This window comes from Panicum virgatum, chromosome 2K, assembly GCF_016808335.1.
Source record: "Panicum virgatum strain AP13 chromosome 2K, P.virgatum_v5, whole genome shotgun sequence".
Lineage (NCBI taxonomy): Eukaryota > Viridiplantae > Streptophyta > Magnoliopsida > Poales > Poaceae > Panicum > Panicum virgatum.
The window spans coordinates 536,177-605,960 of NC_053137.1; the positions used below are offsets into that span (position 1 = coordinate 536,177).

The 69,784-nt window shown below is 46.4% G+C and overlaps 5 protein-coding genes, 1 long non-coding RNA gene and 1 pseudogene across 9 annotated transcripts; 5 read left to right on the forward strand and 2 right to left on the reverse strand.

Moving 5' to 3' along the window:
- The first annotated feature begins 1,009 nt into the window (after positions 1–1,009).
- LOC120660094 (protein FAR1-RELATED SEQUENCE 5-like) lies at positions 1,010–4,079 on the forward strand. Of its 2 annotated transcripts, XM_039938444.1 has the most exons (3): positions 1,010–1,367; positions 1,462–3,688; positions 3,768–4,079. In XM_039938444.1, the coding sequence occupies exons 2-3, from the start codon at positions 1,526–1,528 to the stop codon at positions 3,936–3,938; spliced, it is 2,334 nt and encodes a 777-aa protein (XP_039794378.1). In that variant the 5' UTR covers positions 1,010–1,367; positions 1,462–1,525; the 3' UTR covers positions 3,939–4,079. The 2 variants fall into 2 exon arrangements, with proteins under 2 accessions (XP_039794378.1, XP_039794386.1); XM_039938452.1 differs by lacking the exon at positions 1,010–1,367 and having other exon boundaries at positions 1,389–3,688.
- Positions 4,080–5,404: 1,325 nt separating this feature from the next.
- On the forward strand, positions 5,405–8,215 carry LOC120660104 (probable WRKY transcription factor 48). Its single transcript, XM_039938464.1, has 3 exons — positions 5,405–5,901; positions 6,856–7,053; positions 7,508–8,215. Exons 1-3 carry the CDS (start codon positions 5,597–5,599, stop codon positions 8,079–8,081), a joined length of 1,077 nt encoding a protein of 358 aa, XP_039794398.1. The 5' UTR covers positions 5,405–5,596; the 3' UTR covers positions 8,082–8,215.
- A 2,162-nt stretch (positions 8,216–10,377) lies between these two features.
- LOC120695821 lies at positions 10,378–11,747 on the reverse strand (annotated as a pseudogene).
- Positions 11,748–12,578: 831 nt separating this feature from the next.
- LOC120660115 (sister chromatid cohesion protein SCC2-like) lies at positions 12,579–26,766 on the reverse strand. 3 transcript variants are annotated; one of them, XM_039938472.1, is made up of 28 exons: positions 26,358–26,766; positions 26,124–26,254; positions 23,162–23,295; positions 22,989–23,094; positions 22,652–22,902; positions 22,391–22,492; positions 22,184–22,295; positions 21,524–21,614; positions 21,241–21,427; positions 20,728–21,159; positions 20,040–20,566; positions 19,765–19,972; positions 19,389–19,439; positions 19,145–19,303; positions 18,904–19,068; positions 17,899–18,198; positions 17,671–17,823; positions 16,727–16,896; positions 15,726–15,831; positions 15,316–15,477; positions 14,908–15,012; positions 14,589–14,822; positions 14,374–14,507; positions 14,035–14,286; positions 13,652–13,949; positions 13,446–13,538; positions 13,230–13,358; positions 12,579–13,110 (listed from the first exon to the last, which is right to left on the reverse strand). In XM_039938472.1, the coding sequence occupies exons 1-28, from the start codon at positions 26,591–26,593 to the stop codon at positions 12,850–12,852; spliced, it is 5,289 nt and encodes a 1,762-aa protein (XP_039794406.1). In that variant the 5' UTR covers positions 26,594–26,766; the 3' UTR covers positions 12,579–12,849. The 3 variants fall into 3 exon arrangements, with proteins under 3 accessions (XP_039794406.1, XP_039794412.1, XP_039794407.1); XM_039938478.1 differs by having other exon boundaries at positions 22,391–22,557; positions 26,358–26,725; XM_039938473.1 differs by having other exon boundaries at positions 23,162–23,303; positions 26,358–26,708.
- Positions 26,767–43,207: 16,441 nt separating this feature from the next.
- LOC120660131 lies at positions 43,208–45,826 on the forward strand. The gene is made up of 3 exons (XR_005669379.1): positions 43,208–43,229; positions 44,857–44,970; positions 45,408–45,826. It is a non-coding gene; the product is annotated as an uncharacterized LOC120660131 (long non-coding RNA).
- Positions 45,827–50,810: 4,984 nt separating this feature from the next.
- Positions 50,811–54,233, forward strand: LOC120660134. Its single transcript, XM_039938499.1, has 4 exons — positions 50,811–50,977; positions 51,288–51,436; positions 51,545–51,718; positions 53,856–54,233. The coding sequence occupies exons 1-3, from the start codon at positions 50,876–50,878 to the stop codon at positions 51,711–51,713; spliced, it is 420 nt and encodes a 139-aa protein (XP_039794433.1). The 5' UTR covers positions 50,811–50,875; the 3' UTR covers positions 51,714–51,718; positions 53,856–54,233.
- A 323-nt stretch (positions 54,234–54,556) lies between these two features.
- Positions 54,557–56,703, forward strand: LOC120660143. Its single transcript, XM_039938507.1, has 4 exons — positions 54,557–54,731; positions 54,846–54,972; positions 56,171–56,250; positions 56,353–56,703. Exons 2-4 carry the CDS (start codon positions 54,883–54,885, stop codon positions 56,513–56,515), a joined length of 333 nt encoding a protein of 110 aa, XP_039794441.1. The 5' UTR covers positions 54,557–54,731; positions 54,846–54,882; the 3' UTR covers positions 56,516–56,703.
- Positions 56,704–69,784: the final 13,081 nt, after the last annotated feature.

Consider the following 69,784-nt stretch of genomic DNA (forward strand, 5'->3'; position numbering starts at 1 on the left):
CTACTCCTAGAAACATTATTTTGATCATTAACCTGCTGATACAACGCCGCTAGTAGCTAGCATACATGCGTACGTGCCAATAATTTCTATTCGATTGCAACTAAAATATATATATATAGCACAACTCTGCTAGATATATAGCTCAAATCTGTAACTACTGACTCGAATATAATATTGTGCATGCATTATGTGTAATTCCAATCAATTGATATGTGCATTCATCTATCATTATTATATATAATTGTATTATACTAGCAACAACATATTTAGTTATATACTGTGAGGCCACACCATGTAGACAGTAGACAGCATATAGGTCAACTGAAATTAAAACAACACTTTCTTTTCAAGAAAAAAAAATTAAAACAACACTTGATTAACAACGTGTGAGCATATGATTCCACTACCATGCCATCATATATTCATACCTTAATTACTATTAGCTAGATAGCAACCACCATTATCTAAAACTAGGTGCTACATATGCATGCATATATAGATATATAAAAGCCCAAGACAAATAATACATGCATATATGTGCAGTTCGGTACCAACATATATATTTACTGTATGCGCTGACCTACATTATTGTTGATGAGGAAGTTAGCTATAGCTAGGTGGGTGCCAGGAGGCATGCGCTAGAATAGTTACAATTAGCTATAGTTAGGCGGAAAATTATTCCAGCCGCGATAATATTAATGTTGGTTCATATATATATATATATATTGATTATATTCCGGGGGCTATCATTTAAATGGTCAAGATATATATTTATATGTGTGCAGCAATCGATCTACGCATGATTTGAGATGATTGTTGACAACCAATAAGCCTAAAACAGGCGCGCGTAAATAAAAAAATGGAAGCATACGAAGAAGCCGCTGCAACAATGCAATGAATCTCATCTCATATATACCCACACAATAACTTGGTTGATTGTTGATCAGTTGCGCTGTGGATGATCACAATGATCGATTTGAGTGGACACGGATTCAGTGCCGTGGCTCCTTCAAGTCACGTTGTGCCTTCTCGTTCCATATCTACCGTGAGTTAGACATCCAACGGCCAAACTAACATACAGCCCAAAACATTATCCATCCACCGATGGCGCGAGGCAGGGAGGTCCGCGCGCTTTCTTCCCGCGCACTGCGCCGGTCTCCCGCGCGCCCGAGCGCTGCGCAGCCGCCCTCCTCGGCGTCCCCCGCGCGCTACGCGGCGTCCGTCCTCCTCGACGCCCCCCACGCGCTGGTCCGCGGCCACCCTCTGCTCCGCGCGCTCCTCCGAGGAAAGGCTGCCCTCTGCGCCACGCGCTCCGACAGGATGCCAGGAGGAGAGGAACGCGGCTACCGATAGGACGCCATTGCCAGGTATACTAGCAAGCTATTTTCCTTTTCGTGACCTAAGTATATGCGTAAGACAGCTAATTTGCTATAGAAGGTTAATTTTTCAATTGTATGGTAGGAAAATCATGTGCTCTAGTTGATTTTGGATCATATTTGTGCAATTGTGAGTTCTGTGAAAGGCAATGGCGGAATTTGAGAAGGGGACACCTCGAGTTGGTTTAAGATTCAGAAATCCAGATGAGGCTTGGAAGTTTTGGGTTGCATATGGGGGTTGCACAGGCTTTGATGTGAGGAAAAGATATGCAAATGTAAGCAGCTATGATGGCAAGGTGACTTCAGCCAGATTTGTTTGTTCTAATGAGGGTCATCGAAGAAAAGGACAAACAAATAATGTGACCAAATATTTTAGAGCTGAAACAAGAACTGATTGTAAAGCTCGGATGTCTCTTATGTTGAACCGAGGTTCAGATGATTATGAAGTCAGTGATGTTGTGCTTGAACACAATCACTTACTTCACTTACCAGAAACTCGCCATTTGATGGCAACACAAAGAAAAATTTCAGAAATACAAGCTTTTGAAATCGAGGCTGCTGATGATTCTGGAATTAGACCAAAAGATGCTCATGAGATGGCTGCTCGTCAAGTTGGTGGACTATTTAACCTTAGCTACACTTGTCGTGATCGCAAAAATTATTTGCGTACCAAAAGACAAAGGGAGTTGGCTTTTGGACAAGCTGAAAGTATGTTAAAGTATTTTCATGACAAAATAGCTGAAAACCCATCATTTCAGTATGCTTTGCAACTCGATGTGGAGGAACATATAACCAATATTTTTTGGGTTGATGCTAAAATGATCCTCGACTATGCATATTTTGGTGATGTGGTCACATTTGATACTACTTTTGGCACAAACAAAGAATATAGGCCTTTTGGTGTATTTCTTGGCCTCAATCAGTTTAGAGAGACCACTATTTTTGGTGCTGTCATCTTGTTTGATGAAACAGAGGACTCATTTCTATGGCTCTTTGAGACTTTTCTAGCTGCACATAATGGGAAGCAACCTAGAACTATTTATACAGATCAAGATGCTGCGATGGGAAAAGCTATACCTAAAGTTTTCACAGAATCATATCATGGTTTGTGCACCTTTCACATAATGCAGAATGCTGTCAAGCATTTATCTCCAGTGAAGGGGGAAGAGAAAGAAGAAGGTGCACAACAAGATGAAGTTGAACCTAAAAAGGAAGATGAAGAATCTCATATTCTCAATGATTTTAGTGCTTGCATGTATGGCTATGAGGACAAGACACTATTTCAAGAAGCATTTGACATTATGAAATCTAAAGTGCATAAGCAAACTTGGTTAGATAGTATCTACAAGGTTAAAGAAAAATGGGCTGAATGTTATATGAGAGATGTCTTCAGTTTAGGAGTGAGAAGTACACAACTAAGTGAGAGCTTCAACAAAGCATTGAAGAACTTTTTAAAATCAGGTTTTGATATTGTTCGATTTCTGAAGCATTTTGAGAGAGCAGTGCAAGAAAAAAGAGCAAAGGAATTGCAATCTAAATTTGAGGCAAGGAAGAACATCCCAAGAAGACAAATGTGTACACCTATGTTGGTGCAAGCAAGTGAAGTTTACACTCCTGTTATTTTTGAAGCTTTCCAAGGTGAATATGAAAGGTCTATGGCTGCATGCAGTAGATTACTGGATGAAAATAAATATGCTATTGTTATTGGGAGTTTCCATGGTGCTATACGTTTTGAGCAGGAGCGCATAGTGATAGGTGATCTTTTGAACCAAACAGCAACCTGTAGTTGTCAAATATTCAATAGGACAGGAATATTATGTGCGCATGGTTTGAAAGTTCTTGATTTGATGAATATAAAGATATTGCCGGCACATTATATCTTAAAGAGATGGACTAGAGAAGCTTGCAATGGACGTATACAAGATAAGCAAGGAAGGAATGTGATAGCAAATCCAAAGTTAGAGGCTCAACTTCGGACCCGAAACCTGGTTCATAAATTTGTCAATTTGGCATATAAAGCACCTGATTATCCAGATTGTTGTTTGTTGCTAGAAGATGGACTTGATTGCTTGAGTACGCAACTGGAGGATAAACTCAATTTGTCTGCTAATACCTTGAATAAATCTTGCAATGAACAAGAAAATGTTGAGCCAAATGCACAGCAAAAAGATGAGTTTCTTGCTGCACAACTGAAGAAAAAGGAGGCGAAGTCAAAAAATTCAAGAAGGAAGAAAAGTTGGCTTGATAAATTACCCAAAGGTAACCGTAGTATGCCAACTAAAGCTGCTGAACCAAAAAAGAAAGAACCAAAGGTATATTCTGGACTTTAGATCTAAAACTTTGTACATGTTGTTGCCACTCATAGCTAATTAATGATATTTTCATTGGCAGAAACGAAAGCAAGATGATGGTGTACAGCCCCCAAATGAAGTGAAGAATAATGACAGCAACAAAGGAGCAATTATACAAGTTGAAGAGTACAATGTTATTGGCAATTTTACCCAACTTGTAACGGCTCCAATTTGTGATGATGATATTCTTCATGTTGGGGATCTGTTCTAGTATGTGCAAGGTGGTTAGGTGGTATTTTGCTAACCATAGTATTTTGTGGGCTAACTATAGCATTTTGTGGCTAAATTGTACATGTGAATGGCCAAGTACTACAATATCAATTCGAGTGACTCAAGTGCCATGTATCGGTGCTGAACTACGAACGTCACTTACAATGAATTAAAATTAAGCTTTGTTTTATGTTGTGTGTTTGTTAATTTTGTGTGCTTAATTTTCTGTTTGTATGCTAAATAAATATGTCATATGGCTGAAAAATATTAAGATATGTTTCATTTGCCTTTGGGAGCCGTCTAAGCAAGGGGACCAGGCATGGATGGGTGGGAGAGAAAAGATTGGTGAAGCAAAGGTACATTGTGCCTTTGCCAAGCAAGGCACTGAATCCACGTCCGATTTGAGTTGACCTGGGGGATCGGAATGGGCATGTAAGACGTGTACATATCGTGCCCCAACTTTACCCAGACCAGAACTCCATCGATCACATATAAAATCAAACCTAGCGCCTAGCTAGTGTAGTACAAGCAGTTTAGTAGTAGGGATTCACCCTGGACACGCCAAAGACACGATTGATTTGGGCATCTGGCAGTCCAAGTAGCTAGCAAGACTCGGCACACAAAAAAAGTTTTCCTTTTGCAGAAACAGTGCAAAACACAGGGAAATTAAAGCCGATCGAGCTCATCGATTATATTGGTGGGAAATGGAAACGGGTGCCACAAGTAGAGAAGAACGGACATGTGAGTGAACTCAACTGGAATTCTCCCGTTGGGCCTAACACCTACTTTTACCTAACAGTCTATTCGTTTCCTATGCATGCAGCTCAGCAGCTACACGGTAGCTAGTACTATATATATGATGAATGAGCCGTCACTGATTTGAATTGGGCATTATAATAGTATAAATGGTTTGTTCGTATCATTAAAAAAAGCGTTTTTTTTGTAGACGATAAAAAAATGTGATGTTGATTGTACAGAATATATATAAGTTTCTTCATCGGCAACTTTGCTCACGGAACATGCATGGGACCACTCAATTGAAGCAATAAGAAGGCGCAATCCTTGATTCCATTTGATGTACTGATCATTTATTGTATCATCCGATCCGAATATATAGTAGTTAGCATGCAATCTAGCTCTGTGTCTTTTGTGCTAACAAAATGCAAACGTATATACTATGTCCTATAATCCTTTTCAATAATTTATTCTTGCATGCCATCTTGGTGATGGAGCTTGAACAAAGCAAAATTAAGATCCAAACAGTTATGTGATGAATTATAAGTTTGTAATAATATGCTTTTCATTTTTTTAGCAGTAGAGAGAAATGCATGGACCAGAGTGGGGAGGAATTAATGCAACGGGTACAATATAAATTAAGCAATTAAGTGAGTAATCAAATGTGATGCTAGTACAACTCTATCTCCACTAGCTTTGCTAGCTAGAGTGAAATAAATACACACACAACCCCGGCCGCCGTCCGGCCCTCGCAAGCAAATTAAAGCAAACTTCTCACTCTCTCAGACGACAGCGCCACTACATACAGAAGAAGAGAAGCTAGCTCAAACTCAAAGAGGCCGGAGCACACCGAGCGAGCCAAGAAGAAACTAACCCAAGCAAGCTATCTAGCAGCCAGCGCTGCCGGGTTTTAATTTGTTGGCCATGGCCGGGACCGGTGAAGCGGGCGTCGCCGGGGGCGGCGAGTGGCCCTTCTCGGCCGACGCGTACGCCGACTCCTCGGCGATCTTCGCGGAGCTCGGGTGCTGGGCGGCGGGGCTCGACGGCGGGGAGCTGCTGCTGCCGGCGCTGGATCCGCCGGAAGACAAGTACACCCTCCTGCCGCCGCCGTTGTCGGAGCCGGCCGGGTCGGTGTCGGTGGACGGCGGCGCATCGTCCAGCTCCACCGACGACGGCGCCGCGCAGGAGGACGCCGCCGACGGGAAGCCGGCAGCCGCGACGGAGGCAGCGTAAGCAAGCAGTGCTTGATGAAGTAGCATGCATATAGTAATTCACATCATATTCATGCATCACGGTTGCTAATAATAAGCTCCTCTGATCTGATCTGATCTGATCTGATCTGATCTGCGCTTAATTAATTTACATCCCTCCGGCGATGAGAGCACCACCGCCAGCGGCAAAACCGTAATTCACACCTGGATTAATTAGCCTACTAATTTGCCCATTTCTCCTCTTTTTCTTTTATTTTAATTAATTAATGCAGAATTTTGGTGATTTGTTTTACTCTCTGAACTTGTGGATCAATTTGCACATTTCTGGACTCTTTATTTCTCGCTGTCCTTTATATTCTTGTAAAAAAATCCATAATTTCTGCTGGTAATAATTTTTTTGGATCTGTTTTGACCTTCGCATTTCTCAGGGGAAAAACTTCACATTATAGTAGTATTACTTTGTTACGGCGGGCGCCTTTATTTTCTGTGTCCGGGGATGATGAATTTGAAACGGAACGGAGGGACAGTTGGGTAAATCTTCATGGGTAGGAGGGAGAGATGGGATGGGAATGGAATGGAAGCGGACGTTGCGCCGGGATTCGCGTGCGTCATACCAAAATCTACCACTAGTAGCCAGTAAATTACAAATGAGCCACGCGCTTTCTTCTATTTTTTTCATTTCTTTTAATTTCCTATTCCTATTAGCAGCTGCACAAACTCTATTAATTAATTATAAATACTGAGCTAATACCAATTATATATATTGGCTTGCTTGGATAGTATGCAGTTGCATATATTGTGCATTTTTTTTTTTGCATAAGGTACGTACGGTGCAGTGCTAGTAATAATTGTGACGTCGACAAGCATGGTAAACATACATGTGGAACTAAATACTAATTCTCCTATCACGTCCTATCATGGTAAACATCTATATATTAGTCGATATGATGATGATGTACTGTGTGCGTGCAGGAGCAAGCCGGCGCCGGGGAAGACGAGGGCGACGACGGCGGGGGGCAATAATAATAGCAAATCGGGGCAGAAGAATAAGAAGCGTGCGCGGCAGGCGCGGTTCGCCTTCATGACCAAGAGCGACGTCGACCACCTCGAGGATGGATACCGCTGGCGCAAGTACGGCCAGAAGGCAGTCAAGAACAGCCCATTCCCAAGGTATTAATTTATATTTAGATTTATACGCATCTAAGTACTCGATCGGACCACCTCTCTCCCTTTCTGATACTAGTCTAAATTGAACGAACTTCCGATCCAATCCATTTTGATCGATATGATTCAGCATGCATGACACTCGATCAGTATTCAGTGTTCATAATGGACCTGGTATACTTAAACAGAAAAAAAAAAAGAATTCCAATGATTGGAGGCAGGATTAGTTACTACTTGTTTAATTTATATTATCCTATCCATCATCTCATTCAAAAACAAAACCTACTACAAATCATGTCTTTGGTCTTGTCTAATCAAAAGAAGATACCACATGCATTCATCTCGATCCTCTGTTGTTGATGCTAGCTCATGTATATATATGCATGCATTTCCTTGTTTAAAGAATAAAAGAAACGTCAACTGGGCAACAATTATAACGTATACGTACGCGCGCATGCAGGAGCTACTACCGGTGCACCAACAGCAAGTGCACGGTGAAGAAGCGTGTGGAGCGCTCCTCCGCCGACCCCTCCGTCGTCATCACCACCTACGAGGGCCAGCACTGCCACCACACCGTCACCTTCCCGCGCGCCGCCCACCTCCACGCCGCCGCAGCCCTCGCCGGGCACATGGCATTCTCCGCCGCGCACCACCACCTCTACACCGCCAGCAACGACGACCACCTGCCGCCGCTGCTGCTGCAGCAGCAGCACCCCACCACCGCCGCAGCTCAGCAGCAGCAGAGCGCTCTGCTTATTACTACTAGCAGTGGTGGTGACTCGCTCACCTGCATGCCGGCGATGTCGCCGTCGTCGTCGCTGCTGCTGCGGCCGCTGCATTGCGACCAGGAGCTGCTGGCGGCAACCTACCCGCTGTCGTCGTCTGCGATGACGACGATGCCAGCAGTGGCTTCTTCCCTGGTCGTATCAACAACGCAGTCGCCTTCACCGACGACGGCTGTGTCTTCATCGCCGGCGGCGCTCGACAGTGGGCTTCTTGACGACATGGTGCCACCGGCAATGAGGCACGGATGACAGGTTCCATCAGTTGGTTTATCGATCAGTTAGGACAATTATTAATAAACATCTGATTTGTCATACTATAGTTACTACTACACTTTGATTGATCCATCAGTTTGCTGTTGCTTTCTAATTGGGCGGCAGAGATACGAATTAATTGCTGCATACTCCCTCCGTATCATATTTAGATGACGTTTAGGACATGAGTACGATTACCAAGGGGTGATTAATTAGGGATTAGTTTTCCTGTCTTGCCATTATTAAATATGGCCGAGGGTGCTGCCTACACAGCAATCTATCGTAGCTCGGTTGGAAAGGCTCCACGGCCCGAGGCCGCCGGAGGTCCACGGTTCAACCCCTGGCAGCCGCTGCTTTTTCTTTCTTTGTCACCACAATTTTTGCATGGTTTTGCATGGTGCTGTGTGGGCTCGTGCGAATCCGACACCATGCCTTCCGCGGCGAGCACCATCGGGTGGGAGTCGTCCGTGGACAGCAGCGGGTCGACGACGTCCTCCGCGGCGACCTCTTCCGACTCCGGCCCGATGTCCTCCGCGGCGAGCGCCTCCGACTCCGTCCCGATGGCGTCCGCGGCGACCTACCAGCACCCGAGCGCCGCCGGTCTCTATAGCAACGAAACGAAGTAGTAGTCGTGCGCGTGAGCGAGATGGAGTAGTCGTGAGGGAGTCAAGAGGCGCAGGGAACCGAGGAGTAGTTAACCAGGCGCGGCGCGGGGCATAAAACGAGGAGGCGTATTTACTCCGTGCGGCGCGTGCAGGGGCAATGCCGTCTATTTTGACCTCCCTGCGCCACAACGACATCTTTTCTTAGGCTTGCTAATGGGTTGGGTTGAAATGAGTTTTATGGGGTGGGTTTGAAATGGAGTGTGTTTGGATGAGTTAAAATGGGTTGTATTAGTTAATGGGGTGGGTCGGGCGGGTTCTATATAAATGCGGGTTGAGGCGGGTTGGGGTGGGTTGAAATGAATACTTTTTTATAAAATAGTATAACTATATGTAAATGTGGGTCCCACGTGAGAGCTGGACTCTGAAATTAAAACCACGTGTTTATATCAGAAAATTTTATCGAAATTGACTGAATTTTGTTGGAGATGACTCAGTACGACTGGCAGTTATTTTATGCAAAGCAGTGTGGCTAGAACTACATGTGGGCCCCACATGAAGAGCCTGACTCTGGAATTAAAACCTCGCGTTCACACTATAAAATTTTATCGAAATTGACTGAAATTTGTTGTAGATGACTCAGTACGACTGGCAGCTACTCTGTGCAAAGCAGCGTGGCTAGAACTACACGTGGGCTCCACATCAAGAGCCGGGCCCTAGAATTAAAATCTCGCGTTCACACTATAAAATTTTATCGAAATTGACTGAAATTTTTAGAGATGAGTCAATATGACTGACAGATACTCTGTGCAAAGTAGTGTGGCTAGACATATATGTGGTCCCCACATTAAGTGTAGAACCACTAAATCCTCTGTATAGTAGAACCCATAGGTTTTTATGGGTTGCCCACTTGTAATGGGGCGGGTTGGTTAGAGTTGAGAAATTAACTAATTGGGTTGGGTGGGGTTGGGTATCTAAATATGTTAATTTTGGGTGGGGTTGGGTATGGTGCGGGTTCCAACCCATTAGCAGGGCTATCTTTTCTTTAACTTCTAAATATGATACGGAGGGAGTATACATAATAGAGTATACTACTATTATGCATATGATGATCAATCTAGCTAACAGCAGCCTTGGATAAAAATATTAGTTGCACAAGGCCAACTGCTGTTAGTGCCATAGGAATCAATTGATACTGTCAGTTTGTCACTCTAGTTCAGAATGGGTCCTTGCTTGTGTGCTTCTTTATGCTTAGTCTGTGTCTGTGCTAATGTAATCATATCTTTTGAGCTAGTCATTGATGTGTCGAAGTATGGTAATTGTCTGTGGTAATTTCCATTTACTTATTCTGCTATATATGTTCAACTTTACAAGTGTTGTTATCTTTGGGCCTGTTTCTGGAATGTTATCTTCAGTCTTGTGTTCTGTTAAAAAAAAATCAGTCTCGTGCGAATAGAATGTTCAGTAATCGTAACTAGTAAATTAGTAGTTTGTATGTATGTGTGCGTGTCTACGAGATCCCATCCCACATTCAGATGCCGTGTTCCACTTTGCGAATCAGAGTTTCGTTGCCGGGAAAGTTTGATTTTTTTTTTCTGTAAGCGCTCATGTGTTTCGAAGCTTCTCGTTGGGATAAAAACAGAGAGAGTTTAGTCGTCGGATTCATTCTGCAACAGAAAGAAATGGGCTAATTAAGCCACCGCCGGCAAGCCCTTGAGCCAGGGATCCAACGGCTTGCCGACCGAGTAGACGACGAAGCCGATCTCCCTGAGCTTCCCGACGTCGACGACGCCGCGGCCGTCGAAGACGAACGCCGGCCTCCGCATGCCGTCGAAGACCCGGCGCTAGTCGAGCGCCCTGAACTCGTCCCAGTCCGTCAGGATGCAGAGCCCGTGCGCACCCTCGGCGGCCTCGTACGCGTCCCTCGCCACGCGCACCTGCTGCTGATGCGCCGCCGCCGTGTCCCTCCGTATCTGCTTCTCGCTCACCGCCGGGTCGTACACGCTGACGTGGGCCCTGTCGCCCAGCAGGCCCCGGCACACGTCGGCCGCCGGCGACTCCCTCGTGTCGCCGACGCCCTTCTTGAACGCGAACCCCAGCACGGCCACCTTCTTGCCGGCCACCGTGCCGAACATGGACGCCACCACGCGGCGCACGAACCGGCTCTTCTGGTACTCGTTCACGGCCACCACCTGCCGCCAGTAGTCGGCCGCCTCCGGGAGGCCGCTGCGCTCGCAGGCGTAAGCCAGGCGCAGGATGTCCTTCTGGAAGCTCGGCCCGCCGAACCCCACGCCGGCGTCCAGGAAGCCGCCCCCGACGCGGCCGTCCCTGCCGACGGCGCGTGACACGTCCGAGACGTCGGCGCCGGTGGCCTCGCACAGCGCGGAGATGGCGTTCACCGACGAGACCCGCTGCGCCAGGAGCGCGCTCGCGGCGAGCTTGGACACCTCCGCCGAGCAGAGGCTGGTGGTGACGACCCGGTCCTCGGGGACCCAGTGCGCGTACACGTCCCTGAGCGCGCGCGCGGCGCTCCTGCCGGCGTCCGTGTCCCTGCCGCCGATGAGCACGCGGTCGGGGCAGAGCAGGTCCCGCACGGCGGTGCCCTCGGAGAAGAACTCCGGGTTGGACAGGACCTGGAACGTGCCGCCGCCGCCGTGCGCCGCGAGGAGGATCCGCTCCATGGCCTCGGCGGCCCTGACGGGGACGGCGGACTTCTCGACGACGATCTTGTTCTTGCCGTTGCCGGGGCGCGACGCGGCGGCGACCACGCGCGCCGCGCTCTCCCAGTAGGCGAGGTGGGCGTGTTGACGGACACGAAGACGATGTCGGCGTCGGCGACGTGGCGGTCGACGTCGGCGCTGAAGGAGAGGTTGCGGCCGCGGCAGGCCCTGACGACGGCGTCGAGGCCCGGCTCGAGGACCGGGAGGCGGTTGCTGTTCCAGGCGTCGATGCGCGGGCGGGAGACGTCGACGGCGACCTCGATTGCCGGGCACTTGAGCGCGATGACGCCCATGGACGGGCCGCCGACGTAGCCGGCGCCGATGCAGCAGATCTTAACCATGGCGTGTCAGCACTTCACTTGTCTGCTGCTCTGCTCACTTCACTTGTCTACAGCTGAAGCGTGATAATTAAGATGACAACTGCAAAGCTAACACCCCCTAGCTAGATAATCTCCAGTAGAACACCAAGCATCACTAACAGGCAGTAGCATCAAGATGGCATCAAAGACAATGGCGTCACAAGACAGGAGGGCAACATAGGTATGGGATCAAGGGACATTACCAGTCCAGAAGAACCAAGATCTTGAACAAGAGGGAAGAGTATGCAAGGAGTATAGAGGTGTACACAGCTCTTTAAATACACCATAAACAGAATCACACAGCACAGGACTATACCAGAAGTAGCCAGCTCCTCCCTTCCCCAGATTCCATTGCAGCACCTTTAATCCTACCATGGCTGAAGAAATGGAAGCAGAGAATAAAGGAACAGCATGAGCTGGTCTAAGCAAGCAGCAGCAGACCAACAAAAGTGCATTTTGTTAGCCTCCCAAACCTCCATTTATAATCTGAAAGGTTTTCAGGGTATGCGCCACCTCAACACGTCTAGAGATTGTAATGTCAGGATAAGGTGAATTGAGCTGAAAACGCCTACAGATTCTGCTACTTTTACAAGAATAGAGATGGCACATCAAAAAGAAACTTACAGCGAATCGAGTACACACCTTACAGATCACACGTGGTTGCTCCATCCATGCTTGGTAACATGCTAGATTCTGAATCCATGAAGTTTTGCCAGAAGGCATCACACAAGGATGACGATTACAGGAACATAGACCTCAGCACATACAAATACAACATCAGGAAACCAGAACAATACACATACAGAAACTGTGTTACAAACAAAGCAAAAAGGAACCATTTCATTCCAATTGAATCAGATCAGAGACGGAGCACAACCTGTTTGTCAGTTTTGCCAAAGCCCAACCAAAATTACAAAGAGGACAAGGGCAGAGCAAGAAAAGGAGTGCTCCAGATTAATGGCGTCTAGCTATCTTCCTTTCCGTTCTGCTTCTATGTACCTAAACAACTTTAACCTAAACGCCCCCTAAGTCTCCTGTCAGCTAGTATTGATCTCCCTACAATGTACAAAAGCACCAAGATCAGTCATACTTGGACCCTTTGCCTTGTTACACGACCACTATTGCTCGCCTGAGCGCTGAAGTCCAGCACTCTTGCCCCCCCGGCCCAGTCATCGTCATCAGTATCATCATCATCACCACGGCCACCACCACGGGCTCTTGCAACACTTGTGGCAGCTGTCCTCCTTACTCTCGACGTACTTCTTGGGGTTGGGCGCTTCCTCTGCACAGAAGGGGTGTACACACCGAAGTCCATGGAATCTTCGTGCAACACCGTCTTGAAATCCTGAGCACCATGTCCACGGCCATCAGTTCAGTTCTAAAAGAGTAGGGAATGTTGTATACCAAACCACAAATCATACAGCTTTGTTTTTTGTCAATAAATCTAAAGTTCAGTATTATTACCTGGTACACAGAAGCTACATCCTGCAGGCAGCTCGGCAGACTGATGTTACTGTTTCCAATGTTAAAAGGAACACTACTCTGCTTGTGGAGTGTTTCTCCAGATTTTGGTGGTTCCTTTAGAGAAAATGCCTGTATTTCAAATCACAAACAGAACATGCGTCATGTAAATGCACCCACCGTAGCAGTACTAATCTACAAATAAAGAGCGAGCCATACCTGACAGTGGGCATCAGTTAGACTATAAACAATTTTCAAATGTCTCTTCAATTTGAGGAGGAGTTGGAGGGCTATTGCGTCATAGCAATCCTCCTGAAAACAAAGATAAGTTAGTGGAAAGTTATAGGATTCAATAATGCGAGGATTGCAGACACCAATTCTGCCTATATATACTGATGATGGACCACCCAGGACATATAACAAACCTGAACTTTGGCCATATCTACATCTGATGTACTGCAAGGATTGTTATTCGTCCTTTCAGGAATATATCCCACATTATTGTTGTAATATACTCCAGGCTCATGCATGACAACATGACTCTCTCCTGGCAATGTTGCCATACCCACTGCATCTTGAGGTTGAACCATAGAAGTCCATTTTTTCAAATTGGCCTCAATTGCTCCTGCTCTAAAGTGAATAACTCGATTTATATCATATATCAAATAGAGTGGTTCATCAGGGCATGCGAATGGCAGTGAGGCAAGAACTTCGGCACAGTATCTGCAATGTAGTTAACTTGTTAGTCAGTCAAATAACCATCAGAGAATAGAGGGTTAACAGGTGTAGTCTAACGAAAGTTACTTACACAAGAAAGCTAACTGTGGAGCGGTTCCGGTCATCGGGCTCGAATTTCCGAACTATTGAGTGGACAAATTTGTTTCTTGAATTTCGATTTGCCCGGATAAAACGGTATATTCTAGTTATGCCAGGTTTGACAAATGCAATCGGATTTGATTTGACGTTTGCTGCAAGTTTATGGTTGCTGACTGTGGTCTCGAAGAATATAAATGACATTTGTAGGCCATCACCTAAGCGGCTTTCAAAAAATGAAGGATACCTGCCACAGTTCCAACCAATCAGATAATGTTTTACTCCAAAGGAAAAGAAAAAAAAAACATAAACACGAGAAGTTGGACTGACTTACTTGTTATGCATATTCACTAGTAGATGATGAGCCAACTTCGAGTTCCCCTCCAGTGGGTCCATTTCAAGTGCAATAAGGTGCGGAACACAGGTAATAGGGTGAACTAAACCCTGGCGAAGTACAACTTCAACAATCTACAAGAAGAAGAATTATTGATTTATAATTAAAATAATAAGATAAAGTGTGCAAAGAGATATAATGTCTGCCTAATTCACCTTAAGCGCACTCTGGCGAACTTGGTCATTCGTATCCAAGCACCTTTCAAGAATAGAACTCCAATACAATTGGATAATACCACCACATATGTTGGTGTCTCCAGCACCAGCAGCAACAGGAACTTCACTTCCACCATTTATTGTAGATTGTACAGGAGACTTCCCAGTACTCTCAGCAGTAAGTTGGCTTTCAGCATCTCGGAGATACTCATAGAGGTTTTGAAGTCCTTGAATCTGGGCAAGCAGATTAATTTACATATTTTTATTATAAAAGGGCTACCTAGAGAAGGGTAGATGCAAGTAAAGAAAATATGAATACCTTTAACCTATAATCGACGCCAGAAGATAGTGTTGCCTCTATGAGATTCATGATTTCCTTTTTTAGCATAAAATCGGGCTTCGCGATAAGTATGTTTCCCAAAGTCTGCATGCACAAATGAACATTGGCATCTTATAGGCACGTGAAAAAATATATTGAAAACCTGAAACAACCAAAGCAACAGTCATGTGAACAGGTGACTTGCTACGCATAGTCATTTATGCTAGGTGGGTGCATGAGATGCTAATGGGTCTCAAATAAAAAGATGCCACTGATTATATACAAACTTCACAAGCCGCATAAAATTATGCTAAAAACTACATGAATACAGAATACAACTAGGCATGGATGGTCCCATCACTGAGTGGTTTTTTAAATCTTTAATGAACTACAAGATGGCTCACACACCTGCAAAGCTCGAACCTTCAAGTTGAAATCAATACTGAGAAGATAGCTTCTCTGGAGCAAATTGATAATCTTTGGAAAATCAAGCTGATTTTCAGATGTCAACATCAATTGATAACCATACCGAAGGAGCAGTCCAAGACAAAACAGGGATCGACCTAATAGCTGAGTCCAGAATGAAAATAGTTAGCAGAACGAATGCAGTAAGCATACGAGACTTGGTAGAGAAACAGTAATTTTCATGCCCAATAGATACAGGATAAGTGTACTTCTACCATTGTCCTTAGTTGCAGATAATAGATAAGTCATAGGCTTCAGAATACAAAAACTCCTGTGTGCAAACAAGTTTCATTTTCCATATATTTGTATAAGATTGCAGCTCCTATTCAATGAATCAAAAAATAGAATAATACCTGACGATCGGAATTAGTGCCAGACAGATGCTTGTAGAAAACATTAACAAGGTATTCCAGTAATAGTGGACCTCTACCAGCTGATGTGCTAAGGGTACAAAGGCACCTGTCCAAAAAAAAGGGAAAGAGATATAAATAAACAAGAATATTTCAGGACAAGTCTGGCAAGATGACCAAGCTAAAACTGTGACTGACTGATGCAGCCAAAACTGCATCTACCTTAAGTCAACCATTCTAAACATTGATTGCATTACCTTTTATGTATCAGGTTTGAAATTTTGAAAAATGACACAATTACATTTGTCTTGAAATGTAGTTTCATAGAAGTATAATTTTGATATGTTTTATTTTGTAACAAAAGGCACTAGTCAAAGTTATGTTTGAAGAATATGTCGATATCCAAAACATCACTTATTTGTGACTGGAAGGACGAAGGAGTAACTGATTAGCACTAGATCAGGCCCCCAACATAAGAAGTGATTATCACTGATTGTCAGCAGTTCAGGCCCCAGATATATAATAAAGTGATGATTAACATACGAATGAGTTATCCCGTAACTAAAATTAAATATTTACAAATACTCAACACATAAACATGATAGTAAATTAGTCATCACCGTATTATTTATCTTTGAAATTTGTCTGAACTGTTGCTCATTTTAGCTTTAGATAGAAATATGATCCCAAGCCTATCCCGATAGTAACAGCTTATTTGACAAGAGAAGATGTTATTTCGTATCTTCTTTCTAGGAACCACTCAGACAACAAATATATGAAAGTTGCTACGAGAGAGTTGGCTGATGGAGTAACATGTTTAAGTTATGCTACAGAAGCTGGCATAACAAGCACCAAGAATCAGAAAACTTTAAAAAGGCAAATACCATTCTATATCGGATCAATAATAACAAACAAACTCACGAAATGAATTCCCAAATAAAGCACATAAGGAGAAAGAATGCTCATCAAATAATATTGAGAGTTAGGGAAAGGAATGTATTTACTTGATACATGCATGTACAACTGTCAAATAGGAATGGCGAACTATCATCTGCTTCAGATCCTGCTCAAGTTCTACAACCACAGTTTGTGGTGGCTTCCTTATGAGTGGAAGAACAGCATCAATCACGAATATTATACTTTCAAGCAACTGGGCAGCTGATTTATTGTCGATCTGTTGACATAGATGATCAGGAGCAAATGTAATTTTAGTGGTAGGGCAAAACAATGACAGATTATGATTGATAACCGTAGCCACTAATGATCACATTCAGTTCCAAATAAGATATATCAGACATTTATTGTGCACATAACTATGTGAAAATATTAAGAATATTTTTGTAGTTTGTTTATAGCAGGAAAATGCTACACAAATTCACACTGCTCACAAGTTTTACTTGATCACATCAAACAAGAAATAGCTACTTTTTTTTCTCGAACACTTAGGAGAGCTGCGTATCTTTGTATGAAAGGAGAAAAGAATATAGCGATGTGAGAAAAATAATCAATACTCTAGGCTCTGTTGCTTTCAGTGTAGTCCAGTGCCGAATACAAGACACCAAAATTTTTGAACACAGACATCTAGGTTCATGTCTACAGCACAGCTAGCAGAGCAGCATGATGAACTGAATGATGTAATGCAAATGATCGGAAACAGCACACACATGGGCGTGCAGCATTGCAGCCACAGATCAACAATGAAACCCTTGCCAATCACAAACAAAGAAAAGGAACTGCCCATGAATAACATTACCAGGTGAGCAACTGAACTATAAACATTACCATCACTCACCAAGATGCCTACTAAATGCAGGAACTATGCTCAAGTTACAGAAGTTTAAGGAGAATTCAATGTAGAAGTTTAGATATCAAATAGGACAATGGGAGATAGACCTTATTTGGCCAGGAGATGACAGCCACAAGTTCAACTGGAGCAAACCATGCTCACCTGAATCTTAAGGTATGGTTGTAGCGTCACAACAAACTTGGAAGGATCAGTTACTGGAATGCAGAGGGTGGGATCAACAATACAAAATGCTTGCAGGGCAACAATATAAGGAAGAGCATGGATTTCCATCTCATTAGCAGCTCCTTCCTCAACCTTGACAACAGAGATGTGCAAGAATCAATCTCAATTACCAAGATCTAATTACTATCAGACTCATTCAGAAAGTACCTGCAATATTCTTTCTAACAAGCGCTTGCATATCAATTCACAACGCTTCCGAAGTGATGCCACCATGGACGAGTTAATGCCTGCAGCCTTGGTTGACTGAGGGAGGAAATCAAGACACAAGTTACGTTTTATAACAGTAATAAGGGGTTGGTGATTGGGCATCTTCCTCAGCATATCAACAATTTGCTCGGTCTTTTTAGCAATCTCCATTGGTACTGAACTACCATCAGCAACCAAGTGCTTATGACTCCCAGTTGGTTCTTCAAACCATAGCTCATAAAATGTTTTACATACAAGATCCTACAAAAACAATGAATATAGTTTAACTAATATGGAAATCAAAAGAAACATAAATATTGCAGGTCCAAATATGTCAAACATTCTTCTGTGTCATAAACCTCTATTTCTAACTTTACTGTTAGAGTATATTTGGTAGTTGTAGATATACATATCGTAGACTGCCATATGTATCCGGGGGAGCCTTGCCCCCCAAGTCTCTGTACTCTATATATACCGGCCGAGGCCTCAATGCAATCCAATCGATCATTATATGCATCTCTATTCTCTCCTACATTTACCCTTTATCACAAAAACAAGGAAACCAGAATAAACAGTTGATCAGACTTATTCTAGTGTGCCTTCAAGATTGGTGTTATAAATTCTTTCATGCGTATGGGTATTATCTATATTTGGAAAAAGGAAAAGAAAAGGCAGAATAATTTACTCTTTCCTTTTGTGTTGTAGTAGAAACATTTTGCTGCTGAGGATGTTTTTTTCTTTGGAAAAAAGACGCAAGAGAGTTTCTAAATTAACATGACTAACTACACTACCCACACTAATGTACAAGAGCAAATGTTAAAGCGCACACACACTTAAGAATAACCTATTACAAAATTAAATTGCAGTAATAGACTAATGAATGAAACAAAACATTTGCAGTCACATATCAGATCTGCTATATAATTTATTGTCATGACACCAGTATGGTTTTTCATATCAGCTCACCCGTACACTGGCCTCCTCATCATTAACACGAGAAATAATCTCCACAAAGGCATGTGTTGTGTCCGTGTTTGGATTTGAAGCACAAAGATCCCTTATAATTTTAATTGCACGTTTCCGAACGCTTAGTCCTGTGTCCTTTATTCGCTCGGCAACTTTTTCGATATACTGTAATGGGAGGACGCATAGTGAGTCATATCAATGCCACAAATATGTTATAAGGTAACTTGATATATCTACTGACCTTTAGGCCCACATCAGGATGTGAAGCAATATGCCTTCCAACAAGCTCAAGGGCAGCTTCACGAACAGAAATAGCTGAATCACAAAACCTCCCTTCAACAGCAGACTGGACACGTTTGTCACCCAAGACCTCAGGGTCAGCTTCAACTATACTGCTGACCTACAGAGAAGATGCAGAACATATAGTTGGTTATACAAATACTCAATGAGAAAGATGAAAAAAACAAAGTTATGCATACACTTACTGCACGTAAAGCCTTTGCCCTTATTGTAGGAGAATTTTCTCTCAAGCTAGCCTGAAAAAACACTGGGTTACTCTAGAACATCCAGACTAAATGATACTCCCTCCGTCTCAGGATACAAGGCGCGCATGTAATTCAAGATTCAAACTTTAAAAACTTTGAATTACAATTAATCTTGTATAATAAAAACTTTATCTTATAACAATCATATCATTGTATTCATATTTAAAACTAGTTTCATATAATTATAATTTTGTTGCTACAAATATTATATTATAGAAGATAATAAGAGTCAAATATTATTATTGAAGACCGTGCCAAGTTTGACCACGCCTTATATCCAGAGATGGAGGGAGTATGTCAGGAATGAACCACTTACCAAAAGAAGCCCAAGAATTTTATCAAAACCCCTTGAAAATGAATTCTTCTGGCCAAGTGCCAAGCAAATTTTCTTTGCCCAATCTCTGGGAATTACCAAACAATTGCCAGAATCACGCAGAATCTCCTTAGATTTCAATCTAGCAAGATAGTAGATAATCTTCTCTTCAGAATGGGGGTCATCTTTGTTCCAGATACATAGATAGAACCTGCATACAAAATGGTTATCAATCTCCAAAGACATTTGCACAGCAAGACAGATTCCACACAGCATACCATCGAGTAAACAGGTTCCCATCATCTTGTAGACCAGCTTCCTGGAGATAACTCAGTAGTATCTGTTGCACAATATCCACTGCTGGCACCTCAGCTGGTGCAGAAGATTTCTTACTAACCGAGGCAGCAGTTCTTTTGCCGTTCTCTTTAGTTTGTAACTGGCAGTATGACTGTAACACACTGAGTTGTTGATTGCAAAAACATAAGGGGCAGACACTGTCACGTTGTAAATTATCCTGACTACCAGACCCCATACAGTCTGAATGGAAACATCTTCCACATACATCACAGGCTATATTTATACCTCTTCCACCAAGACAAACACAACATTTGTTTTTCAAAAAATTTGAGCCATCACTACCTGCATCAGTGAGCTCTTGCAATATCCAAAGCTTCTCCTCACTACAGGCGACAGAATCACGCTTCAATCTCGATGCAATACCACCAAGTAGGTCAATAGCAAAGCACCGAGCATTAGTGTCCTTAGATTTCAATCCAGCATTTTGAAGCAGCAATACACAGAGAACCTGTACATCAATCAAATGGCAGTTAAAATGCAAAATACGTAACAAAGTTGTGGACTGTGATAAAAAAAGTGATGCATTAACTTTCAAGAATAGTGCTGAAGCTGGCTCATGCCTACATTTAAGATCTCAAATTTAGCAATATCACTGCTGAGCAAAGTTACCTCAAGAATAGAAGCAGCAGCTGGATACTCCGGCAAGTTTAGTATTGTTAGCAAATCCTGAACAAGATTATCTATTATTCCTCTGGCTTCTGACATATCTTGAGATTTAGCTGCAGTAAAACGTTCGAGGACACTAGTCCAGAAAAGGCAACAAGCCTCTGTTGCCGCTTCATGGCATTTAATTGGATAACTAGAATCAACTGGGGCATCGACAATAGTGCTCCAGTCAACTGTTCCCTTTAAGCTATCAGGAACAATGGCACTAAACTGAACCAGGTGAACTAACAGTGCTGTTATCATCTGGATTTGCTTTTGTTCTTCGTCTGCCAGAAGGTAGGTTCTAACAGCATTTCTTGAAAACTGCAACTTACGGAGAAGGACAATTGTTTCATCAACCAAGTAACTCCTGTGTTGTGTGTATGATGAAAAAACCTGTGTAAGGATTTGGAAGTGAGCAAATTATTCAAAAAATGAACGTGCAAAAAATGATTGAGCAAGCAGGGAGAAAATTACCGTGCAAATAACCCCAATTGCTTTCAATTGTAGTAGCTGCATATTGTCCACCAAGAATGTAGTAAAGCAGGTTTTTGCTAACTGCAGAATACAACTATCTGATAAGCGCACTGTTGTGAGCAGTTCCTTAAGAAAACCCAATATCAAGCATAGTTTCTGCACAGCAGAGTAAACAGAAGCAGAAACTCTGCCACAGAAAAGACAAAGGAATTCTATTAGTGCACTGCAATACCCTATTACACACTAGAAAAAGGAAAATATTTGAAGTGCATTGATCATGTACCTGTTTGAAGATTTTCTCATGTTTAGATTAGCAGTAGTACGTCTCTTTTTGCTAACTGGTCCATTTTCCCCATCCTCTTCGTCATCATCTCCTAGATTTGACCAAAACAGAAAGACACAAATGTGAAAAATGTGATGTATAAGTTGATCCCAAAAGGCAAGATTAGTAATCACTAGCGATAACCATAGCCAGAGCACTAAATTATTGCACAAAGATTGGTTAGGTTCAGACATGATGAAATTAAGCAACATTAGCCAACCTTGTCAACCAGGAAATGCTGCAGTACAAAAAGCATATAAAGAATGAAAACACGGAAGTGTATATAGCCAACTTAGAAAGGAATGTGGCTACACAATACAAAGACAGAAATATCAGCTTAGCGCTGCACGGCTTGTGTACATTCACGAAGAGGCCAAACTGTGGTGCATGGCTGGTGAGGAAGTCTTAGCAGAGCTTATGCATGGATCTTGGTCTGCGATTTTGCTGCCAGATCAGTGCTGCGCATATTTGCATGTTTCAATTGTTTGTTTGTGTACTGGTGTGTCCTGGCAGGTGGTTATAGTCTACCGATGTACTTATTTTTTATACTCAAATAATGCACAGCTCTCCTGCATATTCGATAAAAATAAAAATAAATGCCAGCATGTACTTTAATATTACCATCATTTGCAACATTCTCAGCTGGTTTGTGGATAGCTCGGAAGGTTGGGTTACTTGCTGCCATACAATCAGTGATCTGATGCCTTGAGAAATCAATAATTCGCTCAATAAGCTGTTTTACGGGGGGGGGGCAAAAAAGGAAAGAGTAAGCAACCGTGACAATAACTTTTCACAACAGGATGGAAAAGGAACTCAGTGTGTGCATACTTCTTCTCGATACAGCTGCTTTGGCATATCATGGTGGGTCATAATTGCTAACGCTGCATGAACGGACTCCAAAGCCGAGAAAACCAGAGGTTCAGCATCAGACTGAAGGTACCCAAGCACTTGTTAGTTGGTAAGCTATAAGATGCAACAACTTTACCCAATGATTTCTAAAACAGAATAAAATAAAATAAAATAAAATAAAAAGATTATTTAAATTTGAATTTAAAAAGCCAGATACTAATGATATGGTAGGTAACTCACATTTTCCTTCGCATCTATCGACAAACCTTGAGAACATTGGATCTGACGGTCCATCACATGTAATAACCTTGTAACTGTACCCATAGGAACCTCATGCAATATCCTTTTGGATCGAACTGATGTAATTTCATTAACAAGATCCTTAACATCATTAAGTGGCAATGACAACCAGTCGCTGCCATCTACATCATCAGGATTTTCGACTCTTCCGCAGAAATCCTCCACAATCTCACAGAAGTTGGCGATTATTTCTAAAAGGCATAATCGTAACCAGAGTCAGCTGAATTTTAAAAGGATAGATACATGATGCAGGATATACAAATCAACAGATACAAACCTTGACTATTAGGAATGCTGGGGCCAGAACTTGAAACAGAATTATCAATTTCTTTCTTCCTAACTTTTGGCTTCTTTGAAGCGACTGAATCTGGGGTTAGTTCATTCTACAACAGAAAAATCTCTTAGCAAAAGGAACCAACATCAATAAGAAACTGATGGTATCTAACTTACACGAAGATGCTCTCTGCGTGAGTTGATGTCATCCAGAGGAAATACAGGTTCCTTCTGTGCTTTGTTCATATTAGTTGTAAAATGCTCAAAATGCTTCTCATTTTGAATTTGATATTCTGGGCCTTCATGTGCACCTGAAAAACTTGACCAAAGTAACAAAAAAATTACACTTTGCAAGATAAAGGTACTACAAAATCTTAAGCATTTACAACTCCGTGGAAATGCTTTGCTTGCTAACATTAAAAATGAATATTACTACAATGATACTGTTATTAGTCCATAGAACTAGCCGACAGATGTTAAATTAGCACACTGCCACAATGGTTTTGGGTAAGACAGCTTGACATGATACAAAACTAGAGATCACAAATAAATAACAAGTCTGCACAATATTGCCAAGATGAGCTGCACAATTTCTGCATGAACACTTCAAATCTGATAAAGAATTGAATAAGTTACAGACATTTCTTATAAATTCGGGATATCTGAATATTAAGCAGACCATGAACTTGTTATTTCCCCAAAAAATATAGGCCTCAAACAAAAAGCAAGTGATGAACACATCACACACATTTCATATTGCATACACATTAATGGTTGCACCCACAAACTACAAGGTCACAACGGACCATTGAAAACTCCCTACTGTACCGCTAAAGCTTGCTGTGTTCCCATAAACAGCATGCATGTGATGCAGTATACCAAGGGTTTGTATTAGGGAAATTAACAGTTCCAGATGACTGTTGGTACAATAAATTTACATTCGTGGGTGAAGAATAGAAGGAAAACAGTTGCTTTTCAATAGGAAGTATTAGATTGAGGGAAAGTAGCAATTTACTCTTTCTAATTTGTCGAATGATTAGATTAGACCCACTAGTCTATTGTAGCTCTAGTTGGTCTCTTCATGTGCAATTTGTTGCATATTCATGATCCGATAGATGATCCGATAGATGAGATGTTGACAAGGCACGCTTCTGACAGCTAAAGCCAATGGTTTGAGAATTGGAACAGGGACTAGTGGGATAAAAAGGGACTTGTAGACATTCCGGTTTCCGTTCGATCGTCATAGAGTGGAGCTGATCCAGAGAAAATTGGCATCCAATTAGGCAGCAGTAGGAGTAAAACCATACACGCATACCAGATTTGTGAAACAAACATGCCGAGATAGATCAAAAGAACTGTTAAAGGAAGAGGCCCAGTAGTCGGATCACAGCTATAGGTTTGCGCAAAGAACTTGAAGGAAGAAAAAAATGAGATTGGCACAACACAATAATTTGGGCAAAAATTTGCTTTCCGCTAATTCTGACTAGCCTAGGAAACCTTAACTGAGCCACTGTACAAGCTATCAAACAAGGTGTTGGCATCAACCACCATTTGAACTTTTGATATGATTCAAAACAGTCAAATGCTGTCAGAAAAGGTGGATGGATGTAGCCTTGGGCCATACTAAAAAAGTCTAACAGGCCCCTGGCCCTGCCAACACCCCCCCCCCCCCCCCCCCCCCCTCCCCAAAAAAAAGAAGAAAAAAGAACGTAGCCGTTAGCCTGGAACAGCATGTAACGTCTTGAGTTGCACACCCAACCCAGCTCCGGCCCCTGATTGTGAGTAAAGGGACTAAAATGAAAAAAACAGCAAACAACCTTTGATCAAAGTGGAAGGACCAAATGTGTCAATAAAATGAAATAATTCCCCCTTAGTTCATGAAAAATAAAATCCCCTGTATTTTACATAACAGTGAGGTAGAAATGAGCATTCAGTACATCTTTTTTTATGTGTTTATTTCCTCAATGCTATATATAGGCAGCTATGGCATGCGCATTGAACGAACAAGTTTTAAGCACTAAAAGTTGCCGTATGCACCAAACAACAAAAAAGGAACTATGTGAAATCCAGTTAGTACCATTTTGGAAATTGTAACCACCTCATTCAGAATGAGGCCAGGACATGAGAGGTTGGTTGAGTGCTGTGTGGGGTGGTGGCCATGGTTGTTGTATCGCTAAACGAATCTGGGACTTGCAGCTTGATCAACAACAGTGAAACTATTTATACTAGATAAGAAACTGAATCATGCTTCTATGATCCCACCAAGTAATACATGCAGGTCATTACTGAAATATTAATGGACACGCATTTAGGTTGGTGACAATACACACATGGCGGAATGCACAAGTGCTCGGACAACTGTGCACAACACCATCATCAGTCAAACAGCATCACGACACACAGGTTCGAACGACAGTTACAGTTACTTGGGGGCACTCGGTCCGTGAAGAGGAGTCACGTGGCGCACAGGTATCCCGAAATGGTAGTGCAATATGGATGGGGAAGTCTATTTCTAGCGCGCGCGCCTGGCCGCGATACTGTCGCACAAGGCTGCCCCGCTGCTGCTCCCCCGCCATCCACAGCGTCCTCCGGCTCCGGCGTCCCTCCGGCACCTCCGCGCCACCCTCCACCACTGCTGTCGCTAATCACCCCCAACCCTAGATCCACCGCCGGCCGGCGGCGTCCCCGCCGCTGCCTTGGCAACCCGCCTCCACTGCCGCCTCGCTGCGCCGCCCTCGCAACCCACCTCCACCGTCGCCTCACCGCGCCGCCCTCGCAACCCTGCCCCCCCCCCCCCCACCTTCTCAGGTCGCCGGTGGCCACAACCGCCCCCGGCAAACCCCGTTCCTCGAAGTCCGGCCGACACAGCTTGAGGAAGAAGATGAACAGGACCTTGTGCGACGCGCTGGATTCCACTCGCGCGCGCGATAAATAGACTCACCCCCAAAGACCAAGGAGTCTACGCATAACTGCCGGAAAATACATGCAGCCAACCATGACGAAGACAGTAGAAAACAGCATCACGATACAGGAGCACTAGAGAGACTAGAATGTTGAGTCCAGTGAGCAGTTAGCAAAGCTGTAGGGCGGGCACTGAGAGTAACTAAACTACGGAAGGCTCAATTTGCAGAGCGTTTACCTTGCGAAGTAGGCGGGGGCGCAGGGGCCTTGTTGACCTTGAAGGCGTCGGGGTTGTGCTTGAGCACCTCCCTCCAGAGCCAGGAGCACTGGCTGGGATCGACGTCGACGTTGTCCGCCTCAGTGAAGCCCCTGCAGAAGAGCACGGGCAGTTAAAGCTGAGCCCCCGCGGCACTGGGGAGGAAGAGGAGAGCGGAGAGCGGAAGGGGAAGGGACGTGGGGAGTGAGGGCTCACAGGTGGGAGACGTTGGTCTCGGCGAGGATGCGGGCGATGTTGGCGGCCTGCATGATCATGTCGGGGCGGTCGGGGGCGGCGAGGGGCTCGTCGTCGCGGAGGTCGTCGAAGCCGAGCGTGGGCGGGAGGGTGGGGAGCGGCAGCGCGGGCGCGATCTCGGAGTGGACGGTGTTGGGCAGGCGGCACGCCCGCTCGAAGCCGGCCCGGCCCCCTCCGCCGGCGCCGGCGGGGTCCATGGGCGCGCCGTCGGCGGGCGAAACCCTAGATGCGGGGAGGTGCGGGAGGGGAGCGGAGGGCTCGAATTCGTTCGTTGCAGGAGGAGGGGATTGGTTTTGCTCGAATTGATTTTGATTTCAGTTTCAATTCCCACCTCCAAAGGGGAAGTGGAAGTGGAAGGGGAAGGGGAAGGGGAATGCTTTGCTTGCTGCCCCCGGGCCGGCTGCTTAGCGAAGCGATTTATTGGCCATGTTTGGTTAATACGAAAATTTTTTACAAAAAAATGAATATATGTATGGAGTACTAAACAAAATTTATTTGTCAAACTTTTTCACCGATGGGTGTAACTTTTCGAGACGAATCTAATGAGCCAAGTTTCATCATGATTGGCTACAGCGCTGCTACAGTAACTGCACCTAATTATTCGTACGGTTAAATGCCTCGTTCGATAAAGAAACTGCTACAGTACCGTAATTGTAGAGGTGATTTTGTAATTAGATTTTATTTAATACTTTTAATTAGTAATTAAAATATAAAAAATTTATATAAAAATTTTTTGAGGGCAAACCAAACACGGCCATTTACTGCGGCTGCCTGGTGGTTGTAATTTTTGCCCAAGCAGAGAAGAAGAATCGTGCGAGGGAAGGAAGACGAGACGGCGAGGCAAGCAGCAGTGGTGGACTGCTGGTTGTGGTTGGGTTGGGTTGGTTGGTTGGTTACTGAGCCGGCGGCCCGGACTCCACGACGAACCCACCCTCTCAATTTGAAAAGCCTTTTTTGTTTCAATCAAAATGCTTGTTGATTGTTGTGTGCGCCGATGTGCTCGTTGGGCCCCCCTGATGGGCTGGGCTAGGCTGGGCTGGGCCGTAATGGCATGGCGTGGGCCTGGGTGTGTGAGATTGATTTTTTTTTCGAAATATGTGAGATTGATTTTTTTTTCTTTGAAACAAAACGGCAGCGGCGGTGGTGTGTTGTCATGTGTGTGAGCAAGCGTTTTACTACACAAATACATACTTGTTCTTTTTGGGGGAGAAAATTACGCACATCGAATCAAAAGGTAGCTGCAGGCTGTGCACGAGGCGAACAATATTATACGAACACGTACAAAAGTTCATGAAAATTATGGTCATTTGGGTCCAATAGTTGAACAGAAAAAACTACACCGATAAATCGAGAGCCCCTGTTACTTCTACCAATAGATGGGCAGATAACTTTACAAAGACAAAAAAAATAACAAGAAAGTGAAGGAAGTAATAAAATGAAATCAAACTCTAGCAACGGGATTTGAGGTTCCATGAGGGTGGTAGGTGGGCGAAACAGGTGGCGGCGGTCGCCGCCGGTCATGGGCGGTGGTCTAGGCACGGGCCGAGGCTCCCCTGGCGGGAGGTTGGGGAAGGGACGGGCCCCACCTGCCAGGTGCGGCGGACGGCCAGGGCCTGCATCGCGGAGGCGAGGGATGTGGAGTGGACGGGCGGCGGGGTGCTCCATTAGATGTTGACGGAATTTCCAACTGGAGACGACGGGAAAGCTATACAAGAGATATAAAATAAAATGGAGTTCATATAAGGAAGTTTTATTTTTTCGGAGCCATATAAGGAAGCGCAATTTTTTTCCGAGCCTTGCATGGAATTTTCTCTTTCGTGTGTGCGAGCAACGGTCATCTGTGGCAGGTCACCCTGCAAATGGGTTGGAATTCAAACTATACCCACACCACCTCATTCTTATGAGAGAAATTATATGAACTCACTCTACCCTAAATCCTCACCATCACACACCAATCCAACCTAAACATTTGAGCTCATAATATAATAACTATTAGCCAAACTATGGTTACAACCCAATAAGAATCTGTTTCTAAAAAATTATAATATAGATCTTATCACACTGTTTTGCACAGAGTAGCTGCCAATTATATTGATTCATCTCAAAAAAATTTGGTCCATTTCGATTAAATTTTATAGTACAAACGTGAGGTTTTAATTCCAAAGTGAAGCGTCCCCTCATAAGAGAAGACTTAAATGTGATACAAAACACCAGTCCCAGGAGGCTGAGGCCACATTTATTACATCAGATGGTTCATAACCGTACAAACCTTGGAGGGCACTCGATATAGATAATGATAATAAGTAGCCAGTTTACGACATAACACCATACTGCAACCCACATGGGGTCTAGCTCTGGCTCAGAGTACTGCGTCAGCGAAAACATCTTCGAACAGGGCCGGTTCCACAGGCAAGGTTGGGTGTAGGACGATAACCCTACTCGGCGTCGTCTGGTACGAAGTCTGGGTCTTCCTCTGTAAAAAATAAGAATGGGGTGAGTACAGACGTACTCAGCAAGTCCAACCTCACCCACGGAGGGGGGTTATATCAGAATAATATGCATAGGTATATCAAGGATAAGGTTACAGTTTAATTTGCAGAAAGCTAAATTTTATGCAGGGGTTTATTTAGCAGAAAACATTTCAGAAAAACAGTTTTTGTTTTGAGTAACACGGAGTTTAAGTTTTAAACTGCTACCGGACTCCCCGTCCGTCATAGCACACGGCACAACTGCCGGACACAATTCCAAAACAACTCACACCATCCTATCCCAAGATACACTAGTTATGTGACCACACCGTAACTCGCCCAATACCGTGGGCACGGCTATTCGAATAGCTCTTAACTCTGCAGAGGTGTGCAACTTTACCCACAAGTAGGATACCACAACTCGAACACCGTCGTGTCGGTGTAGATCCCAACATAGCCATTACCCACCTTAGCTAAGCCTGACTAGCCATCACGGGATTCACCAAGGGGTCATCGACCTAACTCTGAGGTATAACCGGGGTATAAGTCACACTGAGCATATCCCTACTCCTTGGTCACCCGTTGCTCACAGCCCTCCTGATGGCTATCACACCAACTAGTGGGATTCATGCTACGCCGTTGCCCATTCAACGGTCGAGTGGTTTGCACGAAAGTGGAGTTAGGTGAGATGACATACCAACTCGGTCCTTAGACACGACAAGATGGAAATCTCCCTTCTTTGTCCTGCCACACAGGCACAAGCACACCAAATGGCAAATCACGCAGAAATGCCATCCATCCCGTCTAAACTCATTTTTCAAAAACACCACTTTTATCCCATCCCACATACGCACACATTTTCTTTATAAAAATAAATCATATTATGAGTAAAGTCCTAAGCATTCTATTATCGATTAATGTCCAAGCAAAATCAGACATTAATCTAGGTGGTCAAGGAATGGTCATCACAAATCAAGGGGTGGCTATCCAACCGTGTTTTCATGCAAGCAAAACATATGCAATTTTATAAAACAGGCCATTGGGTTGCGTTTATAGAAAACTAGGACAGAAACATGCATCAAATGATGTGATTGAACTTGCCGTCTTCAAAGCCTTCTGGGATGTCCTGTCTTTCGGGCTCGGGGTCGCGGAACGGGTCCTCGTTCACATGCTCACAGTACTGCTCGTTGACGGGCTCTCCTTCGTTTACTCCATGGTCTACAGCGCACACAATCAATACACAGAAAAATAAAGATCTATCGTTGAGCTCGAATCGGAAATAATTAAGATATGTAGATAGGAGTGATATTTTCGGGTGGTTTCTTTATAGCACGGCTGAAACTATATTAGAAATGACGTGGTCAGATTTCGGGTTGATCGGAGATTGTTTGGCGCATGAAATGACGAGTTAAAGAGGCGGTTATGGGCTAAACCGGGATTCAGGGATGTGTTTGTAATTATTTGTGGGAGGGAAAGGACTTGATTATGATTTATGGAAATATTTGAACTGTACAAAAAAATAGGTACAATGGTTTGTATATGATTTTATAGGAATGTAGGAAAAAGAATCAATAGAATTGGAGTTTGGATGGAGGAGATATGGTTTGTATTTGGTGGCTTCTAATTAAATTCCGAAAATTGGAATTTATAGAAATGGAGTGCGTGAGTATTTGGGTGTGTGGGCGTGAGCATTTGGGCTGGGAGGCCCAGCATCCGGGGCTTTAACCCACAATTGACCAAGCCCACACGTGCTCACGAGGCAACAGAGGAACATAACAGGTCGCGTTCTTCTCCCTGGCCACGACGCCATTGCAGCATGCCCGAGCTCCCTGAGCTCCACGGGAACGGCGCTACCAGCCTCCATTCTCAAAGCCGAGGCCATGGGGAGGTAGAGGAGGGCGAGGAGGTTCTATTTTGGTAGGTCCGGTCATGGGAGATGGAGGTGGGCTACAGCGGCCGCGGCGGCCATGGTCATGGCGACTGGGAGCTCGTGGAGAGCTCAGCACAGGCAGAAATAGGGAGGGGCGTGGATTGGCGCTGGTCGAGGATGGTCGGGAGGTGCTCACCTCGAAGGGAATCGGACTAAGATGGTCTGGGCGAGGAGATCAATGGGGTGGCTCTGCTTTTGGGGAAAACAGAGGAGGCGGAATTAGAGCGAGGAGGAAGACGAGCGGCGGGCTGCGCAGCCTGGTGAGCTCGGTGGTGGCGTGGAGCTGCACGAGGGCCTATTTATAGGCGCTGAAAGGCGGTGGAGACGAGGGTGCGGCGGTGCCCGGCGGGGCACGCTCTGAGGCGGCGTTAATGGTGTGGGGGCGGCTCACCCAGGTGATGCGATGGCACGGGCGCTGTGCGGCACTGGCGGGGCGTCAACGACGAGCGGTGGCGGGGCGTCAACGACGAGCTGTGGCGAGGCGAACGCTGGCGACGCGACGCCTCGGGCAGGTGGTGCTGTGCGGCGTCAACGGCGGCAGCGAGCTTGCGTGCGGGGGACGAGGCGATGCGACGCTATGGGCTGGCGGCGACCTTCGCAGGCGGTGCTGTGCCGAGGTCGCCGGTGCTGTGCGCGTGTGGCTCAGCACGGCCGTGCGTGCGGACGTCGGCGTGGCACGGCTGCGCAGCTGGCGTCGCGGCATGCACGGCTTGGCGTGGCTAGCGTGTGCACGCACGCGTGCGCGGGGTGCGGCGCGTGTGCATGGGCGTGGGCGGTGGCGAGCTACTGCTGCGCGGGTAGGCGAGGGGGCCGCGGGGCGCTTGGTGCGGTGGCCCAGGGGCGTGCGCGCGCGGAGGAGAAGGAAAACCGGTCCGGGCACGCGGGGAAGGAGAGAGGAGAGGGAGGAGAGATTTGCGCCGGATCCGCAGTGCGCGGTCGGCCACGCGCAGCGCCGATCACGCGTGCGCGGTCGGGTGCGTGCGCGGCCGGGTGCGTTCGCGGGTCAAGGGCGAACAGGGTGATGGATTCGGGTGTCGGGTCTTTCGGGGATCGGGAGATCGGGCGAAAAAGTTCCGAGCTCAACGATTAAAAGGCGGTTTTAGCGAACTATTTGATTTGGTAAATTTCGGGATGTTACAAACCTACCCCACTTAAAATGAATCTCGTCCTCGAGATTCGGCTGGTTTCTTAAAGAGATGGGGAAACTCTTTCTTCAGAGCGTCTTCGCGTTCCCACGTAGCTTCTTCTACTCCGTGTCTGCTCCACTGAACTCTGCAGATCCGTACTTCGGAGTTTCTGGTCCTCCTGGTGACAGTGTCTAGAATCTTAACCGGGACCTCCTGGTATCGCAGGTCTGGCTGTAGATCTATCGTTTCAACTGACACGTGTTCTGCTTCGGGTACCCTCAAACACCTTCTTAATTGTGAGATGTGGAACACCGGGTGTATATCCGACATTTCTTCTGGTAGCTCTAGGCGGTATACTACTGCTCCAACTTTCTTCAGAATTCGGTACGGTCCAATGTACCGGGGGGCCAACTTTTCTTGTACCTGAAATCTTCGGGTTCGTCGAATGGGTGACACCTTGAGATACACGAAATCTCCTGGGTTGAAACTTATTTCCCGTCTTTTCTTGTCAGCGTAGCTCTTTTGTCTTGACTGGGCTGCTTTCAGCTTTTCTCTAATCTCGGCGACTCTTTCTTCTGCTTCTTTTATGAATGCGGGCCCGACTAGGGCACGTTCTCCAACTTCTGACCACATCAGCGGTGTTCTGCACTTCCTTCCATAGAGGGCTTCGAATGGTGACATGTCTAAACTTGCTTGGTAACCGTTGTTGTATGAAAATTCTGCATAGGGTAAACTTTGTTCCCAGTCCTTGCCATAGGTGAGAACACATGCTCTCAACATATCCTCCATAATCTGATTCACTCTTTCTGTCTGGCCATCCGTCTATGGGTGATAAGCGGAGCTAAAATCCAACTTGGTGCCCATGGCTTTATGCAGACTTTTCCAAAACCTAGAGGTGAACTGGGTCCCTCTATCTGAAACAATGCGGCTGGGCACACCATGCAATTTCACTATGTTCTCCACATAGAGCTTGGCTAGCTTTTCTCCGCCATAGTTGGTTCGTACGGGTATGAAGTGAGCCGATTTAGTGAGTCGGTCCACTATTACCCATATGGAGTCATGTCCTTTCTGGGTCCTAGGCAGACCCACCACAAAATCCATTCCTATCTCGTCCCACTTCCAAACCGGGATAGGTAGGGGTTGCAACAGCCCTGCTGGCTTCTGATGTTCGGCCTTGATCCTTTGACAAGTATCACAACGGGCGACAAACCGTGCAATATCCGCCTTCATCCCATTCCACCAATATTTTTGTTTTAAGTCCATATACATTTTGGTGGAGCCTGGGTGAATGGAGTAGGCCGAATTGTGGGCTTCATCCATGATTATTTGCCTAAAATCTCCTTTTTGGGGTACACAAATTCTATCTTTATACCATAACATTCCCCTATTATCCACTCTAAAATCTGGTGCCTTATTTTCTCCGGTCTGCCTCCGGATTTCCATCAGCCTCTTGTCCGATCTTTGTGCTTTTCTGATTCTTTCCTCTAGTGTGGATTGAACATTCAGCACTTGGCTGGAGCCTCGAGGAGCAATGTGCACATTTAATCGTGCCATCTCCTCGCGCAGATGGTCATCTTTGGGTCCATAGGATTTCCGACTTAAGGCATCGGCTACTACGTTTGCCTTTCCGGGGTGGTAATGGATTTCCATATTATAATCCTTAACCAACTCCAACCATCTCCTTTGCCTTAAGTTCAGATCCGGCTGGGTGAAAATGTATTTTAGGCTTTTGTGGTCGGTATAGATTTCGCACTTATTTCCAATCAGATAATGCCTCCAAATCTTAAGTGCGTGCACCACGGCTGCAAGTTCCAAATCATGGGTCGGGTAGTTCTGCTCATGAGATCTGAGCTGGCGGGAAGCATATGCAACTACTTTCCCGTCTTGCATTAGCACACAACCCAATCCTTGTCGGGATGCATCACAATAGATGACAAAATCCCGATGAATGTCCGGTAGGGTTAGTACTAGGGCGGTCGTCAGTCTTCGCTTCAATTCCTGGAAACTCCTCTCACACGACTCCGTCCAGGTGAATTTCTTCTCCTTCTTGAGTAGCTCCGTCATGGGTCGGGCTATCTTAGAAAATCCTTCAATGAATCTCCGATAGTACCCAACTAACCCAAGAAAACTTCTGATCTCACTGACGTTGGTCGGTGGTTGCCAGTTGGAGACTGCTTCGACCTTCTCGGGATCCACTGCTACTCCTTCCGCGGTCAGAATATGACCAAGGAAGGCTACTTTCTCCAGCCAGAACTCACACTTGCTGAACTTGGCGTATAGCCTATGCACTCTCAGTTTTTCCAAAACTACCCTCAGGTGCTGCTCGTGTTCCTGAATGCTCTTCGAGTAAATAAGTATGTCGTCGATGAAGACTACGACAAACTTATCAAACTCGTCCATAAACACTTTGTTCATGAGATTCATGAAATAGGCAGGTGTGTTTGTCAGCCCAAAAGACATCACCGTGAACTCAAACTGTCCATATCGGGTGACAAAGGTTGTCTTCGGGATGTCGCTCTCCCTAATCTTGAGCTGAAAATATCCGGACCTGAGGTCAATTTTGGAAAAGTACTTGGCTCCTTTTAACTGATCAAAAAGGTCATCGATCCTGGGGAGGGGGTACTTGTTCTTGATAGTGACTTCGTTCAGTGCCCGGTAATCTACACACAATCTCATACTTCCGTCCTTCTTCTTGACAAATAGAACCGGGGCTCCCCAAGGAGACGAACTTGGCCTGATGAAGCCAATTCGTTGTAGTTCTTCCAGCTGTTTCTTTAATTCGGCTAACTCAGAGGCTGCCATCCTATAAGGTCTCTTGGCTATAGGGGCAGTTCCAGGAACAAGATCAATGACAAATTCTACGTCTCTATCTGGTGGCATACCGGGAAGTTCTTCGGGAAAGACATCGGGGTACTCATTCACTACCGGGACTTCTTCCAAGGTCTTGGTTTCCATACTGAATACCATCGGGTTTGCTCCACTTTCCCAGGTGTGACAGGTCACTCGGACTCCTTTCGGGTTTGCTCCACTTTCCCGGGTCAGTACATCCTATGAGGCCATTGTGTTTGCTTAGCCAGTCCATTCCGAGGATCACATCTATCCCTTCTGACTTAAGTACTACTAGGTCTGCTAGAAACTCTACCCCACTTAAATTGATCCTTACCCGTAGATAACCCAGTTGACACCTGATGTCTCCTCCGGGCGTCCGGGTTAATAGGGGTGTTTTTAGTAGTACTGTAGGTATTTTATGTTTCTCCACAAAACTTGAGGATATGAATGAGTGTGATGCTCCAGAATCAAACAGTACTGTTGCAAGAGTTGAGCTGACTAGGTACTCACCGAGTACTACACCCTGAGCTCCTTGAGCTTCCTGAGCGTCGATGTGGTTGACGCGGGCTCATCCGAAAGACTGCTGGGATTGCCTCTGCTGGTTGTTGTTGTTGCTGTTACCACAGAGGGGCACTTGGTTGGCACCGGTCAGAACTGGCTTGGGTCCATTCACAGTGTTGGAGAAAGCTGAAGTAGCCGGCTTGTTCTTGGCATAGGGGCAATCGGCGATGAAGTGACCCGTCTCCCGGCAGTTGAAGCAGGCCCTCACATTGCTGTTGTTGTTGGTGACTTGGCTCACATTACTCTGTGGGGCCCTCATGGTGTTCTGGCTTCTGGGCTGTGTGTTAGGGGCCTGTGGTCCTGTTGCTTGCGACTGAGTTCTGTACTGCATTGGGGCTTGGGACCTTGGTGCATTGTAGCTGAAGCTTCTGGCCTTCTGGGAACGATCCTGCTGGCGGGCCTTGCTTTCCAGGAACTTGCGCTTGTTATCTTTTCTTTCATCACTCTTGGCCTTCTCGGTGAGGATTGCTTTGTTCATCAAGGTGTTGAAGTCAGGATAGATCTGAGGGGTGAGCAGGGTCCTGAGTTCTGGGTTTAGTCCCTTTTTGAACATATCCTGCTTTTTCTCGTCGTCGTTCACTTCTTCTGGTGCATAGCGAGCCAGTTCCATAAACTGGTGGGTATACTCTTCCACCGATATATTCCCCTGATGAAGTGCGCGGAATTCATCTGCCTTGCGCTTCATGGTGGCCGAGGGGATGTGATAACGGCGGAATTCCCTCACGAATTCATTCCAGGTGATGGTGGAGGCATCTCTGGCAGCAGCGCAGTAATTTTCCCACCAGGCTAAGGCAGTCCCGGTGAGTTGATGTGCTGCCAGAAGGACTTTATCTCGATCCTGGCACCCAAACGGCTCGAGCTTCCTCTGGATCACGCGGAGCCAATCATCTGCATCCAAGGGGTTGCTGGATCCGGCAAAAGTGGGTGGCTTGGCCCTCAGAAAAGCTGTCAGCTTGTCATTAAAGGTCTGCTCTCGTGGCTGCCTGTTCACTAGGGCATTGGCCAGTGTCTCCAGTATGAGAGTCTGGTTATGGATTTTTGTGCCAGGTCCGTGAAGGGTGGTGGTGGTGGTGGCAGCTGTGCATCATGGTTTTCTCCTCTGCCCTGACTCACTTCTTATTCTTCCTGAGGATAGTTTTGCCCGTTAGGACGTATTCCTGCATCAGCGGCTGCAGGGTCCCTGACACGGGAGGCCCTCGTAACGCTTCGGGAAACCATATGTAGAACAAGTGGGTTAGGGTTAAGATTAGGTGATGTTTAAGTTGTTTAATGCGTAAAAGGCAGAATCAATCTTCCGCCGAAAGGCACACACAACAAGCACACAACAAGGCAAACAATCAACTTTATTAAAGCGCGGCAGGGTACAACACGGGGACACGACTAGAACGCGTACTACACGTCCGGGTACAAGTCCATACTAGGGTACAACTTAAACCGAAAGGGCTAGAGGGGTACAACACTGGGGTAGGGTCGGACATTCTACTCGCGGGGCGAGTCTTCTTCTGGGGCGGTACGTGCGAGTAGTCCTTGTTCGCCGTCCTCTAAGTTCCCGTTCTCTTGGGGTTGCGCAGCAGCTTCTCCTTCTCCGACAGCAGTAGACCCTTCGGGGTTCTCGGGTGGGGCTCGAGGGCTTCCAAAGAGTGTTCCCCATCCTATGACGGGTGTCCCAAGTAGAACACGGTCTTCTCCGATGGCCGGAACTGGGGTCCCACTTCTGGTCCATTCTTGCATACGCCGGTCTCGGGCTTGTCTGAGGCTCTCCTGTGCAACTGCTTCACTACTGATCGCGGCTGCGGCTCTTGCCCCGGCTTGGGTTGCTCGGACCTGTTGGAGTCTCACTGCGAGCTCTGCTTGCTCGGCTCGATGGGTCTGCTCCCTCAACAGGTGGGCTTGTTCATCGAAGAGCTGATCCAAAGCGGCTAGGTAGGTAGCCACTTGGTACAAAGGGTCCACTTCATGGCGGCGCCGTTCCAGGCTTCTCATGCGTGCTTCCCAAACAGGGGTTCTGATGGCCGGCGGAAAGAACCTCATCGGTGTGGGGGTTAGGTGCTCTTCGAAAATCCGGCACAGGTAGCGGAGTGTCTTTTTGATGGCCAAGGGATAGGTGTCTCGGTGCCTAAATCCCGTAGCGGTCACTCGCCATGACTGGATGTCGGGGTAGCGGTCACTTCTGGCGATGACTATGATCACCCTGTAGCGGAGCGTACCATGGTGCTCGTACTCTCTGCTGTAGTACCTTGGGCGTTCCGTGACGCCAAGGTTTTCCAGGGCGTTGATCAACAGGCTGGGGAAGCCAGGTGCAGCTTGGCAGTCGCCCTGGGTCCAACCTTCCTCAGCCATCTGAAAACAAAGATAGGGTGAAAAACTCGCACAAATAATTGGGGTACATAAAGGGAGTAGGTGATATTTATTATTATTACAACATGGTGGGGTACAGACTTCATGGATACACGATTATTAGGGCAAAGGCTCTAGCTTGGGGTGCTACTCCTATCATGGAGACTCTTCCTCGATCCTAAGAGGGCGCTTCTTCAGTGGAAGATACTGATCCATTAAGTCATCCTCGGTCTGAGTACTAACATCCCAATGGGTTTCTTTGGGTTCCTCTTCTTCGGTCTGAGTACCTACATCCCAATGGGTTTCCATGGGTTCTTCTTCTTCTTCTTCTTCTTCTTCTTCTTCTTCTTCTTCTTCTTCTTCTTCTTCTTCTTCTTCTTCTTCTTCTTCTTCTTCTTCTTCTTCTTCTTCTTCTTCTTCTTCTTCTATCCATCCACCTATTCCTCTGCGAGCCTCGTACTCTCGCATTCGGGTTTGGAGAGCAGCTAGAGAATTCTCGGCATGTGTGACTCTTGCCTGTTGTTCTTGCAGTTCCACCTCTTTTTCTTCCATTTGGACTTGGAGAGCGGCTAGGGAATACTCGGCGTGTACGGTTCTGGTCCGTTGTTCGTCCAGCTCTTGGGTTGCCTTTTCTGCTCTGTGGACTTGCTGCTTCAGTTGTGCCGCTTGTTCGCGGTAGAGCTCATCCAGGCCGGTGAGATAGATAGATAGGTGAGAGACTGTATCTTCCAAGTCTTCTTCTTCTCTCCCAAGTCCTCTCATCCGGGCAATCCATGTGCGTCCTCTTCCTTCAGTCGGCGGGAAAAATCCCATAGGAGTCCGCTGGAGGTGGTGCCTGTAGATCACGCGCAGATGTCGCAGGGCTTTACGGGCGGCTTTTCGTTAGGTGTCCGGGAAGCGAAAACCAGTGGTGGAGATAAACCAGGGATCCACGTCTGGGTAGCGGGTGCTCCTTGCCACGAAGATCATCAGGTCGCACCGAAGAGTGCCCTTGGAGTCGTACTCCCGGTAGAGAAACTCTGGTGGGTCCACAACTCCGATTTGTTCCAGGCTGAGTATCAACAACTTTGGAAGGCCGGGCTCTGCGTGACAGATTCCGCAAGTTCATCCATTGTCAGCCATCTGGAACAGGACAAGAACCAAAGGTAAGTGTTTGCGTCAGGAAAGGGTTATGGATAGAAAAGTCCTAAGGTAAAGGGTCTGAAAACGGGTTTCGCTCCTAGGGTCACGTCCTACGGCCAACCTACGGCTCTGATACCACCTGAAGCGTCCTCTCATAAGAGAAGACTTAAATGTGATACAAAATACCAGTCCCAGGAGGCTGATGCCACATTTATTACATCAGATGGTTCATAACCGTACAAACCTTGGAGGACACTCGATATAGATAATGATAATAAGTAGCCAGGCTACGACATAACACCATACTGCAACCCACATGGGGTCTAGCTCTGGCTCAGAGTACTGCGTCAGCGAAAACATCTTCGAACAGGGCCGGTTCCACATGCAAGGTTGGGTGTAGGACGATAACCCTACTCGGCGTCGTCTGGTACGAAGTCTGGGTCTTCCTCTGTAAAAAGTAAGAATGGGGTGAGTACAGATGTACTCAGCAAGTCCAACCTCACCCACGGAGGGGGGTTATATCAGAATAATATGCATAGGTATATCAAGGATAAGGTTACAGGTTTAATTTGCAGAAAGCTAAATTTTATGCAGGGATTTATTTAGCAGAAAACATTTCAGAAAAACAGTTTTTGTTTTGAGTAACACGGAGTTTAAGTTTTAAACTGCTACCGGAGCTCCCCGTCCGTCATAGCACACAGCACAACTGCCGGACACAATTCCTAAAACAACTCACACCATCCCATCCCTAAGATACACTAGTTATGTGACCACACCGTAACTCGCCCAATACCGTGGGCACGGCTATTCGAATAGCTTTTAACTCTGCAGAGGTGTGCAACTTTACCCACAAGTAGGATACCACAACTCGAACACCGTCGTGTCGGTGTAGATCCCAACATAGCCATTACCCACCTTAGCTAAGCCTGACTAGCCATCATGGGATTCACCAAGGGGTCATCGACCTAACTCTGAGGTATAACCGGGGTATAAGTCACACTGAGCATATCCCTGCTCCTTGGTCACCCGTTGCTCACAGCCCTCCTGATGGCTATCACACCAACTAGTGGGATTCATGCTACGCCAGTTGCCCATTCAACGGTCGAGTGGTTTGCACGAAAGTGGAGTTAGGTGAGATGACACACCAACTCGGTCCTTAAACACGACAAGATGGAAATCTCCCTTCTTTGTACTGCCACACAGGCACAAGCACACCAAATGGCAAATCACGCAGAAATGCCATCCATCCCGTCTAAACTCATTTTTCAAAAACACCACTTTTATCCCATCCCACATACGCACACATTTTCTTTATAAAAATTAAATCATATTATGAGTAAAGTCCTAAGCATTCTATTATCGATTAATGTCCAAGCAAAATCAGACATTAATCTAGGTGGTCAAGGAATGGTCATCACAAATCAAGGGGTGGCTATCCAACCGTGTTTTCATGCAAGCAAAACATATGCAATTTTATAAAACAGGCCATTGGGTTGCGTTTATAGAAAACTAGGACAGAAACATGCATCAAAGGATGTGATTGAACTTGCCGTCTTCAAAGCCTTCTGGGATGTCCTGTCTTTCGGGCTCGGGGTCGCGGAACGGGTCCTCGTTCATATGCTCACAGTACTGCTCGTTGACGGGCTCTCCTTCGTTTACTCCATGGTCTACAGCGCACACAATCAATACACAGAAAAATAAAGATCTATCGTTGAGCTCGAATCGGAAATAATTAAGATATGTAGATAGGAGTGATATTTTCGGGTGGTTTCTTAATAGCACGGCTGAAACTATATTAGAAATGACGTGGTCAGATTTCGGGTCGATCGGAGATTGTTTGGCTGCATGAAATGACGAGTTAAAGAGGCGGTTAGGGGCTAAACCTGGATTCAAGGATGTGTTTGTAATTATTTGTGGGAGGGAAAGGACTTGATTATGATTTATGGAAATATCTGAACTGTACAAAAAAATAGGTACAATGGTTTGTATATGATTTTATAGGAATGTAGGAAAAAGAATCAATAGAATTGGAGTTTGGATGGAGGAGATATGGTTTGTATTTGGTGGCTTCTAATTAAATTCCGAAAATTGGAATTTATAGAAATGGAGTGCGTGAGTATTTGGGTGTGTGGGCGTGAGCATTTGGGCTGGGAGGCCCAGCATCCGGGGCTTTAACCCACAATTGACTAAGCCCACACGTGCTCACGAGGCAACAGAGGAACATAACAGGTCGCGTTCTTCTCCCTGGCCACGACGCCATGGCAGCATGCCCGAGCTCCCTGAGCTCCACGGGAACGGCGCTACCGGCGTCCATTCTCAAAGCCGAGGGCATGGGGAGGTAGAGGAGGGCGAGGAGGTTCTATTTTGGTAGGTCCGGTCATGGGAGATGGAGGTGGGCTACAGCGGCCGCGGCGGCCACGGTCATGGCGACTGGGAGCTCGTGGAGAGCTCAGCACAGGCAGAAATAGGGAGGGGCGTGGATTGGCGCTGGTCGAGGATGGTCGGGAGGTGCTCACCTCGAAGGGAATCGGACTAAGATGGTCTGGGCGAGGAGATCGACGGGGTGGCTCTGCTTTTGGGGAAAACAGAGGAGGCGGAATTAGAGCGAGGAGGAAGACGAGCGGTGGGCTGCACAGCCTGGTGAGCTCGGTGGTGGCGTGGAGCTGCACGAGGGCCTATTTATAGGCGCTGAAAGGCGGTGGAGGCGAGGGTGCGGCGGTGCCTGGCGGGGCACGCTCTGAGGTGGCGTTAATGGTGTGGGGGCGGCTCGCCCAGGTGATGCGATGGCACGGGCGCTGTGCGGTACTGGCGGGGCGTCAACGACAAGCGGTGGCGAGGCGAACGCTGGCGACGTGACGCCTCGGGCAGGTGGTGCTGTGCGGCGTCAACGGCGGCAGCGAGCTTGCGTGCGGGTGACGAGGCGATGCGACGCTACGGGCCTGGCGGGGACCTTCGCAGGCGGTGCTGTGCCGAGGTCGCCGGTGCTGGGCGCGTGTGGCTCAGCACGGCCGTGCGTGCGGACGGCGGCGTGGCACGGCTGCGCAGCTGGCGTCGCGGCATGCACGGCTTGGCGTGGCTAGCGTGTGCACGCACGCGTGCGCGGGGTGCGGCGCGTGCGCACGGGCGTGGGCGGTGGCGAGCTGCTGCTGCGCGGGTAGGCGAGGGGGCCGCGGGGCGCTTGGTGCGGTGGCCCAGGGGCGTGCGTGCGCGGAGGAGAAGGAAAGCCGGTCCGGGCGCGCGGGGAAGGAGAGAGGAGAGGGAGGAGAGATTTGCGCCGGATCCGCGGTGCGCGGTCGGCCATGCGCAGCGCCGATCACGCGTGCGCGGTCGGGTGCGTTCGCGGGTCAAGGGCGAACAGGGTGATGGATTCGGGTGTCGGGTCTTTCGGGGATCGGGAGATCGGGCGAAAAAGTTCCGAGCTCAACGATTAAAAGACGGTTTTAGCGAACGATTTGATTTGGTAAATTTCGGGATGTTACACAAAGTCGGGCTCTTGACATGGGGCTCACGTGTAGGTCTAGCCACACTGTTTTGCACAGAGTAGCTGGCAGTCATACTGAGTCATCTCCAACAAATTTCGGTCAATTTCGATAAAATTTTATAGTGTGAACGCGAGATTTTAATTCCAGGGTCCGGCTTTTGACATGGGGGCTCATATGTAGATCTAGCCACACTGCTTTGCATAGAGTAGCTGCCAGTCATACTGAGTCATTTCCAACAAATTTCGATCAATTTTAATAAAATTTTATAGTGTGAATGTGAGTTTTTAATTTCAGGATCCGGTTCTACACAAAGAATCCATTTTAACCCAACCCAATCCAATCCAACCCATATTTATATAGAATCTGCTCCACCCCACCCGATTAACTAATATAACCCATTTCAACCCACATAAATATACTCCACCTTAAAACCCAACCCATTAAACTCATTTGAACCCACACCGTTTGCAGGTGTGGCAGGCCAGCAGGGAAGGATGCGGAAACGGAACGGAACGGAGTCAAGCACCTCCAGAAGTTCCCGTTCCGCCGCAGCCGCGCCCACTCCTCCCGAAAAAGGCAGCCGAGCCGATGGCCTCCGCTCCACCAGCCGGCTCTCTTCCACCTCCACAACTTCTTCCGTTCCGCCGCCGCCGCCGCGGCGCGCCTCCACATCGCCCCCTTCTCCCGAAAGCCAGGCGAGGGCCTCCGCTTCGCTCCTCCTCCCCCTGACGACGGCCGATCCACATCCACGCACCCGTCCGTCCTCTCCCTCCAGGCAGGGGCGGAGCCAGGAATCCATTTTTTTCATTGTTGGGGGGCCAACCATATAAATTTCTATAAAATTTTAATCAAAATTTAAATTTGTAGTGTAAATTTGGTGCTCATGGGGGCCAGGCCCCTGCCCGCCCCCCCTCTCTCCGCCCCTGCCCCCCCCCCCCCCTCTCTCCGCCCCTGCCTCCAGGCTTCGCCTTCTGCTGGTAAGGAAACCCTACCTGCATCGTCTCTGTGCTCCGTGAGATTCGATTCGATGGCGTACTCGTATGTTTCGCTCTGTTTCCCTGAATTTCTGGGTTTCGATTCAACCCACACTGACGCATAGTAGTAGAGAGCTTGTATAAGTCAAATGGCAAACTCACAATTGAGAATCTATGCCTAACAATGCGGCTAAACATCTTGTCGTTCCTCCCCTTCCCCTCCCTGTTCCACTTGCTCTTGCTCCTACCCCCCCCCCCCCCCCACCCCCCCTCTTCCTCTTCCTCTTCCTATAAGGTCCTTTGTACTTACTATAAATATAAAAACTGAATCGGAGGGAGCCGGGATCAATTCTGGTGTTCTACCTAAATTAAGATCGTCCGCAGCTAGCAGTCTAATTATTAATTGAACAAGAAGATGCCTTCAACTCCGGCGAGGGATCAGAGGACACGTAGAGCATCAGGCATGGGAAGAGGGCTGTGGACAGAGCAGCCCGCTTTTGGTGGTGCCGGACCGGAAAGTGGGATAGTTTTTCTACAGGATCTCCGTCAAGAGCGTCTCTGACTTGGAGACCAAGGAGACCATGGAGGCACGACCGTTCCCGCGTCCCGCTGCTCACTTCCCCTTGCAGCTCGGTTGTGGAGTCTTCGCCGTCTGCGGCGGCCACATCCTGGGCCTGAGCTCCCGCAGCCAGGACACATTCATCTACGACACCGCTGCTCGGACCATCACTCTAGGCCCGCAGCTGTGCGACCCCAAGTCCAGGCTCGCCCTACTCCTCGTTGGGGATGACGCGGTGCTCGTGATGGACCTGCAGATCCCGAACCCGATGGCGAGGGATGGCGCGCTGTCCCGCTCCTGGACCCCGCTTGTAGGGTACGACGGGCCCTTGCACATCACGGCCTACCTGGCGGCCAGTGCACGCGCTTGAGTGTCGGTGCGTTGCAAGGGCACCTTCTCCATGGACGTCTGTGAGAGCACGGATTGGCGGGTGGAGGGGGCTGGGAGGTGCCTGGGTCGAGCGTGTGCCCTGCCAACCGCCGCCGCTCCTGGATCCGTGCAAGGCCCGCCCGCCGCTGCAGGCGCAGCGAGCGCATTTGGGTCACGCCGCCCACCCGCTGGGGGCGCCTTGCGCCGGCCGCGCTGCTGCCTCTGCGCGAGCCCCTGCCTAGGTCGGTTGCCTCCAGCCGCCACCGCTCCTAGCCTGACCTAGGTTTTGCGAGAGAAGCAAATGGACTAGGGAGGGGAGGGCTCCGGCGGCTGAAGCAGGAAGGAGGATGAAGAGAGGGGTAGTTCTGTCTTTTCCAGTGGCCTTACGTTGGTTTCTTATTTCTTTTAATTTTTTTAATGCCTCTCCAACTAACAGAGTTTAAAGTAGGGGCAAACGGAGACTTTATTTTCGAAAAGAAGGGTTAAAATCACAAAGTCTAAAAAGCGAGGGCAAAATCACCATTAGCATCCACAATGAGGGCAAGAACGCCAAATTCCCTTTATAAAATCCTAATTTTCTATCTTTCTTTTAAGTTAGTATCTGTCCCACAAATTAAGTTCCTTAATCATCGTATTACAAGGGAAACTTTCTTCATGATTTGCAAGCATTATAAAATGTCTCATGTTGTATATGTTTCACAGATGGCTATGATTCACTCTTCGATGGGGATGGTTGTTCGCCGTGCCCTCTCTGTGAGTGCCCCCCAGCTGCTGCCTCGCTATAACCATGGTGGCCCTGCTACCAACTCCACAGCAGTATGTTTAAGTTTGCTCTTTCGTTTCTCATGCAGCACATTTATCTGCTTAAGAATCCCATTGTAATTTCAGTTTACTGGACAAATTTTTTAGGTTTGTTTGTGATGTCCCAGACATGTGACTGCTTGATTAGTGTTTAGTAACTCAAGGGCGCAGTGGTACTGGTACAGTTAGAAAATGAATGGCTACATCTGCTTACAGCTTATATTACAAAAATGATACTAGTTTTCTGGATAGATGCTAATTATGGTAGAGGATGCTGCGCTGTTATAACAGTTCACACTTCCCTTTAAAAAAATAGTTGACACTGCCTAAACCTAAGCTGATTTATCAACTTATTGCTGGATTATTGCTGGATTTGGTGGTCGTGGACAACCCTAAACCTAAGCATTATCAACCTAAGCGTTAAAAAAACTTACTCTGCTAATTTGAAGCAGGTTGAGCATCTGGTCAAGAAAACAGAGGAAGTGGCTAAGAAAGAGGTGTTGTTTGAGTATGTTGACAGCTTGGTTAAGGAACAAAAGGAGTACCCAAAACCAGTGTTGAAGGGAGCAGGGATCCCATGGTTTCAAGCTGTGGTGATTATTGCTTCGTTCATGGCAGGATATCATGTGGGGCTGGACGAAGGAACAGAAGCAACCTTTCTGAGACTTGGTAGAAAGCGACTGGATTGAGGTAGGATGGTCCAGTGGAGGGGGATGATGGTAATTTAACCAAGTTTGATGTATCCTGACTATCGCTAATGCTGCTACTATCACGTGTGGTCTAGTGGAGATTGTTGCTGACTAAAATGCAAATGTACCTTGCTGCTTGCCATTAATGTGATCATCTGTCCAAATCCTTGGAACATGTGGAATGCGTTCATGTTGGGTTTATATTTTGGTAGCTACTGCATGACTTCCCTGTGAACGAAGCACTGTGGCCTTTGAAGCTTTGCTCCCTCGTATTTAAATTGAATGGCTTGTTGGATGGTCTCATCGCACCTTCCCTTCTGGCTAACGACGTGGTGATTCACTTGATTCAGAAGATGATGCGTTCATGGGGGAAACAATGCAGCTGAGATTTGTATCATAATAGAATGTGATTTGTATCACGGGCGAAACAAGATGATGCCTTTCCTGGCAAAAATTTCTTTTTTGACAACTCAACATCTTGCATGTATAGTAATTGTTCTTTTAGTGGTAATGTGCCATGGTGAGACATTTACAGTGATATTAGTAATATAGAAATTTGCCATCTGGGTATCTCGTACCCGTTTCATAGGGATAGAGTGTAAGCATCTCTACTAGTATGTTTTCACAACAAAAAAAGAAAAAGGTAAGAAACCAAACACTACCAGACCACCAAGCGTGCCACTTGAACCAAACTTGTTACTATAACACTTTGGATCCTAGATTATTACAATCTTATGATCCCACAATGTCGGAAAGATATTGGGTCCGTTTGGATGTAGATATTGAGCTATTGCAACTAAATTAGATTATTGGGTCTAACCTTACAGTTCTAAGATTTATTTACAAGTGGGGATGAAAAAACGGATATATAATAAAACAAATATGGATACAGATAATTTATTCTCCAATTCTAGTACAAATGGGCCGGATATTAATATCCATACTACTCACATATTATATTTGCACTTGAGTGTTCGGATACGGTATTGATAGTGAATACCAGATATGATTTATTCCATTTAGTTTTAAACCTCTTCAATTGGACAAAAAAAATACTTGTATGTTTTTATCTCTACTAGTGGAGATGCACGTGCCACAAACACATGTTTAAAGAGATTATATTTAGAAAATTGAATTTCATCAAATAACTACTAAAAGTTAAATTTATTTATTAATATCATAGCATTCCACTCTAATCTAATATAAACTAATACATGGGCTCGTATAAAGTTCCGGACTTTGGTATTTTGGAAATACTCTTGCTATTTATCATATACTCGTCGTATTTCACGCAGAATTGCATTCCTTTTGAATCCAATCGTGATACATCGTAAAACTTACATACCATGGATACCATATATATATATATATATATATATATATATATATATATATATATATATATATATATATATATATATGGTTATATAGTTCTACCTGGATGGTCCAGAACCAATCTAGTTCTTGCAGGACTTCAATTACTGACATGATTGGGCATTTGAGCTGTTAATTGTCTTGAATTATATAGGTTGCCAAGAAATGACAACTGACAGGGCCACCATAGCATGACGCAAGTGTTACCAACGCTGGATCCCCTAATCACTTCACATAAAAAAATAGTTATGCGCTATTAAGCAAAAAGTTCGGCACTGTCTTCACATTCAGGTCATTGAATAATGAACAATCATTTTCTGATGAATCTTAATACGAAACAAGTGAATTCAGTTCACATCAGCCCTCCTTTTCAAGACAGTTACAATGAATCTGGAACAGATGTATTAGCATTTTACACCATGCCAACATGGATGAAATGGGCGTCATGTGTTAGTAAATGTTTTGAATAGGTTATCTGCTAGCAGATTACAGAAACAGCTCCAGGTCGAAGTTTGACTCGGAAAAAGGAGCAAAAACAAGAGGGCGTATTCTTATCAATTGGAAATTTGGAACAATGCTGATACTCGAAGCATCAGCAATGTTCACTCCTACAGAACCACTGCTCTGATAAATACGTACACTCCCAGCAAAAGAGCCATGCCCCGATTCGCAAGCCAGTTCATCGCAATGCATCATGCCATCTCAAAAAGTGGTCAATAGTGGAAGCCAGTGAGAACAAAATATGCTAGGTATATCAAAACACAACTCGGGACAAGTCATCAAAAGACTCACCTGTCCATCAGGGGAAATTGCTAGATGTATGTATGGCCTGTCAAAGTGGCAAGCTGCAAATAGCAAAGGGGAATGGATTGATACAGGCAATAACAGGTATAGAATAACTTATTTCAGAATAACCTTGCACCGTACCTTAGACATTGTTGGATATCTCCAAACAATTATTTGGTTTTGAGAGTATCTGTGGGTAATAACAAGCTCATTTACATTCTTCGACCACACAAGATTGCAGACCTGTTAAGTCATTTAGATCTGTCAGTATTTGTAAGCAAACAAGATGTTCAACCCTAGCCTGCACCCAATTCTATACAAACAATTCCCTGCTTTCACAGTGGTCTGAGATATGTCTGTGAACTCCTCAAACAGAATCAAAAGTGCACGATGATGAACATTTCCTTGTTTGGTTCTTTACCTTCTGTTTCTATTATTGATATTTCATATATATATACTCATTTCCTCTTTCTTTTCCCTTTTTGTCAGTGGTCAGTGGGGGAGTTAGGCCAGCAGAGCATTGGGGTGCACACCACAAGAGGATGGGTGCCATGGACTGCCATGAACAGCAACTTCCACTAAATGTACGGTTTGTCAGGATCACCTGACCCAGACAAATAGCCCTAGCTCTACCCCTGTATTCGCACGACAATTTTGGTTTGCTGTCCTACAGCCACTGAATTTAGCCGACCTGGCACCCAGCAGCAGCATTGCCTCCTTTGCTGAATGGTGGAGAAGATCTTGGAAGAAAATACGTAAGCAACATAGGACTTGAATATATTACCCGAATAGGAGTAGAACTAGTCGACGGCTTCGGGAACTAGCCGAACCTCTCGGACTAGAATCCTAACAGAACTCGACTAGGACTTCCATGTAACCCTGCTCCCCCAGATCATATAAGGGCGAGCAGGGACCCCTCCAAAACGGGGAACAATACCAGAGGGATTACAAACCACCACACAGGACGTAAGGTATTACACTCCGGCGGCCCGACCCTGTCTAAATCTTTGTGTCCCTTGCACCATCGCGTTCTGATCTCGGTGAGTCCCTGCTCATAACCACTATCCTCAGAATACCCCTCAGAATACCCCGCTTGCCCCGGCCGCCCCCGGGATTGTCCTTCGCTCGTCACGTCGCTAGTAGTCTGCGTGACCGGCCGAGGTCCGCTGGGGAGGGCACGGGGCCCGCCTACTAGCCACACAACCGTGAGAGATAGGAGGAGGAGAGTGGGCCGCCGCCAGGAGGAGCCAGGCTCCGCTTGCCGCACCGTCGGGAGCCGCGAGCAGGGGGCTCGAAGAGAGAGAGAAGAAGAAGAAACAAAGAGATGAGAGAGATGAGAGAGAAGAAAGGCAAATGGGATGACATGTGAGACCTACTACCACGTGTCAGCCATGTCACCAAAATCACCCAGCAAAGCCACTGGATGGTCAAAGGTGAACGGTTTAGTAGTTCGATTGTCAAGGGTACTCGGTTTTGTAGTTGCATGTCAAAATCAAACTCGAGCAATAGTTGGATGGTCAAAAATAAACTTTTTCCCAAAAAAAATCAAGTGAAAAAAGTAGCGTCAAAACAACAGAATCATTTTCATTCTCTCTCCTTTTTGTCTGTTCAGACGCTGTCAACCAAATGCCATTACATGTGGACTTTCAAGAGATGATTTGTGAGGGAGATGGTTGTATTAGTGAGAATTGTACTCAATTTTTCTAACTTTTTATAGACTACTATCATAGACGCACGTGCGACACGTACATAATTTAAAAACTAAAATTAGTTTGTTATTTGAAAATGCATTAAATTATATATTAATTAAATTAATACTCAAACTAGACTAAAAACATGTACCATGATATACGTTACTCCGTACTACTATCTCGTGGTTTATCTCGATCCGAACCTATTGCATTATCTCGATATGAATTTATTGCAATAGAAACAAAACTGAAAACAGTTAAGTAGTTAAGGTTTAAAGATATTAGAATAAGTTTAAATATCACATGCAGAAAAATAGCAATTCGAATCAAACAAAAAATATACCAAGACACAAGAAATAAACCAAAAGTTGCAAGGTTCTTGAGGGTTTTTTTTGCAAGAGCACTGAGAGCTCCATGGTGTACACGATCTATGGGAGCTCTCCTTGCCGGCACTTTGGTGTTCTAGGAGCTACGAAAAGTGGGGGGGGGGGGGAGAGGAGATCAAGAGAGTTTTGTTTGAGGGGCTCGCCGGTGGCGGGGATCCTCGGGATGGCCGGATCGGGGCTGGTAGCAGCGGTGGGGGTCTACTCCATGGCAGGGGCGCTCCGACGGCCAATAGGCGACGAGGCGAGGCGAGGCGGGGTAGGTGCGTCTCGACGAGGAGAACCTCCTGGAGGTGACCATCTCTATCGAGTACAACTAGATCGGCCAGAATTCGGCCCGCTGCCCCGGAGGCCCACTTGTGAGGTGCGCCCAGGGATCCTGCGAGGCTGTGAAGATGATGCACCGATTGTATCAAGCACGCCTCGGAGAGGGAAGACACGGCAGAGGAGACTCGGACTCATGCTCGGTGTCCTCCCGCTCCTCGTTCTCGTCCTCCTCGCCCGTCTCCTCTTTGGCCTCTATCTCCTCTGCCCGACGGCAAAGGGAGAAGGAAGAAGGGCCCGTAAGCAGATGAGCGGGTACGCGGGCAGGCACGTGAGTAGTTTGGTGAGAGAAAAAAATAGTTTTGACAGAAATATCTTCTAACATGCTACTTCTATGGGTCTACTCTCTCTTCCACCTTATTGGAACCTAACAGGTAGGTCCAGCATGAGGGGTAAGGTGAGTTCAATTTAGATGAGAAAAAATTTCCATTGTTTTCAATTGTTATAGTATTGATAGATATATACAAGCAAATTAGGTTTTTTTTTGGGCAATACAAGCAAATTAGGTTGCGATGAGGGTTTTAGATTTAAAAAAAAAACCTAGAAGCTTGGTGCGAACTCCTGTACTGCTGTCTAGTTGTCTCCTCCAGTCTCACAGAATAATAATAATAAGACAAGAAAAAACAGAAACTTCCCCAGTCACGGCCCGAGCCCTAGGCACAAAGGAGAAGCCATGAAGACGATACCGCTCGCCGTCGCGAGGACGCTGCTCCGCCGGCAGACGACCCGCCGGAGGACTCTACCCCGCCGCACCAGCAGCGTCGTCACGGACAAGGTAATCATGCTCTTTGCGTGCGCCTCTTGCCCTCGCTCGAACCCTAGCTAGGGTTCGGCGGCGGGGCCTCCTCCTCCCTCCGCTTCCTCCGCCTTAGCTGCCGGCGTGGGGTCCTTTCTCCCTCCGTTACGTCCGATGCCGACTTCTCCGTACCTTTATTGCAATTCGCACCCCTCAATTCTCGGCCCCTACCTTCATTGCAGTCCAAATACTAGAATAAATTCCTTTTGTGCAACTCTTTGTCTTTTTCATTTTGAGGTGAGCATCCTGTGTAACTCACGATCGCCCAAAATTTTCGTTTTTTTGGCAGTTCGCCAAGCTCAGCGAGGTTGAAAGAGCCGAAGCGTCCAAGTACCTTGATCAAAGGGATGCGGAGGCTGAGAGAAAGCTGGTTCAGCAAGTGGATATGTACCTCCAAGGCCGGCCAACCTTTTCGAAAGATGATGGGATATTCAACCGGTGTGTGTGTGTGCGCGCGCGCGCTTCCGAGCTTTTTATCAATTTGGAGATGATATTGGCAAAGGGTGCTGACTGCTTCTCTATGCCTCTTTACATCGTTACACCCAGGGTGCTGACCTTCTTCGGAGTGCCCCCTGGTGAGCGCAGGGCAAAGCTGCTCTGGCGTGCCAACTTCGCCGGCCTGTTCCTCGTGTCCTGGGCAATCGGTGACTGGCAAGCACGGACTTATCTATTAGAACAAGCAGCAGAAGAAGAAAGCACAGACAATGCCGCCTAGTGCAGGTATCTTACAGCACATCCGTCTCCCTAACATCAAGAAATTTACATCCTCTTATCCAAATGTGGTTCATTCAGCCGGTAGTTCTTGTCGGTTAATTGTATTGTTCATTGATAAGTCTTTTCTCTGTTTTTTTAAGCATGTTAAAATTTGGATGTATGTAAAAACTGACATGGGTTGCGTTGTGAGGGTATAGTGCCCCTCAGTGATAAGAGACATGCTTCTGCATACAGTTGCATCCTTGTGCACACACATTTGCAATCAGAACCCGTAAAGTGCCCATTCTCACTTCTGTGTGCGCTTGGGACATCACACAATCATCTTTGGAAAATGGAGAGACACGATTATTTATGATAGAGATCGAAAAATATAAATCCCGCTTGCTTGTTAGTGGTGTTCTGTACCAAATACATATGCATGCACCATGCTAGAAAGGAAACATACCTGTGATTTACCCAGCATCAGTAGAGAAAAAGTTGGCATTTTTTTTTCTGTTTATTGCATTAGGTGTGTATCAATCAAGGGAAAAACTTGTTAAATCAAGCCGAGCAACAGCATTGTGAGCAATGGAAATCTCAGGCAATTTTTCCACTATGCTAAATGGGAAAAGCTACTCAACACAAGTGTGTATAAACCCCCAACTGGAAGGTACGAACTACTAAGTACCCATATGTGCATCCGTCCTAAAAAATGAGCCCCTCACATATCATATTTTCTTAGGACACATATATATTATTCTGGTTGCAGGCTTCTATGTAGTCTTCCCACAAACAAATGTAACCCTCAACTAAATTGCATCCTATGCACGCACAACTCTTTTTTACTAAATTACACTGAAGTACATTTGTTTCTTTCCAAAGTGTCAAAAACAACACTTTTAAGCTTTGTTTCAAAAGTCACACTTTATGCTTCCAATCATTTTTTTTAAAACAACACACTTCTGTGGCATGTAAATGAACTGAGGAGCGCTGTACATGGAGATACATTGCTTGCTCTTATCATATGATTGACGTGCCTTAACTACTAGTAGCCATGTTGGGCAATCAGCAAAGCAGGAGGTGTGTTAGCAAGCCTGAAACCTGCATGGTAGCTCTGTAGATGCCAGCATTACAGAGTTAGCAAGGCCTATCACTGCTGAGTTGGCCACAGCCATCAAAAGTGTATTTTCTAACATTTGGCAACATGGTTCTTTAATTGCATGGAAGGAAAAGGTATTTTCTAAATTTACACTAGTGCGAACGTGCGTGGCATGGTGGTTGAGCTGCCGGTTGGCAACCAACTGGTCGAGGATTTGAGCCCCTGGTCTTTGCAGCATGCAGGCGTTGCAACGGATGTGCCCATTTGTGGTCATCCGTCGTCCTCCCGCAGGTTATACTCCTCCACTGCATTAAAAAACTCCCCCTATCAGGTGAAGTATTATTGTGACTACTTCTTTTTCTATATGTAGATATAGAATTCACTGCACTAAACTAATATGTGTAGTGCACAAAATACTTATCTGTTATTAAATTTCACAAAATTACACTTACTTTTTGCAAACTGTCAAAAGAACCACACTTTTCGAAACACTTGTTCAAAAAATCACACTTTGAACTTCCAAAAATTCAAAATATCACACTTCTGTGTCATGAATCAGAACAGAAAGGTATCGTACATGTGATGGGGCTCATTTTGGTTTGTGCTACAGTTCAATTGATATGACTCTGGCTAGCCACATGCAAAGTAACTTTAATATCTTAGCTGCAAAGTACATAAAAGAGAAGATGCTGGACTGCAGAAGTTGACATTTTTCTCTTAGTTGCATCCTTTGGCTAACTCAGTGAAAAGTGACTTGTCACCTCCATCTATGTGAGCATAAACTGTACTAGGAAGATCTATCTCACTTCTGAGATGGCCACAATTTTCATTATCATCCAGCGTTGTGACCGGCATCCAGTTACCTATTGGAACATCCGGTCCCATATATATATATATGTGACCGACATCCAGTTATTTAGGCCTGCCTGGTTATCTCATTGATGAAGATTAAAGAAGAATTGCCTAGTGGAAAACCCGGTGCCATATATATGTCTGTGCTTCACATTTCTATTCTGTCACTAAGTTTGGCACTGACCACCTTTGTTTTCTGCCACACATTTGCAGGTCTCTTGAGGAGCAGAAGAAGGAAATCATATCACTAATTGGAGTAGCTAAAGTTTTTGTGATCATGTGAAGTTGTAGGATCAAGTGGACTTCTCCAATGGCATTGGATGTAGCCTTTTTTGGCTCTCTTTTTACCCTTGAGGATTATGAACAGCAGGAGATGAGAGTAACAAGAAACCAAAACCATTTATCCAGTGTTTGCAAGCAATTCACGGTCACTCGTAATGGATTCGTGTTCTGTATAACGTTAATGATCATGGATGCCTGTTGCCTGCAAGACACATTGGTCCATCTTGTAACGCCCAGATTGTAGCAGAGCTAGCTGTCTGTGTATGCCTTGATAAAATTATGAAAATTGTTTTTTTTTGCTGTTGCTGTTATCGTGCTTTTGCTCGAGCTGACGAGCTGGGTGGGCTCCACTTCCATTTTTTAAAAAAAGGATTAGCTCCACACTTCCATTTGATTTCAGTTCCTGCCCATGGTTCGCGGGTGGTAAATGTGGGCAAATTTCTCTCCGTACCTCGTTTTCGCTTTTACTTTCGTGCCAGATTTGATGAGTTTAGATCAAATACTAACTATATACGCATTATTGTTGTCAAACAACCAAAGAAGGGAAGTCGCAAATCATCAATTGCCCCCAAAGGAAGCAAAATACTGTCAGGGTGTAAAATTTCTGAACTGCCCCGTGCCCCACGGAATTCGGTTCGGTTCAGTTCAGTTCAGCGCTCACGAGACACGGGAGACAACCGGACCGGACCTCGACCAAACCCAAACCCACCACACCATCCTCTCCTACCCGGATTGCTTCTTCCTTCTCCCGCACCGCAACGCAGCCGAGCCGAGGAGCATCCAACGAGGCCTTTTCTTCTGCCGCCGGTAAGGCCAGCAAGTCCTAACTTTCTCCGTTCCGCGCGCCCTCCAAATCCGATGAATACTACTGTTTCCTTCCTGGGATCGAATCAAAGTTCCGTTTTTTTTTTGTTGCGGCAGGGTGGACTCAAGGATTGCCGAGGGTTAAGAGCGGATCATGGCGCGGATGCTAAGGTCGGCGGCTGGGATGCAGAGGGCCATCCACCGCAGCGCACCGTCGATCCGCGGCCGTCCCGTCGAACCAAAGGTAGTTTATTTCCCCCTCCTCCTGATCACGCACACGCACACAAATTTCGCTGCTTTCACACCGATTAATTAATTCCTGTCACGATTTGGTTAGGCTGTGTGGATGATCATCTGAAAAAGCAGAGGAATGTCGCTTAGTGTTTGTATCTTTGGAATAGAACCGAATCTCTCTAGTTAGTTATTGCAACACCCACGATTGCATCCCCTGTGTTGGCCACCAATTTTTTTAAGGGAAAAGTGTATTTTTCATCCCTTAAGTATTGTAGAAGTGTGAGTTTCATCCCTTATGTTCTAATTTTTGCAAATCAATCCCTAAACTAATTAAACCGGTGCATAAATCATCCTTTCTCTGGTTTAGCAACGGTTTATACCATTTAATCATCTAACGAATGGTTAGCCACGTCATATGCTGATTAGACTAATCAATGGTGGCATACGGTAGTTGACGGCCTCAACGCGAGTGCCACAAAGGCAGCAACAACGAACTTTCTAATGTGACGGCGCTAGTAAAGGGAAACAAGGTACACATTCACTGAAACAACACTTTGCTCTAGACAAATAGTTAACAAATCAGAATAGAGATGTGCAGACACGAGCTTACCTCAACAATGATGTGTTGTGCGTTGCAAATCAAACTTGCCGCCACTCAAATGCATCCAAAAAATCGTCGCCGTCAGTAACTGCCACATTCACGAGTGCTCACACTAGGGTTTAAATAAGTTAACTATCGTATGCCACCATAGATTAGTCTAGTCAGCTGCATATGGTAGGGGCTAACAATTCCTTAGTCAGGTGATAGTGGTATAAACTGTTGCTAAACCGTAGGAAGGATGATTAGTGCATCGGTTTAATCAGTTCTGGGATTGATTTGTACCAATTGGAACATAAAGGATGAAAGTCACACTTTTGCAATACTTAAAGGATGAAAAATACACTTTTTCCTTTCTTAATAAACAACATTAGGGTAACCAGGCTCTGTGTGTAGGTGGTTTTACTGGGTGTCAACTATTAGGGGAAAGGTGAACCTTAAGCTGAGTTATCAACTTATACCTAGATTTGGTGGACATGGGCAATTCCACCATTTGCTAAGTTTAAGTTCGCTAATTAGGTAATGGGAAATAGGTGTTCCTGTGTGCTCAATCACAAATTTTTGTTCCTTGCTTTGCTGGGTTAACATGTATTCGTATGTTCATCTGTAGGTTGATACATTGATTGAGACGCTGAAGGACACAGGTGTTTCTTCAGTGAACAAAGAATTTGTGCACCAAACTGCTCATAGGTATGTAGATTAGGACATTATCTTTGCCTTAAAGTCTTATCAGATCCTTATTTGCATTGTGATCAGTTCTACTTCACTTACTCAATTTTCATGGTTTTGTAGTATTGATCTGGCTCGTGAGGATAAGGTGGTTTGGAAGGTTACCGAGGCCGGGCTGATGGCGGTACTAATCGCGAGTGGGTTGACATTTGGGAGCACGTTAGTCTTAGAATCTGATAGGTTGAGGATGAGCAAGAGAGGAAGGAAGGTGGTGGAGAAGGCCTAGTAGAGAGATGCAGTGTATTGTTTGTCTGCGTACCAGGGTGTTATGCTCAATAAAAATTTGAATCGTGTGTTGAATGATGCCATGGAACCATAGATGGAAGTGAGTTTGATGAATCGTGTGTTGATGAATATTGTTAAGTCCCGCCTATATTTCCTTTGTTCCTAGCTCATGATGGATAGCTCCATAAACATTACATTCCAACTTGTTGTGCTATTTCAAGCACTTGTTTGGAAAGAGGGAATCCCACATCTGAAATATATTGCATTGGATGAGTAGCCAGTAACCGCTGCCCGTCATTAAATTCAAACCAAATCAAACCAAAGATGGATTTTACAACACCATGAGAGCTACTCATATCCGGCTTTAAATATATAGCAACTAGGAAGTTACACATCATGAGGAAGATTAGATCCAGTCCAAGGATGTGTAATTTTTTTTTCTGGAACCGTCCAAGGATGTGTAATTAAATTGGCCGCGCCTCTATTCTGTCTTGTGTTGAGGCAGGAAAAGCTTGTTGAGGCAGGAAAAGCTTGGGAATGCCCTTGAATTGGCGGGGAGGTTGCATTGGATGAGGAAGGGTTGAAGATCTGCAGGTGTTGCTACCCAAACACAAATGCCTCTTTCACCGTAGTGCCAGCTACCTTTACAAAAATAATCAGTTTTGGCTTTGCTGCAATTTTTCTTTTCAAATACGTACGTACAAATTTCGAATTGAAACAGAAAAGAGGCCGAGAATCAAAGCAATTCCTGGTAATGTCAAAGCTGTAATTTTTGTTAAAATGAAAATTGCCAAAGCAGGCGTCCGTCCGTCCGTCAGTACACGAGCCAGTCCGCGCTCGCCTCCAAACGGGAGTTTTTTTTACCTGTGTACTATTAAAAAAGTTGGTGCTTATCTATGTATCATTAAAAAGTTTCTTCCCACTTGTATAACATCGCGCAAATTTTATTTGCCGTATGTACCATTTTGAACGGATGACGGGGTTGCAAAAGGACCATTATACCCTTTGGTGCCTAAAATTACTTTGCTCTCCATGTCACTCCACGGCATGTTGTACCATTTTAAAAAATACCATTATGTGCACGACGGGCCCGAGAAGTTGAGTTACTTGCTTTTTTAGATAATGGGAAAAATAGTACCCGACTTTGACTTCAGAAAGAGGCTACAACCAATACAAGGTTTGCAGCCCGGACGTCTGCAATCACTCACACAAGTCTAAACAAGAAGTTTCCAACCAGCCAACAGTTTGATGAATACACTTATTAAGACCTAATCCTATTACTAAACCTCCATCCATGGTTGGAAAAGATTTGCATGACCAAAACATCCATGGTTCAACATGCTTCCTGCAGCTCCTTCTTGTCTTCATCACACCTTTGTAGCCGAGCCTAGAACCTGAGCCAATGTGTGCCCCAGTATAGTACCTGCATATAAGTTTTAGATGATGATATGTCAAACACCATATCATTCCTGCTAAGCCAGATAGCCCAACATAAAGCAGAAGCTCATGTTAGCAGTTTTCTTTTTAACTTGGTTGTTGGTTCCCACTCTCCTACGCCAATTACCAAATAAATGGGTTATACTTTGAGGTGGGCTTAAATCAAAGGCATACTATACAACTGGCCGAAGGAATTTGGCTACATGACAAGTTCCTTCTTATTAAATTGTCATTAGTAAGGATAACACCTCTTTTTAGGTAGCGCATAAATATTTTAATCTTAAGGGTACTTGCTGTACCACCGGAATCCTCCGAAGCACGTGTGCGGCGCAGCGTTCCCGACGGCGCCCATGTCGACGCGCCACAACCCCGCCAAGTCCCTCTGCACCACCACGTACGTCGTCCTCCAGGAGCACCACCCTCCGCAGCACCGGGAACATCTTCTGGAGGTAGAACCGGAGGTAGTCCAGCAGCGCCACGTGGTCACTAACCAGACGCGGAATGCCGACAGGTACATGGGCGCGGTGACCACGTGGAAGACGTGGCGTGAGGGCTCGGCGCGCCGCGGAGGCCACCACGACGGAGACGGCGAGCACGTTGTTGGAGAAGACGGTGTAGTGGTGGAGCGACGGGTCGGCGAACTGCGGCGGCGAGACGGGCGGGTTGTCGGGGACGGCGGAGGCGTTGTCGAGGCGGGCCTCGAGGAGGCGCATGGCGATGCAGTGGAGCGACTTCGCTTTTGGCGTGGACCACGCGTCGATGCGGGCGTTGAGCACACCCGCACGCCGGGCGCGGAGGAGCTGCTGCCCCACGGCGAAGACGGTGTCGGAGAGCTTCTGGATATTGGACTGCGTGTCGAATGCCTCCTTGGTAGCGCCGGCGAGGGAGCGCGCGCTTGACCTGGGCCTTGACCTCCTTCTCCAGGGCCCCCACGGTGGAGACGGAGAGGCGGGAGGCCAGGGCGGAGAGGCGCGACGAGATGGACGGGAAGGCGTTCGTTTGGGACGCCGATGTAATGCCCCGTGGCCGCCAGCGTTCGCCATCGACGTGAGAAACAAGCACGAACAGAATTCAAGAGGGGAGGACCAGGCGGAGGACCCTAGCCTCGGAGAGATTCTATTCCATAAGCAAATTGTTCACGTTTCCTTTACAGACTCAGGGAATTATCTACTCCCCAACTCACTCACTGACCGCCTGGGTCCACTCTCACAAGACATCTCACGCTACACAACCCGCCGCGGCTTCCACGTCTTCTCTTTTACGCCTTTGCCGAACGCGCCTTATCTTCTGGTTGACCCTTGGTCATAACATCTGCCCCCCTGGAAGACTTGCTTGTCCCAAGCAAGGGCGTCAGGGAAACGCTGTTGGACTATGTAGAGATCCTCCCAGGTTGCAGATGTGGATGGCAGCTTGGACCACTTGAGCTTGAGGAGTACCTGCGGAATAGCGGCATTACCTTTCTTGACGAGACGGTGATCTAGAATTGCTTCAGGCACCATGTCAGTCATATCCAGACTGATTAACGGAGGCAACTCTGAAAACACTGGTGTATGATCAGGCGTATAGGCTTTCAGTTGAGACACATGGAATGTGGGATCCAGCTTGTAAGCAGCCGGACCTATCCTTTCCAGCACAGTATAGGGTACATAATACTTCATGGCGAGCTTAGGGAACGGCCGGTTAACCAACGAAGTCTGAGCATAGGGCTGTAGTTTCAACAGTACTTTATCTCCCAACTGAAATACCATGTTTGTCCTCTGACGACCAGCTGTAAGCTTCATACGTGTCTGAGCCTTGGACAAATGTTCCTTCAGCAGCACAGTGTACAGCTGTCGATCAGCGATGAAATCCGTAACTGATTTTGGAGTAGTTGAGGATGCTTGTGCTGGAATACGACAGAATGGTTCATGACCATACAATGCCTCGAATGGAGAGCATCCCCGTGATGTATGATGGGTGGAATTGTACCAAAACTCATTGTACCAAAACTCAGCTTGTGCAAGCCATGACTTCCATTTGACAGGAGAATCACAAACTGTTGATGCTCCTTAGAGCCCCAATTTACGTACCGCAAGTGCACGGATCGTGGTAGCTTTTCTCTTAGAGTATCCCCTAAGGTTTATCAATCCGTGGATCGGAAGCGAACCGACTAGGGTTTACCATCTAACCTATCGAACCTATCCTAAACATAAAGCGAAGATTGCATATAAACTGAACACTTGATAGATATGAATGAAGCATAAGTGTTCATCGCACCCACAACCGTAGATGAGATAACACAACCAAGGAGTTAGGGCATATCGTCTCTAGATACAGTTCTAGTCAAGAAGGTGATAAAAACATAGATTGCATCTTAACTAAAGGCACACGAAATCATCTCTCAGAAAGGCGGCTCGCAAGCGGCCTACTTTCCCAAGGTCACCGGTGCCAGGTGCGTGTTGACGCCTAAGGTTTCCCAAAGCTTTACTCGAAACGCTCACCAAGTACTCTTACTCGAAGCTCATCCTCTTGGTGGCCGCGCCACGACTCCCATGATACTCGCCATCGATCCTATTCCACATCATGTCGTCGCTAGGGCTTTTCCCTCCGCCATGCTGTCACCACACCGGGGTAATCAACCAACTAGCTAAAACACGCTACCTCAACGTATCCGCAAGATATAGTCTAATCACCACGAATAGATCTAATCTTACTATGAACATATGGATGCATCACATATGAGAAAGAAAGCATGCATTTCACCATCGTGTGTAGACCAAAGTCGAGACAACTAGAATAAAGAGTAGATTGGTATCACCATCGTGTGTGTACATACCCCGATGAATGTTGGGGGTGACTCCCGAACTCCACCATGGCACAACCTCACAGGGAGGCCATGGCGGCTAGGGGTGGCCTAAGCCATCTCCTAGGTACCCTCGAAGACTCGCGGTGGCCGTTCGCCTCCCTCCGGTCTTGGTCCTAGGTTTTCGTCGAGTTCTGGGTGGATTGATCTCCCGAGTTGAATACGGTGCGAGCTATTTATAAGCCGAGGAAGCCACCGGTCGAAGGGGAGGCCGAACCGCCTCGGAAACGGGCTAGGCCGGCGGCCTCATGGGCCTAGGCCGGCGGCCTACACTCTTTCGGGCCCGCCTCGGTCTCATCTTTCGCGTGTAGACTCCTCGCATCTTCTAGAGTTTATGTCCTTCATGATTGCACCCCTTTGGACGTCGTTATCTTGGAGATATCTTCGAGGAAAGGATAGGATAGGGAATCCTTCCTTAAATCTTTATTTGCTTTGCTTAATCCCGAAGTATCTTGATCTCATCTTTGTGGGCTTGGTCCTTTGGGCTCTCTTGGAGGATGGATGTGCATGAATGGGCTTCGAATCAACATGGGCTTTGGTCCTTCCTTTGAGCTTTGGCCTTCGTCTTTCTCCGTGTTAGCGCTCGATCACGGGCCTCGTCATTTCATGCTCCAAAATAGGTCAAAAACCTGCAAAAATGAAGTTCCTCCAAAATATATGTGTAAATGTGAAAATGACCAATAATTAGGCCGGGGTTAGGACGGTTAGTGATTTTGATATTAAATTCATGCCATTATCAAGGATAAACAAGAGATAAAATGGGTACTTAAGGAGCGCCAACACAAACTGAGCAGCACAAATACATTTCTAGGAATTGATTTTTCCCGCTCTGTTTGGCCATCAGTTTGGGGATGATAGGCCGTACTGAACTCCAGTTTGACACCCATCAGACAAAAAAGCTCCTTCCAAATGATGCTGGTGAACACTTTATCTCGGTCTGATACCATGGACTTGGGTAAACCATGTAGTTTGACAGTATCAAAGAGAACCCGAGCCACAGATAAAGCTGTGTAAGGATGCTTTAATGGAATGAAGTGGGCATATGTTGTGAAACGATCCACAACCACCAAAATCACACTGTAACCTTCTGACTTGGGCAGACCTTCAACAAAATCCAGTGATATATTTTGCCAAGCTCCCTCAGGAATGGGTAAAGGTTGTAAGAGCCCTAGTGGATGTTTGTGCAAATGTTTAGCTTGCTGGCACATCTAGCATTGTTTGATGAACTGTTCCACATTTTGTTTCATACCCTTCCAGCAGAATGGATTTTTGATTCTTTGGTAAGTGGTCTGCTGACCTTAATGGCCCCCTACAGCACTTGAATGTAATGCTGTGATAATTTTGGTCTGCACTGCAAAATTACTGCCCACCCAAATTCTGCCTTGATATCTGATCACCCCATGCTGCAGACTGTACCCTTGTGCATTTGGACTATGAATAGCCAATTCTTTAAGTAATTCCTGAGCTTTACCATCTGTCACTTAGGAATTCACTACCTCCAGTGGGGTTGAACTTGAGAAACTGCCTGCAAGGCTAACAGATGTCCCATCCTGGATAATGCATCTGCAGCTAAGTTTTCTTTGCCCTTTCTGTATACTACTCTGAACTGCAAACCCATTAATCTTGTCATGGCTTTGCGTTGCATCTCGGAGTGCAGATTTTGCTCATTGAGATAAGCAAGGCTCTTGTGATCTGTCTTGATCACAAATTCTTGTCTCTGTAAGTATGGTCTCCATCTTTCCACCGCCATTATCAAGGCCAAAAATTCTTTCTCATAAATAGACATGTGTTTGTGAGCTGGCCCCAAAGCTTTACTCAGAAAAGCTATTGGTTGTCCTTTCTGCATTAACACTGCACCAATGCCACATCAGAAGCGTCAGTCTCAACCTCAAATGTTTCTTGGAAATTGGGAAGAGCCAAAATTGGAGTAGTTGTCATAGCTTGTTTAAGAGTATTAAATGCCTTCTGAGCCTCAGGATTCCAGCCAAATTGTTACTTACGAAGAAGTTGAGTCAGAGGTTTTGCAATCAGGCCATAATGTTTCACAAAACGCCTATAATACTCAGTCAAGCTAAGAAAACCTCTTAACTGGGACTGGCCATTTCACCATAGCTGCAGTTTTACCAGGGTCTGTGGCTACCCCTACACCTGAGATGATGTGACTCAAATACTTCAACTGTAATTGAGCAAAAGAACACTTGCTGAGCTTCATGAACAATTGATGTTCCCTTAGTTTGTCCAAGACTTGTATGACATGATCTACATGAGTATCCAATGAAGGGCTGTATATCAAAATATCATCTAGAAAAACCATCACAAATTTCCTGAGAAAAGGATCCAACACCTCATTCATTAAGCACTGAAAGGTAACTGGTGCATTGGTCAGCCGAAAAGGCATGACTCTAAACTGGTAATGACCCTCATGAGTCTTGAAGGCTATTTTATACTCATCATCTTGATGCATTCTGACTTGATGATACCCTGACCTCATATCTAATTTGGTGAAATAATGACTCCCAGACAATTCTTCCAAAATCTCCTCCATAAGTGGCATGTGAAATCTGTTCTTAATGGTCAACTCATTCAATCTCCTGTAATCCACACAAAAGCACCAGCTGCCATCTTTCTTCTGAATCAACAGGACATGTGAAGCAAAAGGACTAGTGATGGGTACCACCAACCCTGCTTTGAGCATTTCCTTAACTTGTCGTTCTATCTCATCTTTGTGGTGTGGAGAATATCTATATGGTCTGGAGTTGACAGGCACATAATTGGGAATGAGGGGAATAGTGTGGTCATATACTCGACGTGGAGGTAGTTCTTGAGGTGTAGCAAAGACATCAGCATACTCACTCAACAAGTCTTGTATTTCCTTGGGTGGACCAGTGTCATTAGTTTCAGGTACTTGTTGGAGCATCACCATTGCCCAAATATCATTGCCCTTCCAGCATTTCACCAATTGATCAGCAGATAGAGCAGGGAGAACTTGTCTCTGTGCTTGGACACCCTGAAGTTTGACCTGTAGGCCATGGTGCTCAAATTCCATAGTTTTTTCCGCCCGGTGGACTGCATTGGACTGTGAGGCTTTAACCAGTCATACCCCAGTATACCATCAAAAGCAAAAATATCTAACACTCTCATGTCAGCATGCAATGTGTAGCCATTACACCACCAAGCCATATTGGGAACCCACCTATCAGATAGCAACACCTGTCCATTAGCCAGCTTGACTTGCTTTGGGGTAGTAGGGACGGCCTGCACACCAACCTTTTCCAAAAATGCCGAACTAACGAAGCTGTGAGTGCTCCCTGTATCCACTAAGGTCAACATTGCTTGATTTTTCACCAGAGCTTGGAGCTTCATTGCATCCCCATGGTCAGTACCAGCTAGTGCATTTAGTGAAAGTTGACAAAATTCTGAAGACAAAGCATCTTCCAACTCCAACTGTGCTATAATCTCGTCAGTTAATGGTATGTCCAGATCATTAGTCCCAGAGCATGTACCTGAGCTTTGGGTGTTTGAGAACAGCTTGCTGCGTGGGCTGGATCATACTTTTCCCCACAGTAATAGCACTGGTTGTTGGCCTTTCGATAGTTCAAAGTTTGTCTCTCCTTCCACAAGGAAGATTGTTGTCCAGCTATTTTCCCTTCACTATTGGGTGGAACTGACTGAAATTTACCGGTGGAAGATGACTTAGGCCACTTGTGCTTCCCTTTCTCACCCAATTGCAGCTGAATTTTTGCCAACATTTTAGCCTCATCGACATCCTTAGGTACTTGAACTTGTACTCCACCACTGATGTCAGGTTTCAGTCCTTGAATGAACTGAGATACAAAAAATGTGTCATCAAATCCATCATTGTGCATGCAAATTCCAAACTGGAGGTTCTCAAAAGCTGCAGTATAGTCCTCAATAGTAGTAGTTTGCTTGAGCTCCAAAAGTTCCCCTATAGCATATCTGTAATCATCACTACTACAAAATTCTATTTTGCGAGGCACTTCAAAATTGCCTCAGAGGCGGGTAGAGCTTTTAACCACCTCGGTTAATGCCCGCGATTAACCGAAGCGGTCATTTTTTATTTACGGAGACGGTTACAAAAAACCGCCTTGCAAAATCAATTAACAGAGGTATACGCCTTAAAATGTCCACCTCGGTTAATAGACATTAACTGAGGCGGGCACACTATAAGGCCCGCCTCGGATAATATTGGCCCATCTTAGAGCCCAGAGAGCCCATCTCAGCCCGGTATCTCCCACTGAGTATATACACGGTAACTTAGGGTTTCCTCACTTCTCTCCCTCACCCTCAGCCTCCCCTCCCTATCGCGCCGCTTCCCTCTCCCCTCCCTTTGCGCGCCGGTCTCCTCTCCCTCCCCAAGCAGATGCACCCCTGTCTCCCTCCTCTCCTGTCCCTCCGAGCGCCCTCGCTCGTGCGCAGCCAGGTGTCACAGAACAGTCCAATTAATACCAATCAAGTACAATAATTAACACTTCAACTCAAACCAGAATTACTGCACTCAACCAGTACACTTAGACTGTCTGCTGTAACCAGGATCGATTACACATGAACTCTCGCCAAAAGACGAGCACAGATGATTACCGGCGATAAAAGCGTTCAAAGCCATTTACAACCTGAGTTTATAACAAAAGTACCAACTTAATCTACACTAAGTGTTTACAAGCCAGTTTTACAATTCAAACCTCAGAGTTCAAATGCAGCATAAAGTAATTTAGAGTTTAAAACAAGCTTAAAAAAATACAATAGATAACGTTTACGACAGAAGACGAGCTTCACATCTTGCCCACTGATGTGAGGCTCACCTGCCCGAACTTCACGGAGAAGACGGGACCCACTCGACCGACCAACCCGGAGGAAGTGGTTGACCGATCCACGAGGCGCAAATCTCCTCGAAGTCCTCCGGAACGCATCCTGCTAAAAATATATTACAACAAGCCTGAGTATTCTAATACTCAGCAAGACTTACCCGTCCATGGGTATACTTAGCCCATTATCTAGACATGCAAAGCTGTTTGGCTCTGGAGTTATTTTGCTGAAAAGCTGCTAATATTGGATCCTTACTTTCAATATTTTAGCGTCAATTGAGTTGACTGCTATAACTTAGGTTTTCCTAGTTCTCTAGAGCATACATGGTTGGTCACATTAATCTTTAGTAACATACAACTCCATTTTTCCATTCCAGTCTCATTCCATTTCTTTACTATGATGAGACGAAGTGACCAAGGTTCTCATAACCGCGAGTCACGGCGAATCGATCCGATTTAACCTTGCAAGGTGGACCTAACACACACGTCACATATAGGCCCCGTCGGACCCTACGTGGCAACCCTTCACATATGCACACCGAACAGCTGAACTGTCGTGCGACCCGGGACTGCTAGCCCCACTGATACCAACGAAGGGTCAGCCATGAGTTTGTATACTAGCTCCACTGGTGAAGACAGTATCAAGTCCGCCTACTGGTGCACATATGGTACTGAGCTTACCGGTTTCGACTACCTCCTACTTCCGGCATGTGGTTAGTACTGTTCAAACTTGGTCAGCACGGCCAGCAACGGTACGGTCCTCAATCGACACAGGCGGAGACTCAACTTTCCTTTATTCCATGGTCATGTCCAACTTTCTCTCCGCCCGGTCTCCATTTCCATTCTCATAGCATTATTTCTCATATAACTGTCTGAAGTAACAACCCTATATCTCGCGGGTGACAGGAAATCACCATCTTCTACCGAGTTTACTTAAGCATAGCAGTGCTAGCGATAACTGAACTAGTAAAGACACTGGGTATCCAAGATTATGCATCTATGGTTCCAATCAATTCCTTGAACGTAAATGCACAATACTTTAAATATAACATGGAGTAAATAAAATAAGGGTCATGCTCCGGGGCTTGCCTTGCCAGTCAGCGGGGTTAGCGACTTCTGGATCTGGCTCGACGGCTGCTTCGGCTTGCGGTTCCCCTGCTTGCGGCTCCTGGATCGGCTCAGCGACCAACTCGTAGACGGCTTCGCTCGTGACGTCTACACATATGAAAAAGGATGCCATGCAATAATTAAAATGGTGCAATAAAAAGACACAAGTGTTCATGATGCAATGATAACACCGAAAGAAAGATTATTTGGCAGCGCAAAAAGGAAAACTGCGGCTAGGAGTGAAACACGTGCAGGAACTCAACTTGCCGACATGAATAAATCAACAAAATTTTACTAGCATGAAAATACATTGATATCACATGCAAGAAAAAAATTTATAAACTTTTATTGCAAAAAGAAGACATTTATTTTTGCCCTAGTAAAATAAACCGAACAACAATAGATCCACAAACATGCACATAGGCTATGCACCTGAAAATTTTTCAGTGAACTACACATACAAAAATAAATTTACTGAATAATTTCATAATTTTTAGAGCACCCAACCACCAGGGACAATTTAAACTAGCTTACGCACAAACCAAAATTTTAGCAGGGGCAAAAGTGACATTTCACATGCATAAGTATTTTTCCTATGAAGATCTTAACTTAAGAAACCCAACAAAATTTAGTTTGCATTTTTCCATATCTTTCTACACATTTTCAAAGTTTTCAGCCGAAATAAATAAATGAAATTGGAAAACATAACCTAAAAAGGAGGGCTGACGACTGGGCCCCACATGTCAGTGGGAGGCCCAGCCCCCAGCTCCCCTACTCTGCTTTGTGCTCGCCACGCGCGCACGGCCAGCCCTGGCTGGCGCGGCGGCGGCATGGCTTTTCGCGGCGGCGGCAGATGCAGCGCGGCCACCGACGGCGCGGCGACGTTCCCGCGCCGGCGAGGTGGGATTCGTGCGGGGGAAAGAACGGGAAGGATGAGGGACGCGCGGACATGCTCACCGAGGGCTCGGTTTGGGCTGAGGGTGGCCGGAGAGGGGAGATCGACGAGAGGAGCGGAGATCCGGCGAGGTTGGCAATGGCGGCCGGCGATGGCGGGCTCGATTCGGCCGCGAGACGGCTTAATCGAGCTCATGGAGGGGTGGAGCAGGTGCGAGGCGAGGCTGCGCAGCTTGGGGCGCAGCAAAACGAGGCAGCGCGGCGAGCTACGACCGGCGCAAGGCCCGGCGATGAGCTCTGCTCGGTTTGGCTCGGCGTGAGCGCGAGGAAGGAGAAGAGGGGAGGGGAAATGGATGAGGCTCATGCACGGGATAAGAACGGCATAGTGCGGAGAGCGAGGATCGCCGGCGCGCACGACGCGTGGAGTCGCCGGCGGTCGATCGCGGCATGGGCTCGGTACGGGCACAGGGGAAAACAGGAAGAAAAGTGGTCCTTTTGACTAATTTTGGCCGGACTTTGACCAATTGAAACTCAAAATTCCATATAGGAACTTGAAATTTGGCCAAAATTAAAGTTGTAGAGGAAGAAAAGATCTACAACTTTGCTTTTGGGCGAAAGTTGATTCGAAGCTCGGATTAGGGAGAAAAACGAGAGCGAACGTAGCTAAGTCGATGTTTACTATGCGAACTCGATTAGCACTAATGATGGTGATTAACCCTGATTAGCGACTAAACACATGATTAGCACAAAAAATTAACACCGGGTGTTACACCAGGGCGGAGCAAGGCCTCAGGCACGGCGACGGGGTGCAGATCCAGGCACCGGCGGTCGGCGGGTGGATCCAAGTGCGGGCGAGTCCGGGGCGGCGGCGGGCGGGCAGATCAAGGCTCCAGCGAGCCCGCGCGCGGTGGCGGGCTTGCGGATTAAGGCGCTGGCGAGCCCGGCACGGTGGCGGGGGGGCATCTAGGAGCCGACGTGCCTAGGCGGGGGGGGGGGGGGGGGGGGAGGGCATCCAAGCGCTAGTGAGCCTGGCCGGCGGCGGGCGGGCGCATCCAGGAGCTAGCCAGCCTTGGCGGCGGCCTGGAGCGGCGGATCCGGCACTGCGCGGGGCATGCACAGCGGCGGGCATGACGGATCCAGTGGATGGCGCGGCGGCGGGGCGGATCCGGCTCCCATCCGGAACCGCCGGCGGCCTGGAGCGGCAGAGCGCAGCGGGGGCAACGGGCACAACGGATCTGGCGGAGCAGCGGCGGATCCGCCACTCAGCGGTGGTGGGACGGTGGCACGGGGCCTCCACGGTGACGTGGGGGCTGCACGATGGCGGGCGGCGGCAGCAGGGCTCCCCGGTGGGGGCACGACGGCGATGGGCTTTGCGGGTCCAGAATGGGCCTGTTGCGCTTTTTTTTTTCATTAACCGAGGTGGGCAGCAAAACCGCCTTGGTTAATACCTGATTAACCGTGACGGCGCCTCGGTTAATGGTTTTTGCCCGCCTCGGTTAATGATTTTTGTAGTAGTGCATTAGCCCCAAATTTCTTTTCCACAGCTGAGATAAAACTCTCCCAATTACCCTGGCCATGTTTCTTCTTGTAAACCTGAAGCCATTTGGCTGCATTGCCATCCATATTCAAGAGAAGCAGCAGTAGGACAAAATGCTTCATCAATGTTGCACAGCTAAAAATAATCCAGACACTTGGACTTCCAAATTTGCGGGTTGGATCCATCAAAAGTTGGGCAAGACATCTTAGGAATGACATGGTGACCGCCGAAACCTTCAGAATGGCGCTGAGTGCGACCGCCTGACTGACGAGTGTGAAAAGGGATACCTGAATTTGATTGTTCCGGTGGGCGACGTGGCAGAGTGCGTGAAGCATGACTCAGAGTAGGGTTGGGTGGACCATCTTCTGCCTGAGGAGGTGGTCAATCCAAAGTGAGCCTCGCCACTGCCTGACCAGTAACCTCTTTCTGCTTCACCAACAACTGCTGATCCTTCAAGATCTGTTCCATCACCTTGTTGCCCAAGTTCATCTGCGCCTCCAAACGATGCTGATTGGCGCCAATGACCTCCACAAGAGAGAATAGCAGATCAAAGTTCTCAGAGACTTCCTCCCAGCGCTCATCCTCGCGCCGAGTTGCCTCATCCCAGTGCACGTGTAACACTCCGGGTGT

Coding starts and splice junctions, on each gene's coding strand:
- LOC120660143 (XM_039938507.1), top strand. CDS start 54,883: ATGGCGCGGATGCTAAGGTCGGCGGCTGGGATGCAGAGGGCCATCCAC. Junction 54,973..56,170: donor GCCGTCCCGTCGAACCAAAG/GTAGTTTATTTC, acceptor GTTCATCTGTAG/GTTGATACATTGATTGAGAC. Junction 56,251..56,352: donor GTGCACCAAACTGCTCATAG/GTATGTAGATTA, acceptor ATGGTTTTGTAG/TATTGATCTGGCTCGTGAGG.
- LOC120660115 (XM_039938472.1), bottom strand. CDS start 26,593: ATGGACCCCGCCGGCGCCGGCGGAGGGGGCCGGGCCGGCTTCGAGCGG. Junction 22,296..22,390: donor AGCAGCTGTATCGAGAAGAA/GTATGCACACAC, acceptor CCCGTAAAACAG/CTTATTGAGCGAATTATTGA. Junction 19,973..20,039: donor GGGAACCTGTTTACTCGATG/GTATGCTGTGTG, acceptor TTTTGTATGCAG/GTTCTATCTATGTATCTGGA.
- LOC120660104 (XM_039938464.1), top strand. CDS start 5,597: ATGGCCGGGACCGGTGAAGCGGGCGTCGCCGGGGGCGGCGAGTGGCCC. Junction 5,902..6,855: donor GCAGCCGCGACGGAGGCAGC/GTAAGCAAGCAG, acceptor GTGTGCGTGCAG/GAGCAAGCCGGCGCCGGGGA. Junction 7,054..7,507: donor AAGAACAGCCCATTCCCAAG/GTATTAATTTAT, acceptor GCGCGCATGCAG/GAGCTACTACCGGTGCACCA.
- LOC120660134 (XM_039938499.1), top strand. CDS start 50,876: ATGAAGACGATACCGCTCGCCGTCGCGAGGACGCTGCTCCGCCGGCAG. Junction 50,978..51,287: donor GCAGCGTCGTCACGGACAAG/GTAATCATGCTC, acceptor TTTTTTTGGCAG/TTCGCCAAGCTCAGCGAGGT. Junction 51,437..51,544: donor GATGATGGGATATTCAACCG/GTGTGTGTGTGT, acceptor CGTTACACCCAG/GGTGCTGACCTTCTTCGGAG.
- LOC120660094 (XM_039938444.1), top strand. CDS start 1,526: ATGGCGGAATTTGAGAAGGGGACACCTCGAGTTGGTTTAAGATTCAGA. Junction 3,689..3,767: donor CAAAAAAGAAAGAACCAAAG/GTATATTCTGGA, acceptor TTTCATTGGCAG/AAACGAAAGCAAGATGATGG.